Source organism: Homarus americanus, unplaced genomic scaffold (assembly GCF_018991925.1).
Source record: "Homarus americanus isolate GMGI-L3 unplaced genomic scaffold, GMGI_Hamer_2.0 scaffold16712, whole genome shotgun sequence".
In the NCBI taxonomy this organism is placed as follows: Eukaryota; Metazoa; Arthropoda; class Malacostraca; order Decapoda; family Nephropidae; genus Homarus; species Homarus americanus.
Genome location: NW_024757794.1, coordinates 6,590,323 through 6,662,411, shown reverse-complemented (window position 1 = coordinate 6,662,411; position 72,089 = coordinate 6,590,323). Strand labels below are relative to the sequence as shown.

The following is a 72,089-nucleotide window of genomic DNA, read 5'->3' as shown; positions in this document are numbered from 1 at the left end:
ACAGCTACTCTAATTTAGATCGAGACTGAACCTTAATTGACAGGGTAAGCTACTATGTACTCAAGGTCCTGATTAAATCTTAATTGACGTAGCTACACTCAACTTAGATTGAATCTGAGCGACGGAGGCAAATTAACCCTGACCAGAAAATCGAATGGTCTTCTCTTTGATTTACTGAAACAAAACAACAAAATCACTGGATTTCTGTTGTTCACATAATACGAGAACTCGGATTTGTTGAAGAAATTTTGTCTCTTCAGGCACGCCGAGATAATTAAACTTTAATAAATCAACAAAAGAGGAATTCAATTATAAAGGACAAGCTCAGAGTACAAGGTTACAATACTGTACAAGGTTACAATACGGACTTACCAAACAGATAATCATAGTCGGGTTAAGCAATTATTAACCCTATGGGTCTTCGTGCTTTACACAGGTAATTCAAGATTATTTAATTACTTCACTATTTACCTGTTAGGTTGAGGAGGGTGAGTGCCGTCCAGAGGGTCCACCAGCCCAGTCGCGTCACCACCTTCATGTCTTCCTTGAGAACGATGATTCAACCTGCGTGTAACTTGTCCAGCGAGGAGAGGAAAGCTCACACTATCACTGTGTCTTGTGGGGCAACATGTCTCACAACCATACTGTGGAAACAAAGCCAACTGATTCTCTTTTTCTACTACAGCACCGTCACTCTCATTTTCAACTACTTAAAACAAGCATCGGAAACCAATATTTTCAATCGTATAAAAAAAAAAATATATATATATATATATATATATATGTAGTAAATGATAACGTTTAGAAATTGCACTTCACAGATGTATAAGAATTTTCAAGCACCTCACTGAATATATCTATTTATATATATTTGCCTCTTAAATGCACATTGCTGGAGAAGAGTCGCGTCACAGGAGGGTATGCGAGACGGCGTGTGTTGGGGAGAGTAAGGCAGCGCGAGCAAGTCTTGCCCTCACCACCGCTCAGCGACCACTGGCTGACACTACCAGTACCACCGCCACCCACCAACTTACGCCTCCTGCCTAAACTACTCTCCTGCCCCGCTAACCACAATACACCACTTAATTGCTCATCACCTACGATTGTTACTGCATGTATGCGGTTACAGTTACACTTGATATTATTTGTATTTATCTTGTGAATTAACAAAATAATGAAACATCAATTATAATTCCGCTAAACTATCCACACTGGAATGGACCATTTACTTCTTCATAACTTCGTTTGTACACAAAGCAATTTTACATATCTATGATATAAAATAATGATTAAAAAAAGTAAACAAATAAATATGCATATAATGGATCTCACAGACATTACTTATAAGCGCATCGTCCAAACACTCAACTTTATCTCCGGGTCATAAGGGTTAAAATCTTCGAGGAAGCCTGTAAGGTTTGTTAAGGTTATTTCAACAAGAGGCTTGATGGGACATATGACGTGTTTGACTTTAGTAAACGCATACACGTGGTGTCTCTTAAGAACTGTGGTAAAATGAGTTATCAAAAATTATTGCTGATGCTTGCAGGAATCCCTGAATACACACTGCCTACTGGACATGTGAAATATTTCAGTTGAATTTCTTGGGTAAGAGATTTTGTTCGCGAGAAGAATTCATTCTATAATGCTTTTAGCAACTAGGGTCATTAAGCGCGTATTCTAGATCAGTAAATACATTGGGCGTCAAAAATCTAAAATTAAAGAGAGCATCTCTAATGAGGACGACAGTGGCGTGTCTGTCACAATGGTCGACTGCGGCTCCGGCGGCAGGTCTAGCAGCTTGCAGTTTGGGACGGCAAATTTATCTGTCTGAGCTTTGAAAGCTCCCGTAAAAAAATTTCTGGTACAGTATGACATATTTTAATTTTGCTGCCTCCGAATCATTGAAGAAAGATAACAATACATGAGTTATTATCTATGTGTGTTTTGGACAGTATAAGGCCAAGATTGAAGAGGGGAGGTTGTAATGTGGGGGAGTCCAGTTGTTACTGTAATTCGCTATCCAGATTGCGCAGTAAATATAACCTTTTTTCGAGCTTCCTTGGAGTCGACTTAACCTCATTTTACGTGTTTTTAGTGTTTTAATTAAACCATCTTTGGTTCCTCCAAATAAAATGTATTGAAGACTTTCCCAGTTTAACCTCTTCACTAAGGAACGCCAGACATTTTTATCCAGTTCAATGGTGACCCCGTGCCCAGGGGGTTCACAAGACACTTCATAATGTTTTCTCAGCAGGAAATACACTACCTAAGAAATATAATTACTGTAGTACAGCCTAAAACATAGAAAACGAGCAGATAAAAGATTCTTTATTTCCTTTAATAAACATGCATAGAATTATAGGCATAAATGTTATTCAAAACTGCGGCCGAGTGGTTACATCACTCACTCTTTGGCCTAAGGGTCGATGATTCGAGCTGGTCGCATCTCCAGTCCACCCACCTCCGAATGCTAACAATATTTTTACGTATACGATATTTTTATTTTATAATATTGATTACGAAAATAATAAAATTTTGTTTTACTTTTCACACAAGTTTGAATTGATGAATTTGTCGAGTTTTAGTTATCTGTGTACCGTATCGTCCCTCGTCTTAGTGTCTCCACCACGATTTAGTTACAAGGTTCAGGACCAGGCTTAGTCGTTCTCGGGTCCATACTCTTTCATGTTAATTTGAGTACTTAGCCCTGCGAGAAATTATCTTCTGGATTAGACTAGGTTAGGAGTAGGCAGTACTTTGGGAACCCCTATATTCTAAACTAGATAGATCGCACCATATCCTACACTGTTTAAAAAAAAGATAACTATTAACAGAAAAAGTAATTATTTCCTCCCTAGTTTTAATGAACTGTTATTTTTTTAACTTCCACAATAAAGAGTAGTGCTGTATAAACAAGACTCACCCGAGCGACCACAGACATGATCGGCGTCGCGAGGTTTCTACATCTTTCAATTAATTGCAGTGATCCATTTGAAACGTTGTTCGCATTCTTCCCTGGTGGAAATCGATGTCATGGGACTCGTTTTACCTTTCTTCCATTTATCTGTACAACCAAAAAACCACACAAGACTACTTCAATGTTCTCAAACCATGTTCCGTGTAGCGTAGAAGTTTCAGTTTAACTTGATTATTTACTACAGTACTGTCGTAAAGTGGGTAATGTTAGTATAGTACTGTACCATAAACCTACCAAACCATTCTTACCCTCGTATCATCATGGTAGGTTAGTTCCGCCTTTGTGATGTTAAGAAAAGGAAATAATGGTTTAGTAATCGTGTTTGAGGTATTTTATATAATGGGTCAACTTTGCTCTGTATGGTGAGTGTGTAAAGTATGTTGGTTCTGGAGGATACTATGGTGAAGGGGCAGGGGAGATATTACACACACACACACGCAGCTGGACCTTAAAGTGTCCTCTACCTGTTAACAAGTGACCCCTCTTAACGGGAAGCCCTCACGGAGAAATAGTTGATCCTCCAGTGTGTTGCTTACCCACTCAGAAATTTACAACACAAGCCATGGCAGCCTAATACCTTCTATATATCCTACATTCTTGTGAGGAAGTGAGGCAGCTGGATTTATAGAGGCAGTGGGTGAGGGAGGGGAGGGTATAGTTATGCTGCCACTACTGCCTCACGCCGGATATTGATCACGCCCTGTCAGCTCCATTGTGTGTATTGTTTATCCAGCCTTAGAAAACCTTTAAATATGAGAATTTTAGCTAAAACGAGGCATTGCTCTTCTGATCCATCCTTTTAATCTCCTAATTAATTATTCTTTATCGTTATTTTTATTTTAGTTCTCTTTTGCTTGTGTACAAGAGACCAATGTACCAAACAGTTGACTGCACTAATAATTCCCAATACATTATCAGAGTCCCAGATTTTCAGAACTTCTTGTGTTGAAGATGTTTAAGCTGCAACACAAGATGGTGGCCTAAATGATGTAGAATTTGCACCGAGTCTCTATTATAATTAATTGTACTCTCAACATATATGTCGAGGGTAAGATTCACATACGAGCCTTTGAGAATCCTGGACTGTAGACCATCACACTCCACCTACCCTGCTCCCCACTCCATTACCAGTATTTAACCTCCACAGTGAAGTAAAACTGTAGGTGCTCCTTCATTACCATACGTTAATACAACACATTTTTAGTCAGTTGATCACTTTGAGGTTAGTTAATTGATTGATTACTGGTAAGTCTTTCCGTTGGTCCGGTTTGATGTAACGAATACAAGGAGTGCGGCGTCTCGGCCTTCAGTGCTCGCCTCCTGTTATACCAAACTCACATTGAAAGATAGTGATATAAATTACCCATCTCGGTATTCATGATTAATAAAAAGAAAATAATCTATAGTGATAAGAAACAAACAACAAAGATTCCAATAAACAGTTAATTTACACCCAAATCTTTCAAGTAACGAAGAGCCTTGCTGAGACGATGCATTTTTCTCCTCATACTTATCCTTTGGCCTTTGGTTCAGAAAATCGCATAGTGGACTTAACGTAAATATATTGCTGGTGGTTAGTGAACTTTATGACACCTTTACAAGTCTTACAGATAGTTAGAAAGAAAAAAAAAAGAAAAAAAATACATAAACTCATCAACAAACTTTTTTTTTAACTTTTTTAACTATAAGTGAAATAATTTACACGCCAGAACCCTTCCTTTTATTATTTAATGGCGTTAATAATATATACAAAAAACGAAAAGTAACAAATCCCTTCGTTTAATTTTGTTTTTTAAATAAGTGAATCAAATAGACCCAGACGTGGCCAATCCTTCTATTTATTTATTTAATCCCTGTAATCCACATTCATGTTTTTTTTATCCTTTTGTGAAGTGTTCTTTTTTTGTATTAAGTAATCAAGGTAAAATATATTTATATGATAACACCTCCCAGAGTCAGAATGGTTCTTGATTAAATGAAAATAATGACTACTACTTAAGAAGAATGGAATCAGTGAGTACAATATTGATTTCTTGGGTACGATGACTTAACCGTATTGGTATAATGTTAGTGTACTCTAGGGGATTTAATCATCGTACTTCACAGAATGGCATTGTAATCAAGGAGTTAAGCCATCGTACTCAAGGGGTTAAGTTATCGTACTCAAGGGATTGTGATTCATCGTACTCAAGGGGGTTAAGTCATCATACTCAAGGGACATCTTATTGGGGGTTTAAGTCATCATACTCAAGGGGATAAGTCATCATACTCAAGGGGATAAGTCATCATACTCAAGGGGATAAGTCATCATACTCAAGGGGATAAGTCATCATACTCAAGGGGATAAGTCATCATACTCAAGGGGATAAGTCATCATACTCAAGGGGATAAGTCATCACACTCAAGGGGATAAGTCATCATACTCAAGGGGATAAGTCATCATACTCAAGGGGATAAGTCATCATACTCAAGGATAAGTCATCATACTCAAGGATAAGTCATCATACTCAAGGATAAGTCATCGTACTATAAGTCATCATACTCAAGGGGATGGGGATAAGTCATCATACTCAAGGGGATAAGTCATCATACTCAAGGGGATAAGTCATCATACTCAAGGGGATAAGTCATCATACTCAAGGGGATAAGTCATCATACTCAAGGGGATAAGTCATCATACTCAAGGGGATAAGTCATCGTACTCAAGGGGATAAGTCATCATACTCAAGGTTTTTTGGGGGAGAGCCGAGATTTGAGTTACTGCCAAGCTAGATAAAATAAAACTTTCTTAATCATCATTGATTATAATTATTGCTTGTTTTTGTTTCCACGTTGACTTGGATATATAAATCAATACTCACTCTACTTAGCCTTAACATGCTTAGACATACCTTGGAGACCTGGGACTGATCTTCTGCCAAGCCACACACTCTTAGGCTTAGTTTATTGGTGTTTATCAAGAGATCTATTTGTTACAATCTCTAAGAGTTAATGACTGACTGGTGTATTTACTGACCGAGAAGACTCGTTTAAAACACCTCCTGTAGTTGTTGAGGCGTATAGCAATATACTGTAACATCAGTTTCTGTATAATCATTGAGTGTTTTATTTATTGAGTGTTTTATTTTACTATCTGAAATATTATTCAGTCTGAAAATTAATGCAACTTCACAGGATGGAGACATTGTTGTGTAGTTAGTTTGCCGAGTTGAAACAAATGCACTTTTTGTTGTCTATAACAATCCATACGCTTTTCTGTTATTGTTCAATATACATAATCTGTAATATTGTTGTTAGTAATAAGTAATTTGTGCATAAAATTTTTGGTTGATGTTATTGTTTGTTATACATCTCGCGTGGACAGAATTTTCCTGAAATGAAATATAATAATATATAGGTCGTAGCAGTAGTGTACGGACAGTCAGTCTTGCCCTGGCACAACGAGGTGCATATCAAGTGGAATGTCAGCTTGTTAGCCCCGGCATGCCCAGTGTCGAGTGCCACCCGTCAACCCCCACTTCCCATTATTGCTGCTGTTGATGTTTTTAGGTGTTGCAACTGCCAGGGTTATTATGCACCGTTCACTTTTGTCCTGTACACACCTTGACCACACGATGCTGCATTTCAATATATATAACTATATATATATATATATATATATATATATATATATATATATATATATATATGTTTCCTTAAGCCTTCTTCTCGCCCTTCTTATTCCCCCTGCCTCCAGAATAAGGGAGCGTTAACACCTGTAAGCCAACTCGTGTACCAGCCTAGTTGCAAGTTACACACAGTTCGGATTAAGAAAATCTATTAAAATATTGATGCAGTTATATATTTATGTATAATAAACAGTGATGATACCGTATTATTGTAATTAAAAATGTACAGTCACCTCAAAAGGTCTGTCCTCGGCTATCAGAATGAACCGCTGGAGCGACCCCCGTGAGTCCTCTGGTTCCGTTTTGATTTTCAAACCGGCACGAGTTAAATAAACAACACGGCGCCAGGTATACTGTAGTTGCCGGGAGTGTTTCAACAGGTGGAGCTATTCACGCCTGGCGACTTTATTATACAAATCACTAATGTGGTTGGCTAGACATAGTCACATAACACTGAGACTTACAGTGATCGAAGCGTGAGTCAGATGGAAACAATGTCTCCCACCAAAATGTCAGTTCTTGAGTGAAATTTAAGTCCAAAATACTCCTAAAATATAAATTTGCGATAGAAACGTTATAAAAAATTTTCTCTATCTCCCTATATAAACATAAAGTTTCGTGGTCGATCTTTTCCGAATCTTAACCAAAACATCAGTATGATGCACACATGGAGAATTCTTAAGCAATGTTTTAACATGATTTATGGCAATGACACGCACTGTTGTAACGAGCGCCGCCTTTCAGACAAGAGCACCGCTTTGTTAGGCAGCTACTTCTACAGTGACACTTTCTAAATCCTTCACCTCGACAGATACTCCGTGTGGGAACAATTCCACTTTTTGTGCCTATCTTGTTAGCACTTTCTTCCTTAGAAAGGTGCCATTTTGATGGTGTCATGGTAGATGTTATTCATTGCAGACCACACAAACCCAAGACCATAACTCCACTGGGCGCATTTATTATCGCGCCATCATCCAGTCCTCAGTTTTGGCTGTCCATCACCAGGTCGCTAGAGTTGGGTAACCGCTCATTCCTTTGGGATGAGCTGTGTGCACTGCTCCGAGCACTTGCGTCTGTGTCTCGTGTGTGAGGATCAGACCACCACACTAAAATGTGTAAATTCCCATTAAAACGAGTGATTCACAATCTTTTAGTAAAAATGAGACGCGACACAGTTCTATACATTCCCGCCGCCGGGTGAGACTTAGCTGGTGGTGGATGATAAGGTGCCACTTGGGTCGCATCTGCTTTGACAATATATTACAATGTTTGTTGTAACTCGTGCATAAGGAGCTTTTACTTCACCTTTCAACTGAAAAAATAAGCTCCTTTGTATTTGTTACATCATATTTGGTTTAGGACTTTAGGTGATAAAGATTCACATATAAACATGTTATTGATAGACGTGTAAAATATATTGAAATTTCTGTTGTCAAAATATTCAAGGGCATAATTTTCATATACAATAAGACTGACATTCTTCCCTGAAAACTTTAATAACCTGTCATCTTCACCAGGAGGGAGAGAGGGAGAGAGAGAGAAAGAGAGAGAAAACACCAATGCAAGAGGAAGTGAGGAATCATTTGGTTTTTCATACATTTTTTTTAGTTACATCCCTAACGGAATGTTAGAGGAAATGTGTAAAACATCCTCAGGTAAGGGACATTATAACCAAGAACACTCACAGGTGCGTGGTTCAGGATCCCAACACTGCTGGTGCTGCATTATTTCATTACACACTGACTCGTTCGGGAGGAGACGCCAACTTTTTGAGGTGACTGTACTTAAGCCAGTAATACACACACAGCAGTAAATCAACCACAGTGCCGTGTTACATTATACACGGAGGTCAACCAACTTCCTCTACTCATTGACTCATTTTAATTCAAAGCGTGGTAGGTCAAAGTCACTACCATTACCGAATGGAGATAGTGGACAGACAACCATACACACACAGAGAGAGAGAGACAGGGGAAACCAAACAGAGTAGCCAGCGTGTCTTGTCGTGGGTAATGAGACAGCGGATGTTGGATGACGGACGTGTGGGGTGTCATCAGCTGTTGTTGTCACAAGTAATTGCTCTGTGGGGTAGTTAACGGCGCGTCGCTTGTTTAATGTCCCGTAAGGTCCATACTGTTAGGAGTGTCAACAGTGGTGTGGCTTATGTGCCAGACCAGCGGGGATAAGCTATATTGGCTCTTAGTAACAGCTTGCGTAAGACCTTCATATTCTGCCGCCACAGTAACGTATGTTTTCACACTTTAACAACGATCTATCATGGGAACAATTTATTACTTGGCGAAATTAAAGATTTACCGGTTATATTTATCATGGGTTTGTTTGTTTGTTTACTTGTTTGTCTCTCTGTGGAACTATTATTAGCGTTCACATTTTATATCTGACTTTATAAAAATATTACAGCCAGTCGGGCTCAGCCTAGGGACACCATTCTACACTTCCATCACCACTAAACAAAAGCTAAGGTCATAGGTCAAAGGTGAAGGCCAACCCATTCCGACAAGCATCCATGGTAATTACTCGATTAGTATATTGTCTCAGATAAAATGGACCGCCATCATCCAGTGACCACCCTACTACAGACAGCGGCCAGTGACCACCTTATTAGAGCACCCATTTGACGTGAGTGACAAACTTATTCCGGCAAGTAAGGTAGCTCAGGCTCTCAATTGGCTCAGCCTTGTCAATACTGTTATTAATGTTGTTACAGCTGTTTATGTATTTACATACCGGTAATATATTAATATGTCTGCTGTATATTCATTTTGCATCAGTCACTGTTCCAAGAGCAGTTTTCTATGAACTAAGCATAAACGAAAGGTGTACTGTATGTATTTTGTTATAATTAGTTTATTTTTTGCATTTAATGTGAATTATTTCGTTTCTATGTAATTCCTGATATTTTGTAATCACATAATATTATGTATTTGAGTTTATAGTATGGTTGTGAAAGATGTACTGTTGTGAGCCAGGAACCAGGAATGTGTGACTATTTCTTATTTCATCCATTGTCTCATGTTATAGTGTCAGTTGCTCACCAGTGTTAAGGTGAATGGTGGGTGATATTTTGTGAACGGGGGGAGAGCCATATAATGGAATTAGGGCAGATAATCTACTAAATTAGTTGGATCACGGGACCATGCTGAATTATTGTCTGTACTCTTGTTTATTGTAAATATATTAAGTTTAGTTGTTACAAGCTGGTGTTACTTCGAAGTCTTTGGATGTATGTTCACGATGTAATTGTATGGAAATGTCATCTTCAACTGTCAGCTGGAGGTAGCAGAGGTTTGTCTACATGATTCTGGTCTGTCAACCAAAGCTGTTATTTCAGAACGTGAGTCTCATTAATGGACCTAGGGGTTGAAGCACTGCTGGAAGATTAGGAATATTCAGTAGTGACCGTGACAATGTCCACTCTGTATCTGTATTTTTCTGTTTCAATATCAATCAATTCCTCGGTGTCAGAAAAAAATCCCAGAGATATCACTGTTTTGGCTAGGAAAAAAAGTTATAGTATACAAACACATCTTTTAAAAAGCCAAAATAAAGGTAGGTTGGGTTAAGGTTAGGTTAGGTTAGGTTAGGTTAGGTTAGGTTAGGTTAAGTTGTTTGCATCTTTTTCCTACATTCACTACACCATCAAACTTTGTGATTTCGCCAGGTATCTCTCTGTGAGCAACGTGCCATTTGATTGCTTTTTTCATGATTTAAAACCGTAGTGTCTCATACGAAAATAATACACGATAGGCTCATCACTTCCTGCTGACAATATAGTCTTACCACTCGGCGATATTTGTTGATTCACACTAGGCTTCGTACTCAATCTATGCGTTGGATATAACATTTAGTAAAATTATGTATAAATTTCATTTCATTATCAAGTATATCATGTGGAACTGATGAACCAATTATCGGAAAAATCACAACATATTTTATGCGTCCAATTCATCGAGTTTAACACAGTGAGCCAACACAGTCACACCTCCCCTGGATGCCTCGTAACTATTCACTGTGGTGGTGGTATTAACTCGTCCATGAATCAATATCAAAGTGGAGGTCACCACCACCACCACCAGTGTCCATGGTCTGTTGACTAGGTGTAGAAATGGTACATCTCATGGTTAAGCTTCAATGTAAATATTAAGGAAATTATATTAGATTACGAAGCATATACCTCTAATAGAGTGAATTTCTAACAAAGTGCCACATGTCAGGAAAAAAGTCAGGAAAAAATATAGTATTAAGGCCAGGTAAATGTCAAATAAAAATATACATCTTCAAGGCCAGGGAAAAGGCGGAATGTTTGTCTAGATCACGGAAATCGGATGTTGCGAAGTCAGGGAAAACACTACAGAACTAGGGGCGCTATATCTTTTGCTCTTTCGTTGGTATGATGCTGTATTTCACACAAAAATAAGAAATATTTCAACCTGTTATAACCGCTAGGGTGGACGCAGAAAAATTTTTCCTCGTGGGTTTGAATTCGTGTAAGGTATATTTAGTCAGGTTGACCTGGGTGACGTCCTGCCACCTGTATTGGCCTGTCGATACTGCGGAAAATCAGGAGCAACTTAGCAAGGACTTACAAAGAAGGATTTCGTTATCACCTTGTTGTGGGAGGAGCGGCTTAAGGCGGTGTCACACGAGCACTTGTACAGGCATTTTTTGCTTTTGGCTACCACTGGCGGCAGTGGATTTACCCGCAATTTTTAAGAATTGTGTTCACGCGACGGGAGTACTACAGTACAGTACTAGTTATGCCGCTGGAACCACAGTGGAGCGACTGGAGCCAAATCAAAACAATAACGAGATGGATGCCTTTGAAGACTTTGACGGTGAACTGTTAGCTCTTAAAACTCTTGCTTTGTGTTGTGTTAAATATAAATATGAGAAAAAACGCGTGTGGACTGCTAAAGGGAAGAAAGCTTGGCCTAAAACTGCAAAAACAGACTAAATTAACAGTAATATCCTTATCCCTAATTAACACCTTTTTTAGGCTAAAATTCCCGCCTTTGTACATTTTTTAAAGTTTCAGACGATTGTTTTATATTTTTATTATACAAATAAAGATAAATGCTAGTAAGCGGACAAGAAGGATGTAAACAACTGATTCAAATTAGCTGCTTAGAACATTTTATTTATTTTTTACTATTTTTCTGTTTATATTATAACTAGCTGGAAGATAACGTCATCACACTAATACATAACACACAATTTCTTTTAACATTTAAGATAATACAATAGTGGTTCTCTTTTAACTCAGAACAATTGCGGTAACTGTGACTAGAAAACCACGTCGGTCTGAAGACTGCGTGCAGATGAAACCTCCTGCCGCCTTGACTGACACTAATGAGGTGGACAGTACTTTCTCTAATGGCTTTTAAGTCAGTCCGATTGTATCAGCCAGAATCCGTGAAATGAATTAACTATATATGTTATACTTGTAAAATGAAATAAATCTAATCTATGTGTAAAGGAATATTCAATTAAATCTCTTGTATCTAAAATATTGAAATTGATATTCAGTATCTAAAAAAAATTAAGTATGTGTACGTTGACCTTACACAATGATGTTATGATAAATAAAATCCACTGAACTGTTATCCTTTATTAAGCAGGAGGATGAGGTGGCGAGTCTCCCTGAGGCAATGTGTTCACGGGACATTAACTTTATTAAACATGACCCAGTCTCCACATACGTTTTCCCTCATTCTATTCTTCATTTTATAGTTGAATTTCTCTGCCTCTCCCATTGATCTCACTTAACGAACATGCTACTTCATCGGTCCCTCCCATCCATTGTGTCATCATCCTCAACAACCATTGTCACATTAATTAATACTGTTAAACTTCTGTATCTCCCATTTTAAGTTTGTTCTGCCCCCTCAATATATCTCGTCACAGCCGTCTGCAATGAACATTTTTGGCTCAAATTGCACGAGATTATGGCGAGTACAGTAATTTGCAATGAGGAAAATGTCATTAAAATCTTCCAAACATTAATGCGACCACTAAATTACTCCGTAATCGAACTGTCGATAATAGATTTGGAATCGGCATGCTCAGGAGTTCCTATACCCAGACTTTGAACAAAATCTCTCAGATATGAAATTTGGTGGGATTAATTTCAGTAACTAAGGTATTAAAAAGGAATCACCTGAAACAAAATCACGTACAAATACTAATTTAACTATTTTCTGAGTGACGAATATGCCCAGAGGCAGTTAATCAATAAATTAAACACGTAACAAGGTTAGTAACACACAAGTCTAACAGCGTTTAAAAATTATAAGAGATAAAACCCTCTGCATATGTGAGGGAAGCTTCTCTTGTGAACTTTTCCTAACCATCAGGGTAATTTAGTGCATCACACAATCAGCAGCCTTACCAAATGAACAAGGCCATCACACCCAGGGGAGCATAATTTTTTTGTTGTTGATTATACAACATGAACCGTGCGCTGGATTTACTTAACCAGCGAGCTCTGCAACGGCGAGTCTTAATATGTTAAAAGCTACAGTATGATGCTACAGTAAATTGTATTCGAACCCAATTGTTTAAAACAATTTTGAGAAAAGATTATTTACCAAATCATCTACCAGGCGAATAAATCATCCAAATATGATATATCACATTATATATTACAGCACGTGTGTGTGTGTCAAATTTTCAGTGAATAAGTAGAGGCAATACCAAGAGAAATATTATTTCCCAAATATTAATCCACTGAAGGTGTGTAGAACAAGGACTAGTGACATTTGAAGTGAGCCAACTGAAGCATGCAGTAAAGGCATTCGTCTAACCAATGATCCCTGGAAAATTTAATACTAATACTACAACAACAACACTACAACTACTACTACTAATAATAATAATAATACAGAGAAGAAACAGACCTATCGATCGTATCCCTGTGTCTAGTGCAGCCAAGGGATGAATAAACACACTTGAGGCAAATGAGTGGAAGTGTGTTGTTAAAGAACCATCCGAAAATGATTATCCCAACCTAAGAAGTGAATGACATTAGCTTCTAACACGTCTACTTGAAGTTTGTAGTACTGTACAACAAACAGCACAAGTATGCGAATCCTTTAAGTTGTTATTGAAATTTATCCAGAAACGAGACGGCGAATGGGAAAAGAAAAAGGGGTAACACCGGAAGTATTCCCTGACAGGCAGAACACAACAGACAGCACATCATTAAGTAGCAAGAGTGCAAGAGATGGTAACAGACGTATAGGACAGTTTTTGAAAGTCAGGTATAGGAAAATTGCGTTAAACTGTACGACTGGCTCTAACGAGGTCGATGGTCTGGAATGTATCAACACTCATGTTTTATGTGAAATAAAAATACGGGGAAAAACACATTTCCGAGGTCATCATTTAAAACGACGACGATGTTCTCTATGTTTATTTAGGCAGCTGCCACCACACACCACTACGGTCACATCTATATTTTGGGAAGAGACAACACCTCCCTAGCAAAGTCAGTGAACCCACCTGAATATTTACAATAAACTTCAGTTCACCAATCCTAACTGTCTAACGCCATATCGATACAACACAAAGCAGGAAATCAAACTCTGTCGACTCAGGTTGCACTCCTACCTCACCTATACCTTTCTTCTTCTTTTTTAATGAAAACAGACCGTTTCAACAATTAGATAATAAACTTGCTATACTGATAACTTGTAACTTCAAATTCTCTGGAATTTTCACTTAATTTTATATATTTTGAATAATGCCACCACACTTGAAAGTAGTATAAGTAAACAAATATTACATCAGTCACATAAATTATATCAAAACCGCACACCAACGAAAGAGATCACGAACTACTATGTTCTGCATCCCGACTCTCCAAGAAATAAACAGACAGAAGTCCTTGGCAATACATGAGTGTTTACTATCTGCTCAGAAAGCTGCGCAATTTTTGCAATTTTTTACGCGTTGAGAAATCTGCTGGGTGTATAGTATGATGTCTGAGATACTACTCTACCTAATCAAGGGAGATTAAAACGGCGACAGAACACGGTAAATATCATTAGAACATCAACAGAAACAGGAAGGGAGCAAAAATGGCGCAGAAATATCACCGAGTTCTGACAACATAACGAACTGCGTTCACTTGTTCCTAGTCGAGAAAAAAATAAGGAACAAATTTGGTACACCAGACAAGTGAAGTTTCTTTCTTCTTTTTTATTTTATTTTTATTTTTAGGAAGAAACGTCCTCATTAAGTCTGAGGTAAAACAATTGACCTTCAACTTCAACTGTCCAAAATAAACTATTCAGGACATGTACAAGACGAAGCAACTCATGCAAGTTGAGTCCACAGTGACCTGCCTAACGCGAGCTGCCAACTTTGGTGGACAGTTTGTCTCTAAACTTGTGATTAACCTGATGAACCAAATCAAACTTTTGTGAAGTGAAGCAATAGAGTTCATTCACCCATTCCGTATGTAGGTCACTATATATATATATATATATATATATATATATATATATATATATATATATATATATATATATATATATATATATATATATATATATATATATTTATATATCAGTCTTTTCACTACGTGTACCACCGTCTCGCTTCACATTTCACTTCCCTCCTCTTCTACACCTGCGGCCTGCCCCACATTTACTTTCCGCCATCCCCTCTCCCTCCATCTTAGAATTCCCTCTCCAGCTCCCCTTCTTTCTACCACCCCTCTCTCCCTCCAACTACCACCTTCCCTCCTCCTCCTCCCACTACCCCCCTCCCCCTCTTCCGAAACAAAAGGAAAACCAGAGAAGAGAGAAATGTACAAGCTTGGGGAGAAAACTGAATAGGGGAGAGAAAAGAAATAAAAGATAAAAATGGACAGAGAAACAGAGAAGGGATGAGAGATAATCTTATAGACACGGGCTGAGGGACACAGCTAAATTATGTGTTGGGTGTGTAAATACTTAAGGAAAATAACGTTTTAATGTTTCATATATATATATATATATATATATATATATATATATATATATATATATATATATATATATATATATATATATATATATATATATATATATATATATATATATATATATATGTATATATATATATATGTATATATATATATATATATATACAGGTGTGTGTGTGTGTGTGTGTGTTACCTTTTGTTTGCGATATCGGTTATTTTTCAAAATTACCGGAATGCATATTGATAATTTTGCAAAATAACTTACAAACCTTATGGCTAGGTTAAGTGAGAGGTTAGGTTAGGTTAGGATAGGTTAGGTTAAGATGGCTCGTGTAGATTGATACACAGTTAAGTGGTCCTGTTCTTTTTTTAACTTTGGTTAGCCTGTATGTAAGTTATTTTGCAAAATTACCAATATACATGCCGGTAATTTTGAAAAATAACCGATATCGCAAACAAAAGGTAACACACACACACACCTGATATATATATATATATATATATATATATATATATATATATATATATATATATATATATATATATATATATATATATACTGTATAGTATGAGTAAGCACACTAAAATAATAGTGTAACCCAAAGAGTGAGTTCAATAATATTCATGCTGAACAAATTTAGTTCAGCTTTTGGTTCTGCTAACAGCTGGAGTACTGTCCACCTGCAGCAAACAAGTCTTATAACCAATAACATGTGAGCTCTCGGTCCGGACTCTCAAAGCTTTGTATAATTACTATTCCCCGTAATTGAAGATGTAAGAATGTACTTATCTAGTTAAATTAGGCTTTCTCCGCCGATTACGATGCTTGTCCTCCTAGACTAAAAGTTGAATAGAACCATACATGACCATGAACCTGTACTTGAAGGGAGACGCTGTATTGTTCCACATGTTTACTCACTGACCGTAAAACTGTACGATTTATATTGTTTAGTCGTTTAACGTTTCGTTAGCGGTTTTCATGGGATGTACTGATTATTATCAACCACAAATAAATTGCATGTTGCGGGACATCACACGAGCGCAGATAATATTCAACCACACTCTAAATTTACCACTTCTGATGATGACAATATGGGAGTCATTGTCCTCCATTTCGATTTTGATAGTTGTTTACTACTGCCTGCATGATTGATATGACACCCATGATAAGGACGTTGGTAGGATGCAGGCTCCTGGATCACTCGCGCCATTCCGAAGAAGAATACCGGAGCCTTGATGATTCCAAACTGTTTATAGATGACCACACACTGGTATAATAATATTGACAATAATAATAATAATAATAATAATAATAATAATAATAATCATAATCATAATCATAATTATAATTATAATTATAATTATAATTATAATTATAATCATAATCATAATCATAATAATAATAATAATAATAATAATAATAAAAATAATAATAATAATAATAATAATAATAATCATATGAGAAAGCAATAGACAAATTGCAGCCTGTGGTTGATGCTGAAGTCACAGTTGGTAAGGAATATGAATTCAAATGAATCCTAGGTAATTAGAAATTAATACAAAATTAAAACAAAAGCACAGTTACTCTCATGATCCCATAAATTGCACATTATGTAGAAGCCACCAAGATATAAACAAAGTGGCAGAACTAGTAGTGTAAACCTGTACTGTATCTATATTCTAAACAGGTTTAGTAAACAAACATGTCTGATCCTATCAGACGAAACAATGAAAACATTGGAGTTTGGTCTGAATGTTGTGTAAACAGAGAGGTCTCGTACCAACCTGCAACAATTTAGCCAGCTGCATTTCATGAATTCCAATATTTAGCGATTTTTTTCGACTGCACTCTATTTACACGTTTTTGACGCCTAACAGTTACTACCACCGTACCTTAGACCACTGGCTGGCTTAATAATTATTCACACACCTCTGCTTGCTGGTTCATCACTCAGTATTTTGGGATACGTGGTATTTCCTCGTTCTGTTCTGAGTTATTTTAAAGCATAATATTGCCACTTAGAATAAGCAAAAACCCTGGATAAAATAAGTTTACTTTGCATGTTGCATTTTGAAATGTGTGCACTGACGCCTGATGATGTGTACAAAGACATTCGTCAGTAGATGCCGACTAGATATATAAAAAATGGCTACACTCTAAACAGTACTTTAACGAATACATTTAGAGGTAAACAGAAAAATAAACACAATTTACGTACAGACTAAACTAAATCAAACCTAAGCAAACCAACCTAACCCCAACATTAATAATATATATATATATATATATATATATATATATATATATATATATATATATATATATATATATATATATATATATATATATATATATATATATATATATATATATATATATATATATATATTGGAAGCTGTCATATGTCATCATGAAAATTGTGACCAAGTCCCAGGTTGTTGATCTGACTTTCTGCCTCATTTACACACAATTGCAGGGTCTCAATTATTTCTCTTACCATTGACAACACAACATACATATATTATTTCTCACCCTTGATCTGCTTTCATTTTTGTATTTCTTTATGGTTCATTATTATTATTATTATTATTATTATTATTATTATTATTATTGGTATTATTATTATTTTATTATTTTTGTTTTTGTATTTTTATTATAATTTACTTATCTGAATTATTATTATTATTATTATTATTATTATTACATTTTCGCCCCCCAGGCCCCGATGTGGGTTAGTGACCTGTGCCCGGGTAGGCTAATCCCCGTAAAAAAAAATATATATATACATCTATATATATATATATATATATATATATATATATATATATATATATATATATATATATAATAATTACTTTGCACAGTTTCTATACTTGCTTTACTGTTGCGTCTGACAGAGTTTGAGTTGCACCTCTGCAACAGGAACCTAACGTAACCTCTATTAGACTTATAACATCTTAACTGTTTTCGGAGTTAAAAATATTAAGATAATGTTGAGTGAGTGATGTTCAGGCCATATTGTTACATTTTAAAGACGAGCGTGCACTAGGTTCATCTTCCGTGCAGTCCACAATGATTTACACTTCTCAAGGAATATACTGTATACGTACGTGATTTTAATAGTTTTTGCTTTGAGAATGAATCAAGTTTTTTAAAATCTTAATTTTCTAAAGCATATATGTATATCAAATGATAATAATATTGTTGCAGAGTACAATTGGAATTTGTATGTTAAAGACCTTAGTTGTTATTGAAGAGAGAGAGAGAGAGAGAGAGAGAGAGAGAGAGAGAGAGAGAGAGAGAGAGAGAGAGAGAGATTTCCTAATTTTCGATAACAAACTTCGAATTTTAACATCTTTGATAATGAAGCATAGATATTAACAGATCTCAATACATTAATAATATTTGATAGTACAGTAGCCTAACCTAACTTAACCCAACCTAGCCTAGCTAAGTCTCCAGAAAATTATTTGGAGGCTTAAAGTGGTTCAGCAAAAAACAAACGGAAAGACTCAGTGAGAGGGTCAGTGAGAGGGTCAGTGAGAGGTAAGATCGTGTTTTGGGTTCAGTAAATTTTTTGTTGTTTTACAGTAAAATTATCAGAGACAATTAGTGAGTATCAATGAATCGATGACTGAAAGCTTCGGTGTATGTTTCAAGGAATTTAACTGAACGGCTGAATGAGTCAGTCAGAAAAGGACTCGTTGAATTGTTTAGTAAGAAAAAAAATCAGTGAACGTCTCAGTAGGTCAGTGACAAAATTGCTCAGTGAGTGATCTAGAAGACACTCACCGACTTACTGAAACTACCCAGCCCGTTCACTGGCTTACTGAAACTACCCGACCCATTCATTGACTTCCAGATTCAGTAAGTTTCCGGAAAGAATCAGTTGAAGGCTCCTAGGGAGAGAAGCAAGAGAGAGAGAGAGACAGGGAGATAGATAAATAAAGAGAGAGATAGAAAGAGATAGAAAGAGAGAGAGAGAAAGTCCCTGGGGCCATTAAACTCAACATGCCAAGAGGTCCACAATTCCAACCAGTGGAATTAGACTTGCCTTTGATGTTTAAGTTACGCACAAGGTCAAAGCATTAAGTAGAGCGTATCTCACAAGCCTCGCGATTCTCTCAAACATCCGTATGTCAATTTCTTCTTTCGTGTTTTTTTCATAACTTCTCTTGAGTGAATGACAAAAGAAAGTAATGTTAGCTGGCTGGCGGTATAGTCCTAGGAACGTAATTATAAGCAGGATTTTTGTTTATATTATGTGGTTAAATGTTCGGATATTGGAACGTTTTTCCTTGTGGTATTTAAAGTTTTGTTAGGTTAAATAAGGTTACGTTACGTTAGTTTAGGTTAGGTTAGGTAAGTCTTGGTTAGGTTAGGTATCACATGTAACAGTGAGGGTTACGATATCGATGTTTTTTTGTTTCCTGGTGGTTAACGTTTGGTAAGATTAGATTAGGTTAGATTAGATTAGTTATGTTTCAAATCGTTAATATGCTGATATCGTAACTAATCCTCCGCCGTACAATGTGCTTAATTTACGGTATCGGAACGTTATCGTCATGGTGGTTTAAGGTAAGTTAGGTTAATATGCTTTTCTCCCACACGTTTCGAATATTCTCATATCGTATGTTATCCTCTGTCAAATAATTTACTGTATCTTGCTCTAAGCTACCTCTACGTTCGTAACTTCAGTGAGCCACCGAGGCGGGTTCTCACATCATCAGTCACAGGAAAATAACGTAACAAGCGACATTTTGAGACTCCGGGTCAAGGTTTGTTGACCTGTGACCCACTTTGAGAGGAAAGGGGGAAAGCTAGTTAAGGAAAGCCTTGTATTGGAGAATGGTTAAAGGTAAGGTCAGAGTAAGGGAGTTAGTTAAGGTCATAGAGAGGATTATAAAGGTCTAGATAGTTAAAGGTCAACAGTGGTAAATAAAAAGTCATATACATTACATTCAGTTACTTTGCTAAATGTGACAAGTTTCTTCATTAATGAAGTCTAAACGTTACTTCTGAATATTCTTAAAAATATTTATTTTTAAAATAAGTGTAAAAAATAATTTTTCCATGACAAATTTATATAAAAAAAACATTGAATTTATTTCAGAAATGTTCACGTAAAAACAAACGAACTGAAGGTGGGTTTACGTGTTATACAGTAGATCACTGTTACTTTAAGAATGAAAAAAAAAGTTCAGTATATCACTTACCAAACAGGATTCCCCTTCCTCTCACACGGATTAGAAAAATGGCGATGTAGTTCAGGGGGTTCAGAGCCTCAGGGGTGAGTGACCGACCCACCCCAAGGTGAGTCCCCCGCGTCTGTCGGAGCGTCCCTCGGGCCAAGGACCTGCTCTCACGTCCTCCCAGATTTGTAGATTATATTTTTTCCTTTGCTGAAATTGATGAAGGGGGTTAGGGAACGTTACTAGTTGAGAAAAAAGTTTCAGTTCCATTTTGACGACAATTTGGCCATCCAATTTATGTGATAGCGCCAAGGAAGGCAATTGGATGTGTACTCCTATCTCGAGCTGAGGAGGAACAAAATTAACGAGAACTGAGAAGCCGATTCCTGGTATTTTCTCACATTTTCTCTTTCTTTCCTTCCTTATTTTTTTCTATCTCACCCCCCCTTTCAACTCCCCCAAGGTACCGACAATACTTGGACACGAGGAAGAGCATATGATAAAAAATTGAGTTTGCCACCTCTGTTTACAATTGTCTCGGGGTTTTATATTACTTAATTGTTTGGTGGAGAGAATCACTGGGGTTCATATCAGAGGTTCAGCGTTGTCAAGAAACTATTTATGGAACGTATGTGTGTGTGTGTGTGTGTGTGTGTGTGTGTGTGTGTAATGTAGACGTTCGTAGTGTATCTGTGGGGCTTTGGATTAGTGTCATGCTAACATTAAGCCCATGAACGTAAATATGTTAAAAAAAATCAGGTGTGTTAAGACCCAAACACACTCCGAGGACCAGTCTTACACACACACACACACACACACACACACACACATTTGAACCACTGATATAAACTCTTAGCACGAAATATATTCAAGTACATGGGCGATTAAAACGGTTTATCAGTTGTAAAAACATAACAATAATTTTCAACGCTGTGATTTGATAATAATTAGAAATTTGCTCCAGCAGCAGTTGGGGTTATCATCCAGTGAAATCATTTGTGACGTAAACACAACAGAACTTACGTCTTTTACGTGAAAATTAATTGTGAATATGGAGAAGCTAAATTAATTAACACAAGTGTGACTTAGTATATTTCATACTTCATAAATGATGTGTCAATAGGTTAAGGTTTTGGGAATATTGGAAACAGGGTTGTTCTAAAAGAATTATATGTCACGCAGCTGGAATATTATGCATCATAAAGCTGTCCTTTATTATAAATAATACTCTGAAAAAAATTAATGTCACTGCTATTAAAATAATGAAGTCGTGTATTCATTAAGTGAATACCCATATGATGAAATATAATGAAAGATGAAGAAAAGTAATGAAAAATGGTATTAGGCTATTTTTTCTTCGTCTCTAGTAGGGGTCGAGGTATATTCTTAAAAGATTTTGGCTTAGTAGGGAGTATAGCACACACACACACACACACACATGACAATACAAGAGCCATTGGACTACTGAATCGGAGTTGAACTTAACATTGAAAAACTCTACTGGATTTGCTCACCGAGTTTCAGTTACACCAATGATTCTATACTGGCTACACTTACTATATCTGTACGTACCTGTGTATAAGAAGACACCTACCACTGAATAACCTGTTATCTTGGATATTCATCACACTACCCTCTCGTTCTATACTGTATTGTGTACTTATAACAAAGGAGTGATTACTGCTATATGTAGGTGCTAAGGTTTACAGAAGTTATATACATTGCGAGGACAACATATGTAATTGTTTATAAGAAATGAGATAAATCGTGGGAGCTAGATTATGTTAACAGAACACCAGCATGGAGGTATGTGTTTGTGTGAGAGGTGGTGTCAAGCAGAGGTGTAGGCTACACGACCTGAGCTGGTGCACTGAACATTGTTGTATACTGTAGACTCTTCCACTCCAACTTTGAGACAAGCCTTGTTCAATATAGGTCCGGATAGTTAAATGAAAATGGATTAATATTTAGTAGTTGCCCACACCAACATATATAATTATATTGTCTTATATAGGGAGAAAGAGAAAACACTACAAATAATTTATTCGATAGTGTTTCCATCGGAAATTTATATTTTTCGAGTATTTTAACGACCCAAAATTACCAACAATAATACTCGTTGAAAGTGGGCGGGGCTTTGAAGTAGAGGTAAAATGTGGGGTAAAATACTAGAAGGAACACCAAACAAACCTTTGAAAACCTTACCTAACCTTTCCTAACTTGTAAAAATTTTAAGAATCGCTTTTGAGTTTATGGGTTCCTTATCTGAACACCGAAACAACGCCATCACATACTAAACACCGAAAACACGAATAAGGTAAACTTTTAATAGTTTTAAAATTTGTATAGGTTAGGTAGTCAAAACCACTGGATGTTCTAGTAACTTAAGAACATAAGAATGGAGGAAACTGCAGCGGGCCTATTGGCCCATACTGGGCAGTCCCATTTACACCCAATCCCTATAGCTCATATATCCATTCAACCTATGTTTGAAGCTATCCAGCGTATTCGAGTTATTGATGATGTTTGGTAACTTGTTCCATTCATCCACTACTCTATTTCCAAACCTATGTTTACCTATTTCGCTCCTAAATGTAAATTTGTCTAATTTTATACCAATGTTACGAGTTCGCTCCTGGTTGGGTAGTTTGAGTCCCTTTGTAATGTCCCCTTTGTTTAACCCTGACTTCCATGTATGCACCTCTATCATATCGCCCCTCACTCTACGTCTCTCGAGGGAGTGCAAATTAAGATGTTTTAACCTGTCTCTGTACTCAAGGTTCCTAATGCCCGGGATTAGTCTTGTCATTCTCCTCTGAATTCTTTCTAGGGATTCTATATACATTCTGTAATACTGTGACCAGAACTGAACTGCGTAATCCAGGTGTGGTCTCACAGGCGCAAGATATAGTTTTAGGATGACCTCTCTAGTCTTTCTATGAACCCAAGTACTTTATTAGCCTTGTTTCGAGCAAATACACATTGTTTACTTGGCTTAAGATTCCTACTTATCATTACTCCTAAATCTTTCTTACATTCGGATTTCTCCATAACATCGTTGTTCATCTGAAATCTGGTGTCTGTTTACATCTCCTAGACTAAGTACTTTACAATTGTCTTCATTGAATTTCATCTGCAATTTTTCAGACCATTCGAATTTTTTTTTTTAGATCTTCCTGTAGTTTTGCGGAGTCCTCGTCAGATTTAATTACACGCCCTATTTTAGTGTCAACAGCAAATTTACTTATGTTTCTGTCTACGCTGATATCTATGTCGTCTATGTATATAATAAATAATAATGGTCCAAGTACTGAGCCTTGGGGTACGCCACTAGTGACATTACTCCAATCGGATTTAGTGTCGGAAATGCACACTCGCTGTTTCCTGTCCTGTAACCACGCACATTTTAGAATATCTCCTCCAATGCCACGATCCTCCACTTTTCTAATTAGTCTTTCGTGGGAGACTCTGTCGAAGGCTTTGCTAAAGTCAAGATATACCACATCATAGTCGTGCCCCTCGTCCACTGATTCGAAAACAGCTGAAAAGAATGTAAATAGTTTAGTTAGACATGGACCCCCGCTTGTGAAGCCATGTTGGGAATCATTGGCCAACTTGTGCTTCTTTAGGTGATTTCGAATAGAGTTTGAAATGATTGCTTCCAGTAATTTGCCCACAATTGATGTTAAGCTGACTGGACGGTAGTTAGAGGATAGTGATCTATCTCCCGTCTTGAAAATCGGTATTACATTCGTTATCTTCCAGGATTCTGGTACTACACCCGCTTTTAAGGACGTTAAAAAAAATTGCTAAGGGCATACTAAGCTCTTCCTTACACTCCTTTAATACTCTGGCAAATATCTCATCGGAATCTGGCGACTTATTAGGCTTTAACTTCTCTATTTGCTTACTAACATCGTTACTTGTCACTACTATATCGCTTAATCTATTTCTTCACTATCTCTGTATAGAGTCGGTGCCTCGGGTATCATGTTTAAATTTTCGGTGGTGAAAACTGTTGAAAAATATTTATTCAGATTATTGCTAATTTCTCCGTCGTTATCAGTTAGCTCGCCGGTATCTGACAGTATTGGTCCAATCTTTTCTCGTGTTTTAGTTTGATACATATAAAAGAATCCCTTGGGGTTTGACTTCGCCTCCCTTGCTACATTCAGTTCATTATTCCTCTTTGCTTTTCTTATCTAGGTTTTAACCCTATTGGCCAATACCTTATATTAATCTCGGAGGTAAACTTCACCACGATTTATTCTTCTACCGATAGCCTCCCTTTGTCCAATAATATTCTTTAAATAATTATTTATCCATTTAGGGTCATTGTTGTCTGATCTGAGTTTTTTGTATGGTATGTTCTGCCTTTGTGCATTAAGTAACTCATTATTTAAATTGTTGTGGAACTCCTCAACCTCATATCTCGTGATCAGGTCATCCTCAACCGTCATATTTTGTGAGGATATCGTTGTCAGGTCTCCAGGTAAAGTGGGGTCGTTCTCTGTGGGTACATTGTGAGGTCATGTAATCCATCCCCAAACGTGATACCCCTTCTCTCAGCTGTCTATTTGTAAAGGCCTGGGACTTAGGGATAGAAATCCCTTACCAGCCTAATCAGGATCTTATAAAAGGAAAGTCAAGGACCATGGTTTTCTGAGGAATAACAACCGTTTGAGATTGACATCTCTTTACTATAAAAATATAACACAAAACTCTGACACCACTCAACAAACATGAAATAACAATTACGGGAGTCAAACAATTAATGCAGTCAACAGTTAATGGAAGTCCAACAATTAATGGAATCAAACAATTAATGGAATCAAACAATTAATGGAACCAAACGATTAATGGAATCAAACAATTAAGGGGAGTCAACAATTAAGGGGAGTCAACAATTAAGGGGAGTCAACAATTAATGAAATCAAACAATTAATGGAATCAAGCAATTAATGGGAGTCAACAACTGATAGAATCAAACAATAAAAGGGAGTCAGCAATTAATGGAATCAAACAACAATAGAATCAAACAATGAACAGATATTTCCTACGGCAGCAGCCCTGGGGAAGGTTCTGGAATGCAGTGATCCACTCTCAGGGGGAAGGTCCTTTCAGCTCCTCACTCGAGCGACAGTGGCCGATGTCTTGATACAGCAGGAGAAACACCGGGGCACAGACGGAGATGAACTGACGGTCGTGGCAGCTGAGGTAGTGGTATGGGGTCCAGAGATTGACAGTCGATAGGTGAAGGTCTGGGAACACAGCCCACGAGTCCAGAGCCTTTGATGAGATCACAGCCAGAAATTGATGAACAGCGGGGAGGTAGTGACTGTATTGGCGGCTGGATAGAATCTGCCGGTGACACTGGTAGCAGAGACGTTCTCACCTCCGTCCAACCCCCCCCCCCAAGTGGGGGTCGCGCCAGCAAACGAGTGAGTGAACAGCGGTAACGAGCAGGAAGATCGTTTCCGCCCTTACACTATTCAACCTACTGTCGCGATCCCAATATCCTTTATACCTGGGAAGTGAAACCTACCCCAAGTTATTATCAAATAAAGGAACAAATAGGGAACACGGCAATAATTATCCCCACAAAAAACTACTCAACTAAATGTACTTGAATAAGTATGAACAAGTTGAAGTAAGTGAAACACAAAAGGGAAGATAATTAATTAATTCAACTTATGTTCTAAAGGGAGTACTGACTAGCAAACATGAATTTAAGGGAATAAGTGATTGTATATTAGAATAAGAGTGATGCCGGAAGGGTGAAAATATACCGTAAGGAGTTAGACCAAACGAATATTACTTAACATAACTATATTACGGTCATACAATATATATACAATCCCTACAAAATAGTTATTTCCTACCAAACAGGAGATTCCTTACCACCAGGATCCCTTCCTAGGCCTAACTGAACGTGTCACTAATACCTGATACCAATAGGGCATTGCAGAACTGGACAAAGCACTAGACAAGGGTCAAGGCTAGAGAACGAATGGACACGTCTACACCCTATGCCACGGTTTTTCGCTACTGGGGAAGCGTACCCACGCTGTGGAGGAGCGCTCTCATATCACATGATCCAGGACATTTGCTAGATAATTTATATAATTAATTAATACTACTCTTGATTTGACTTAACAGAGTAACACAATGATGCATATTAATAACATACATAAATATACAATTAACCTAAGTAACTAAGAACAATAATAATATAATAAGTACAATTAACAAGTTAATAGCTTGTGTGGAATGGAGGCGTGAACATATGCCTCACGCCACGCGAGTTCCCGAGCGCTATAGGCACGTGACACTACCAAAGTTTGCCCTTCTAAAATCTGGGACTTTAATTAAATCTTCCTTGGGACTGCCATTAAATTCTAATTGAAATCTTATTTCTTTGTGATCGCTGTTGGCAAGTTCGTTCCCTACCTCGACATTACTAATGAGGTTTTCTCTGTTTGACAGAACTAAATCGAGTACTTTATATTATTACCCCAGGTGGGTTCGGTAATATGTTGACTTAGGAAACAGTCCTGAACTATTTCAAGAAAATCCTCTGATTCTGAGTTGTCTGTAAGGTCGATCCAATCTATTTAGCTAAATTTAAAGACTTTTCTATACCCGGATGCCCTGCACATTTCATCCCAAATAAGTCACTCATTACTCTTACAAGATTAGGAGGTCTATATATTACTCCTGCGATTAATTTCTCCCTACCATCGATTAATTCTATCCAAATTGTTTCTGTTGTAGGGGTATCGAGATATTAATGTTGTCTAGCACTCAGGATGGAAGGAAACTCTAATGTGGTTTTCTTGTATAATATAAGTTATATGATAGACAGTCTGGTGCTGGAGGTGCTTGTTCAGAAAGATGGGCAGAATGAGAGTTGGTTGGTGAGGAAGCTCAGAGAAGGACAGCTGGTGGGTCGCCATGCTCGCTGGTGGGAGCGAGGGCCGCCAGGCAGGCGAGGAGGAACGAAGGCAGCCAGGCAGCGGTGGAGGAGGAGGTGTTGCTTGTTCAAGAAGAATGGTCTGAATGAATCTCAATGGAGAGACAGAGCTTATATACCCAGCAGCAGCCGCTATGAGTCATGTTGGGAAAACCCAGAAAGTCGCCGGTGACTGGTTCCGTTGCTAAGATACGGTAACATCTGGTTGGTTGCTAGGGAAGGCGGCACATTGGAATGCGATACGCAGTTTGTAGGAGAGACGTCCACTACACTGTATTCAGTTCAGTTTTTTTTTCTCCTTACTTATTTCACACTTCAGATTATCCCCGACATAGATTGCTGCTCCGCCTCCTTTCCTAATCTGCCTATTGGTATGGAATAATTTGTAACCTGAAATTTGGTATTCGGCAGGTAACTCACATGAGTCCGAGTTTATCCATTTTGTTTCTCATACTTCAACTGTTTGCGTCATTGACATTTAAGTTAGTCGTGTTCTAAGTCCTCTCTTTGACACATTTAGGTTTTAACTCCACCTAATTTAGTTTTGTCATCATTCCTAGCACTATTTCCCTGTAACCTTTCACTTTGTTTACCCGCTCCCACTGCAGTCTCCTCCACCTCCGTGCCCATATGTTCCCCTTGCAGTTTAAAGACTTCGACATCTTTTGAACTGCCCTCTCGAGACAGCCAGCCAGGGTTGCCACCACATTCCTAGATAGATGCACCCCAACCCTAGCATAAAGGTCCCTTCTGCCATAAAACTTGTCCCAGTTGTCAATGAATGGGACTGATATTGACTTGCAATATCTGTCAAGACGGCCGTTGGTACCAACTGCCCTTGACAATCATTCATTGCGAACTCTCCTTCTATACAGGACACCACATATGTTAAGGATCTTCTACCTAATACGTTCAATACCTGTCTTGAACTTATCAAGAAGCTCCTCACTCCTTCTGTAAACCAGCCAAAATCATTGCCTCCTGCACTGAGACAGATAATAGGTTTGTTCCCATTACCAGTGAAAGATATTGTCCATCCTGTCAACTATATCCCCCACCCCAGCTCCTGGCAAACAAACACTCATCCTATTTGTATTTTTACAACAAAAACCTCTATTCAGGTACCATACCTGGAAATCGCCAACATTTAAGGTTTTCCTTGTCAGCCCTGTCCCTGACTATGCTAACGTCTAATTCGTCTATCAAAGGACCAAAAGAGTTTTTACACTTAGCTGTTATCATTTCTTTAGTGTCTTTTCTCACTGCCATATTGGTCATTCCTCTCATCACAACTTCCATTTGCCTGAGTTTACATCAGACACGGGCTTTCCTTGTCTCATGTCTTCTTCCTTCATCCTCGCCATCACTTCCTTTAATTTCAAGTTTTCTTCTTTGACCTTCACTTACTCGGCCAGTCGCTCAGCCCTCAGAAGGTACAGCCCTGTTCACAAGTAGCATCAACCATTACTAGCCAGTATTCTCACTGACACCAACTATAGGAGCATCGAGGCTACCATTATCCATGAACAACTACGCTGGACTGGCCATGTTACCCACATGGACGACAGTAGACTGCCAAAGCAGTTACTTTACAGTCACCTAATGAATGGTTAATGTAATGCTAGTGGGCAACTGAAAAGGTATAAGAATAGTCTTAAGACAAACCTGAAAAAGCACCAAATCGACCCCCTCACTTGGGAGACGATCACTCAACACCGTAACGCTTGGAGGAGCACCACACGAAAAGGTGTCAATACTTTTGAGTTGGCCCGACTGCATACTGAGGCAGACAAGCACCTGCACCAGAAAGACTCTACCACTGCCCCTCCCGCACTAGATGTGAAACATCTGTGGAGGGCCCTGTTGATCCTGTATCGGTCTCTCGAGTCACCTCAGAGCTCACCAATGAAGGTGATATCTTTAATAACCATATCATTGTATCATAGCTGGATGATCGTCATACTCTATTCCAAGTGACAGCAAAGTAATGTAGTAGTAGTACAGTAGTAGAAGTAGTAGTACTAGACTACTCCTAATATTATAACTAAACAGCAATCATACATAGTTTCTTCTGGATTTTGAAGGTGTAGCCATTGTATTTTATTAGCAGTAATGAAGCAGGGTCTCGTAGTTTTATTTTTCCATATATATTACCATGTGATCTGCAGTCTTATCACTATTGTGTAAGCAAAAATTACTACAGTATTCAAAAATTCTTAATAACCTTTGGTAGTGCAAAGACCAAAGGAGTAATGAATTTCCTTCAGAAATAAATACATTCTGTTCATTTAATGTTGACGGTTGTGACATATTGGGCCTTAAATAACCAGTTCAAAATCAAGAACATGTTGTCAATGTTAATGCAAGATCTCATTTACTATTCATGTAGTTGTAGTACAAAATGCCCCTATCTGGGCTGTAACTCTAAGGATTATAGATCCTGGTTACTTAGCAAAACTCATTATTGATATCTACCTATACTGTACTATGCTGCATTTTAACCAAATAAGTTTATGTTTCTGAATTCGTTTTTCTATGTACAGTACTTAGTAAAAAAAATTCTCTTAAACACAAAATTAGAAGTACAGTAACTCATTCTCATATCAAACTGTTATAAGAATGAGTTACTTCCAATTCATAAGACACATTAACTTGGCAGAATATTAATGACAGTGAAACTGAAGTTGTATACTATTCAACAAACTGACAGAAGACACAAAGCATTAACCTGTACAGTATCACTAAACAGTCACACATTATCAAACTCAGAAAATCCAGTAAAAAAAAACTCCAAAAAAAAATAAAAAAATTTATTATAGGTATATACAATATAAATTATGACGAATATACATAGAATGATGTGACAATAATAATTCAAGTAAGTTATACAGTACATTTTTGTCTTTTGTTGGGAGAAAACAATATTTCTTTATTCAAAGAATACAGTACTACAATACAGTATTGCTCTGTATACAGTACTGTACAGTACAGTACTCAGGTAAAATATTAGAATATAAGCTAGATGTGACTTTGCCATCAAAAGGTAGTGGGTTTTTTTTTTTTTTTTTTACATTCAGAAAGGAAAGATTGGAAAATAAATCCAACTTTATGCCCCAAAGGAAGAGATGAGTGACCTATGAGAGACAGAATTTTCTCTCTCATAATATTTGAAAAGTTGTTTGGATACTCGGTAGTTTAATTACTAAAGTCGTTATACGCTTAGAGACCTTAATTGTTGCAATGCAGTAATAACATTATAACAACCTGTGAAAAATTTCCACAAGAACATCCATTGTCAAAGACTGCCATGACCAAGGGGATATCCCGACTGAGATTTTCCAGTGGCACAACAACTTTCCTCTTAGACCAGTGTAAACTGCTGCTGAGCAACTCCTCACCAAGTGAGTTTGAATTTATTTTACATACTCTCAGCCTGAAGACTACACTGTAGTATAGAATATTCAAAACATGGACCAAAAAGCATGTTCTCTGAGGAAGTTGACTCAGCCTAAAAAAAAAAGCTCATATAAAATACAGTCAGGAAAAACTCCCTATCATCATTATTCAAGTATAAAGCAGTCACTTACGATTTATTAATACTGTACATAATAAAATCTGCAACATACCTACCTGAACTTACAAAGGCCTCACCTGATGCATAATACTACAAAACAGATTCATCATGGATGCTCATGTCCTAAGAAGTCATATGTCAAGTCACATACATCCAGAAATTTGAGTAAACTAATTTGTATAAATAGTTTGTTGTATGTACAGTCAAAGAAAAGTTTCGCTTTACACTTAATGTGCTTTGTGTTATGAAACCCAAGACGAAGACTTTGGGTAAGTTCCCCTTTTGACTTGAACCTCGAAGTTTAGCTGTCACTTTCCCCAAATTCTTTGTTATGGGTTTCGGAACCTAACACTAGGGGGTGAACACGACTTTTTTCTCTGCCAGCACATAAACCAAATTCTGTATGGATAAGTAAACCAGAAGTCCAATCAGTAGAGACAGTTTCACTACACAATTTTCAAATTTTATTTTCCAAAGCACACACAACACTTTATATATTTCTAAAAAGAAACTCAAGTCACAAACCAAGATTATGTGCTTCTGAACCTCTAAGACTAAATATACTTACACTTAGAAAGATTAATACTGTATGACCATGACAAATGATCTGTTCACATACTGAGAGTGACATAACCCATTCCCAATCAAAAGTTTCAAAAAAAATTGAAAAGCTCAGCTTACAGTATGTGTTTTGACTTAAACACATATACCCTTGGTAGTTGGGACAAACCAACAGGAATCCATTGGGGCCCTACACAAATAGAACATCAGTACCTACACAGTGAATAAACATGACAGATCAGCCAGAGAACACAACTCATTACATAAACAGAATGTAATTGCACAAAAAGACTGTGTGGGATGAGGTCTATGTAGCCAAGACATTAAAAATCAAACAATCAATCAACCTCATAAATTTCATACAGTGTTGAAAAGGGCAGGCTTTGTGTTTTGGCAATATGTCAGAGGCAGGGAATATGTGAAAGTAAGTTTGGAACCAAAGTTTATACCTCAGGTGTTTGAGTCAAAGAAATCACCGCCAAGGTTTGTCAAAGTGTACCTGCTCATGCCGACTCACTGAAATCATTGCTCACTTGAGTGCCTTGCTGTTGTCCAGCAATTTACATTCACCTGTGAGGATAATGTCCCTTTTCCACAATAGGTAAAGGTGGCTCAGCCAGATAGTTCTGGTAGGCTAATCTAAGACACCACTTGTTAAGGTCATGAAACTAAAGTTCATGCAGAATTGTCAGGGTCTTTCTATATGTTTAAAGTTAAACTGACCCTCACTGTCTAATACTGTACAGTACATCTTTATCTAGGCATGTAGTTAAGCTTAGAAATACTGCAAGTGATTTTTTATTAATCTTTAGCTACATATTCATAGTACAGCATTTCTCAAAACAAATACAGTGCGAGATACAGTACTGTACCTTCAACCTAAATGACCAATGAGCATAGTTTTTATGTCAGATGTTCCAAAAATTATTATTTTTCAGTTATTATCAAACATAGTCATAGGCTTATGCTACTCAATACAGTACAGTATTGTAGTTCATGAATCATTGCATATTTCTATATCACTTTATTTACAGTACATTATACTGTATATTAATAAGGTGAAGTGAAATGAAAAATATACAGTTGTTCATTCACAAGAATTGGTGTTGAACAAGGTGCAGCTTTTATTGTAAGTACAGTACAATGCATCACTGTGTCTGATTATGCTGATATATTGTTCTATCAGTAACTACTGTACTAGGTGCTTTAAGCAAAATTTGGTTATGTGAAAGTTAGTGCTGATTACAGTATAAGACAATTCTACAAATTCTAATTTTAGGAACCGTTTTAGTGTCTCTAAATCAAGGTTACTAAAATATTAACATTAAATCCTCTTGGAAATATTGGAGTAAGATTACTGGTCAAATAGCATTTCTCTTTATCACTTCTGACATATCTAAAGCCTAAGAAATGGGAAGACTCTGATCTATTAGACACTTAAGAAAAAAAATTGTTTTGAATTTTATCGCTATGAATCCAGGGAAGCCATCAATAATAAGTGAAGTTATGGTGTAAGTTGGGGTTGAGTAATGCTCAAAGTTAATTCAATATGAGATCAAGATCAATTGAAAGTTAACTACTCCTGTGCTAATCTAACCTTACCTAACCAAACTTAAAGGTTAACCCCCAGCTTATTTTGCCTGAAGATTAATCACCCTATCACTAATCAAACATAATTTTACATATCCAAATCTATCCTAACCTAAGCTAAACTATCGTTACCTAATCTCTTTTTTCTTTTTTTTAGCCCACCCGGGCAAAGGTCACTGACCCACAATGGGGCCTGGGGGGCAAAAATGTAATAATAATAAAAATTATAATAATAATTAGTTCAAAGTAAATATAATTTATAATAAGAAATATAAAATAAAAAATAAAATAGTAATTACAATAATAACACTGATAATAATAATAATACAGTATAATAAAAAAAAAATAATAATAATAATTATGCTGTAATAATAATAAAGAACCATAAAGAAATACAAAATGAAAAAAGATCAAGAGTGAGAAATGATTTATGTATGTTGTGTTGTCAATGGTAAGAGAAACAATTAAGACCCTGCAATTGTGTGTAAATGAGGCAAAAAGTCAGATCAACAACCTGGGACTTGGTCACAATTTTTGTGATGCCATATGGCAGCAGGGTTTACCACTAGACAATACATTATGCTTCCAATATCTTCCCAGGCGGTAGTACCTCCCTGATTGGTAGCTGCCTACTACCTGGGGAGGGGGGCAACTATTCAGGCCTGTAGGACAGACCCTAGTCCACAGCTGGATGATGTCCTCCTGTTGTATGTAAAAATTCCTTGGCCACTCAAATATCCCATCTCACTTTTCAGCCATCCTCTTGTGACTGTAACTTGTATTAAAACCATAAGTACTGTATATATTAAGGCTTACTGTTTGCAGAAGAAAAAAAAAATCAGTCCTGAAATAAACTACGGTATACAGTATAGAATTTCCTGTAAATTTTACATCATTATACCGTACTGTATATTTCTTGATGCTACGAGGTACAGTATTCAAAGGCTTAGGTTTGAAAAGATTAATAAAGCACTTTTCACTGCTCATTAAAGACGACTCAAACATTTTTCTGTAATCATTTATTTTTTCATAATTAGTTCTATTTTCTGTACTGTATTTAAATCTATTTTCTGCAATCAGTTCAAGTCTACAACAACAATTTTCCATTCTGTGAATACTGATTTACCATATACATCTTGTTAACTAATACCTAACAAGCATGGTCAGTGTTACTTTTACTAATGCCTAATATCATTCAATATGTACATGTTTGCATTTTTTTTTGGCCGAGTACAGTAAAGGCTATGGAATATACTGCAGTAAAAAAAATGCTCTACCATGGTGCAATACTATATTCTGGTTAAGTTAACACAGCTTAATGGTTTTTACTCAGTCATATCATGGCACTCACTGTGCTTGTGTGTTGTGAGCGCCGTGGCGTGACTGAGTGAAAACTGTTAAATACCACTGATGGATAACACGAAGCAAAGCACACAAACACAACCCACAAAGCACAACACAACAAACACAATGAGCACTATGGCATGATTGGATGAAAACTGTTAAACACCACTGATGGGTCACGTGATAACTGATAATTCAGCATCATGTCACATTAGGCTACATTTATGCAAAATATTAGGTTCCTAACTGATGTAGTTTTTCTACAATTACAGTAAAAGTAGTGCCTCAACATATAATTTTATTGCCTGCCTGTACTTCAAAGGTCAATCCCCTCAAAAAAAAAAAAAAAAATTGTGACCAGCAGCGATGAGGAAAACTATTGTTTTCAGTTTCCCAATCAAGAAATTCTTTCTAAGTATTGGACATTCATAAATCTTCAACTTGAATTTTTCTCTAGTAATTCAGTAAACTTTTTAAATCTGGCACTTAATTAACCATTATTTTCACTCAAAATAAATTCATTTTGAAGAAGTCATAATAAAGAGACTGTAATTGGCAAGCTGCAGAAAGCTCCAGCATATCAACTGTTTGCTCATGTGGTAATGGTACCATCACTCTTTCTCTAGCCTTGGTGAGATCTCATTCTATTTCCTTAATTTTTTATATACAGGCAGACCTCTTATAACAGAACCTTGTGTAACTTATTTTCACTTAACAGACATTATGGATGTGAACATGTACTGTAAGTGATATGGAGAGCATCAGACAGGTGTCAATTAGCTTAGTTCCTCTATCATTAAATCAACACTATGTGTCTGACAAAATTAACTGGGAAGTACTGATTAAATTTTTTTTCATGTTATTTATAAGAAGTTACAACACCTGCTGAGACATTACCATTACCCAGGGAAGGTGTTTTGTAGTATTTATAGTATAAGAACCAACACTGCTACGAACTCATCCCTATAGGCATCATGTTTTATGAAATTTTTAACAGAACACTGTTCTGTAATCGCTTTATAGACACTCCTCAAGAACATATCTTGTCCGTTACAAGAGGTCTGCCTCTATACATTTTTACATACTGAATATAAATACCATTATGTATTAAAAGTTAGTTTTATAGAAAAGAAAGCTTAGTACAGTACATTAACAGGGTATCAAAACCGATCAATTTAGTAACTCCATACTCTCAAAAGATTGACATTGTTTGAGAATCTGGTATGGTCTCGATTCACCCTTCAAAGGGCAAAATAGCCCCGAGGTATTTTATTCTGGCTAATGCCAGATGATTTTATTCAGCCGAGTAAAACCCCTGCCTCTTAAAGGAATGAAGTGTTTCCCATACATCAATATTTTAAAATCTATTGTGAATTTCACAATATTAGTTTTCATAAAAAACAAAACTCAAATTAAAATTTTTATTAGAAAACAAAAATCATATATAAACCAGTGACTTAAATAATCATAAAATTAATCTCGACTAACTATTATATTCACAATGGAGTAGATACTGTACAAAAATGCTATGCTCATATATAAGTTTTCTTAACCCAAAATTACAAAAATTAAATATAACTTCATACTATGGTGAGTGGTATCCTCCAAGGAAAGGTAAGGAGTAACATATTAAATTCAGAACCATTGAATAACATATCAATTCTACTAATACTGTAAGGGAAACACAACCATTTAAGCTTAAAAAATATCCCATTGATTAAACTTAAAAATAAACATATTGAAATGCTCTACTGATAAATTCAAGCACAGTGGCCTTATTCATTACCAGCTGCCAAAGACATTACTTCACACACATGCACTCTGAGGTAAGAATGTGTTGATTTGGTAGCAGTAGCAAGTTCATCCTTTCCAATCTGCGACTGATATAAAAGTGATAATTTCAATCAAAAAAGGAATTAAGTGTTTAACAGCACATAAGATCTATCAAGACAATGCTCAATAGAAACACTGCAGTACTGAATTTCATGGCTAATGTTTAACTTCCCACGAGTAATTCCCTCTTGCAACACCAGTGAAATACAGTGCTCCCAACGTATCTTTGTTTATAGTGAAATGAGGCAATAGATCTCTGGATGAATGTCATAGTGCTCACAAAATCCAATCAAGTGGCACTCGGTCCACTGGCTCTCTCCGATCATCATGACCTCATTTATTAGTTTGGGACAGAGCTGCTTCACCATCCTCACTAATGCCACCTGCTACCTAAGGTTCTTGTTCACTTGTTGCTGCTTGACACCACAATGCATGAAGCCTACACGACCTCACACAAAGGGCTAGAAAACCAACCCCTTTCCAATCACTAAAACCTAACAATGATTCATAGACAACTTGTATGTTAACTCTACGTTTCTTCTCCTATTTGTACTGAAAGCTTTTGTTAATACCCCACTCTCCAATGTCACTATATACAGTTTATAATAAATATACAGTGTATAATTTGTCAAATTTGGAATTCTTTTAATATATCGTCAATTATTACTCCTACACATACAGGCAATATTCTGTATAGAGAAAAATAGATATTAATATCCGTTGTGGTCAACTGCCATTGGTAACCTGAAATCTTCTGTACTATTAGTCATTTCATAAAAAATGACTTCTCACCACTGGACTGTCCAAATTGATAAAGGTTGGTTGTTTTATCCTTCTTCGGTAGCTTAGGATTGCAGCCATACTGTTTACATCACAAGAGTCCAAACATCATAGAAGTCACTGTAAATGTAACACACATTTAGCTTCTGAGTCAATTCAGTTTTTAGCATTTGACTGTAATTTAACAGCATAATTGCAGTTCAATTAGTTATAATAAGCACATTGAAGATACTATACATCTAGACTCTTAAAGTATCTGAATAATCCCAGGGATTGGACCTATGAATTATTACTTAATTATCAATACATAATGAGGTTAGATTTTTCTCTAAATAGAGCACTGCAGAGATAAGTGTGCAACAGCTGAGTGGCTTTAGTGCTTGACTCTGTTCTGAAGGTCACTGGTTTGCAATCGAGGCACAGGGCACCCCCAATCCACCCAGGTGTGAATGGGTACCAAAATTTAAGTTGAAGTGAAGGGCAATACCGTACAGTGTCTCCTTGTGCATCATAAAAAGGCTTTGTGTTGTATTCACTGTACTGGTGGAAGTTTTTTAATATAGAACACTACTGTATACCATTATGTAGAGAAATTTTGGGGTGAAAACTTTAATGAACTTAGTTTTACACAAAGAAAATCCACTAGCCTGCTTGTGATGTGAAGTTTAGAAAGTCCATTACAAAATTAGTTTTCATAATTCATTTACTAAGACTATGATACATGAAGCCAATTCATTTCTTTTATTTAGATTAATATTATTATAATCAAGTAACTTTAATATGTTTTCAAACTTGCACATATATTTTATGTAATGTGTTGAAATGTGCAGCTCTGAATGATACGTGGACAGATTAGTCCTTTCACTGGATACCATTCTTCTTACAGCACTAGAACAATATCCACCAGTCTCACACACATCCACAGTACAGCAACTATGATCCTCATATATAGAAAATGTAACAGTTTCATGATTGGTGAATTATACCTTTGTAGTTCTTGTTAAATTAAGGATCATAACAACACTGAGAGAAGACATCACTCTCAAAACTTAACTTTACCAATGTACAGTACAGTAGTAACATACAATAAATATGCACAGACAAGGTAAAGATAGACTTACTGTAAGTCACTGAAAACATCTAAAAATCATTACTAGCGAGTAGTGCCACAAAGTGGACTTCATTAAATATATTCTCTCAATTAGCTACCAAAGCATTCTCAAACTCTCAATGATATGTTATACAAGCAAGCTATTTTTTTATTTAGCCATCAATAAATGCATATACTGTAAAAAAAAACACACCATGAAAACAAATGGTTCCCACTATATTTCATTATACTGTATTATATGTGGTTAATGTATCATTTCTAACTGGCTCATAGCCTCTTAGGTAGCTGGGAGGAGTCAACACAAATTTACAAAAAGGACACTGAATCAGTTACTTTAAATATCTTCAAACTACTGCAGTAATAACAAAACTTATTTTGAAAATTGGCCATGAAGAAGAAAATCTTAAGAGATAGCCTTTACACAATGAAGGCTTGAATACAGTATATACTGTACATGCATTACAAGCTTGTGTTGGTATGGAAGAAAGGGAGGGATGAGAGTAGACATGACTCTTTAACACTTGTTTGCATAGATGTCAACCCTCCCAGTTTGACTAAAACATGTTTGGAGGTTTAACTTAAGAAAAAGTGAGAGAAACTTATTTTGATCTTTAAATTGAAGTTTCAAGTTCAAATATCTGTAAAAAAATCCAGAATAAGTATCATTCACTTCCTCTTATTAGTGTAGAACAGCAGTTAACAGTGTACTGTAGGATAGCATCACCAAAAAATATAAATGTGATGCAGCATTTACCATTAGTGAGATTATGCAAGGTACACTCTACTGTTTTATACACTCCTGCACTTATAGGAAAAACAAAACAAAAACATTCCTTTAATACATTAGTTTCCAATACACCCATCCGATATTAAGATACTGAAATATAAATACATATTCGGTACTATTCAAAACAAGTGTTGTGTTTAACATAGGCATATAGTGTACAACCTCACCATAGCTTACACAGTACACACACACTAATATTCCCCCCTACAGCACATTATTCTTCAGTTTTATCATTCCAGTGTGTTTGTGTATTTTTACATTTATTATGAAAGCAAAAATTATAAATGGAATTTGTGATTTGTTACAATTATGTTGGAAAAACTGCCCAGTTCACCTTTAATTTTCCCATTAAAGGAATGGAAATGCCCTTCCGAAAGTTTATTTTGAAACAATGTTTTTCTTATAAATAAAGGAATAGCTGTGAACCCATGGAAAAATACACTTGTATAACACTTTCAAAAGTTTTGCTTATGGAGCATTAAAAATAAATTCCCAGTCTAAAATTCATAATAAATAACATACCAACCATTTCACTGTCTAAACACCTGGAAATGAAATTTAACTTCTAAGTTTCCTGGTATACAGACCAATGGTGTGGCTCCCTTTTGTGACAAATGTTGAAATTTAGCTACAGTCAGTCCCTTTTATTTGTCGTTTCGCATATTAATCGCTCATCAGTAGGAGAACAATTTTCCTTATGTCCCACATTTGATGTTTGGACTACTTGCCATGGAGCTATAATAAGTCAACATGTGCAATACTTCCACAGTACTGTATTATTATTTTGTGGTCCACAGGGGATTTTGTTTATAATGGGTCAAATTTTGTAAGTAAGAATGAAATACTGTACTACATTTACAATAATTTTGCATTTATTATACTGTACTGTATCTAGATGTAAAGAAGTGCAGTGTATCTGAGACTTTGGTGTTTTATCCTGCAACACCTGTTAGTGATACCATGGGCCTAAACCATGTCATGAATAAAGAGTGAGCCTGAGCATAAGAGGAAAAGAATAAGTAGAGCATTAAGAGTTAAAGTTAGAAATTTATAAAGAACCGAAAGAGAGAGAGAGAGAGAAATAGTGTGTGTGTTTTTGTGTGTTTTGTTTTCCTTTTATTTACATTTGTTACTTAATTTAAATTTGGGTACAGTACAATAAATTATGCACAGCATATAGCTGCAATGACTTTAGAGCATAAACCAGCCCTATTACATTACTTATGACAAAAACTCCCCCTTTTCGTTGCACGAGTGATGGTAAGTGATGAATTGGAAAGTAACTCTCCTCATTCCATTATATGTTATGGGGAAAATTCCACGCTGTTTGTCATTCATTCCCATTTTTTAGGAAGCAGCCCCGACAAATAACAAGGACCGACTAAAGGCATCAAAATTACATGTTCTATACAACATCTGATATTCCCCGATTGTTACTCAATCCATAACTTCAATAAAATTAAGTACTATACAGTACATTAAAGAAGGATGAAATTCTTAACACAAAATTACTGTACAGGTATATTTACTGTGTGTGTGCATGAGTGCAGCCTTTCTGTATCTTTTTTTTTCAAATAATGAACATCAAAATGAAGAGTGAATGATAACTTCTTCCTTGTCAATAAATTAATCATTTCAGAAATGTATAGACCAGAAACATCTAACAAGTTTCATTAAAAAATAGTTACAATGATATCCCCGTTAGCCTGAATAATTGGAACAGTGGTCTTCTGGTAATGAGACGACTTTCTCGTTCCCAGAAAATATCGCACATTCCGGAGTTTTTCCTGGTACAGGTACTGGCAAAAATGATTCTGAGATTCTATATTATGCATCTCGGGCAGACAGACACTATCACACATCCCCAGAATCTTTCTCGTTGTTGTGGAAAGTTTTCCGAGTCTAAACTAAGCATTTAATGCCGCACGGACAAAAACCCTCCCACCATTGCATTTAGGCCATGGGTATGAGCAAAAATATTTGGAGCCCAGCAAGTAAAAGATAGACGACTCACATGATCTAAACTCATTAGTCTCTCCTTCCTCTGTAGCAATGTGCAAAAATATATACTTAATCAAATTTGAGTTAAACATGGAATTAATCTCAACACGTTTATTACATCATAACACGGCATTACTTTATATACTTTTTTGTGTGTAGTGTATTTTTCTGTTTAAGTCTTTACATTGTTAAATAAGTGTGTACATTTGGACTGTATTACGAACACATAAGTTATCATTAAAATTTGGCTTAAAAAACTTCTTCAGCTATACTGTCTTAAAATTTTCATTGTCACATCTTTGGTAAGACTCGGCTGTTAAGATTAATAATCAAATTACACAAACAAAATTTTAAGTGTCATTTTGCTGTTTCTGAATCACTTTTACAGTATACAGTGGTCCCTCGGTTAACGAACATAATTCGTTCCAGAAGGTCGTTCGTTAACCTAAAATTTCGTTAACCGAAACCATTGTATCAATGGAATTTTGGGTAATTGGTTCCAGCTCACCGAAAATTACATACAAAGTAAAAATAAATGCAGTAAAGTACACTTACTTTGAGGTGTGTATGTAGAAGGCTCCTGGTTGATGATGATGATGGGCATTAGAAGTGGGGGTGGAGAAGGGAGAAGAGAAGGAAGCAGGGGTGGAAGAGAAATCACCCCATGCTTCATGCCGTCATTTCACCCATAAAATTTTAAGTTCACTAGTTGTGTAATTCAAGACTATTTTCTTTAAATCAACAATGCACTATATATTGTCAATATGTTAAATAAATTTCAGAATGACCAATAATTGTACTGTAAAAACATAAAAATAGTTTATGTTCAAGGGAGTCTCAAGCAAGATGTTACCTCTACTGACCAGAGATACAAACTGATGCCTGTCTGGTGAGTTGAGTGGTTGTTTGGCTCACTAAAAACTAGTTTCCTGTACTTCAATTATGTTAAATAATTGTTAAAATGACTAAAAATTTTAATATAAAACTTGGAAAATTATTGAATAGTACAACCTTCTTGATATTTACTCAAATGGGAATGAATTTAAGCCTTAGAACCGATTACTGTATTGGCGGACTAATATTCCAGCTGATGAGCAAGCGAAAACATGTTGAGAGGAATTCGTAAGGAATTCGTTAACCATATTTTTTTCGTTAACCGTAAGGTAATTCGTTAACCGAAATTTCGTGAACCGAGGCGTTCGTTAACTGAGGGACCACTGTAATAAAAAAAAGTAGAGAGAACAATATTACAAACAAAACAATTGCCCATTTGGCATTTCCTTAATCACGGAGATGGTTGAAGATGGCAAAACAGTCAGCAAGAACAAGCAATTGACAAAATTTTGCTGGCTAGAAGATATGTAATATGAAGAGATCAAGATACTGTACCATCTGACTCCTTTATAAAGCATGCACTGAGGCCTCATCAATCTAGTACTTTACAGTATTCACAATTTGATATTTTTTGTTTAGTTCACATACAATTTCATGTTACTTTTGCAGCCATTCCTCTGTATGAAAGGAATTCTTTTGAGAGGAATGGCTGCAAGAGTAACATGAAATTATATATACAGTACTGTACAAACAATATCTTTGTCAGCCGGAATCCCTCAAACCCAGAACACTCTTAGAGCTGGAATTGAAATTTTCTCAGAAAATCGTTTCCAAATCCGGACTTTTCGGAAAAATATAGCTATGGGAATGATTTTCTGAGGGGCACATTTTCTGGAAAATTCCGAGAAAATTTTCCCGATACCCGAAAAATTCCGGGGATGGAGGATATTTTTCCTGGTTCGAGTGATGATGTAATGTGCAATTTCTGGAACCCGAGAAATTTTTTCCATTACCCGGAAAATTCTGGAGATGCAGGATTTTTTCCGGCTTTGAGAGAGTCGTCTCGTTACCCTGAAATCTCTCATTCTTGGAAGTGCTCTGCACCAAATATTCAAGCTAATGGATATATATATGTTGCAGTCAAACCGTGTAATCAGGTATTTCATGAAATGACTGAAGAATTTCTGTCAATTAACGAAATGAATGTTTCATGCAGGTCAGAACCAGATTAGGTTAGATTAGCTTAGGTTTGAAGTTAAGTTTAGGTCTGATTAGGTTAGGTGAGAATAGATTCGGTTAGGTCCTAACCTAGCCAAATTGAGTGAAACATTCAATTAGAAATTTAGAAAAAAGCAGTTTCAGTTTCACTTACGTAATAATATTTCATCAGCCTTACTTATGACTGCATAAATCCTACAGATCAGCAAACTCTTCAGATTTTAAACATTTATATTACTTACATCTACTGGGATATGTAAATTTCTTTCAGAATGTTTTGACCTCATCAGCTCCTTGCGGAAATATCGAACAGTTTTCTCAATGCCTGTCTGTAGTGACACCTGCAAACAAAATGAAATAAATATAATACCAATACACACACCAATGAAGAGTGCTTAATATCATATTATAAATGCCATATATACATATGAGACTTAGGTGTTTCAGAGTACTATAGTATTTCCAAGCTAACCTGCCCTCTTCTATACTAATAGCAGATTGGTTCATAGAAAATTGAAACTAGATGTGTTCACAATTGGTAAGCAGACCCGTTATTATCTAAAATAATGTTAAACATCCAAATTATCAAAATTCAAATGATTTCAAGGCATTAACACTTCAGAGAAGATGTTAGAAAATTTTAAATACTCATTATAAAAGGTTGATACAAATACGCGCTTATACGTACACACGCAGTCCGGGGAAGGTAAAACGCTCAGGGAACCAATCAGCTATTTTTAGCTATAGATGAGGGACGTGGCCTACGGGCCAGGTTAGCGTGGAAAGGGTATAGTGACACATCAAATAAGAGAAGCAGAGATGGATAACTTGAGAGGCATTACAGATGTTTGGAGGAGGTAACTCAGACTTAACAGGTAACATATCAACCACCTGTCTGTTCTCAAAATTACCCAACCCAGACCTAATATTAAACACAAAGGAGTGCATAATAAACTCTCAAAGCGAACATTATTCTGTGTGCCCCCTAACCAACGCATACAAAATGGATGTTTTCTGACATTCCATTTTATATCATAATATATGCTCTTGAAATCCTTGGGCCATGCAACTGGAAAAGAACCACCATGAGACACATTGAGCTACAGTAGGCACTTCTTAGCAAAGACATAACTGCTCTCTGCTTTACATATATCCTCTCTCTATGGCCTCATATTATGAATATGGTTATAAGGGAAGAGTATGGCTATGTGTAGGTTAATTCCATATCTGCTGATCAGGGATTAGTTTGTTCTGAAACCCTAGACTAGGCTGGCTGGAAAACAAAGGTTCCTCAGGATGATGACTACATTATAAAATGCAATATGGACTATGCAATACGGAATTAAAAAGATCCCTAACTGCCTCTACTTAAAACCATTTAAGATACTAGTGTACCAAAGGAACTACAGTAAAAAAAAAAAAGGCAAGACTTATTATCCTCAAGGATCATCTAAAAACAGGCACAAAACATCCTAAATTCTCTTTCCATCATCACACTGGTTTCATCAGCTATGATAAGCACAAAACTGGCAATTAGGCTGCAAAATTCTTCACTTTTTCTTCCCTGTGCACTGTTCCTAAGTACTGTATAACTGTTGGCCTATCTTCATTTAGTCATACACTGTCAATTGTTTTACAGACATTTTCCACACTTGCATAGGTTAGCCATGATTAACTGATGGAATCTCTCCAAGCTACAGAGTCACTTGCACCCTCTCAATTCAGTTTCTCATCAGAGATAACTTACAACCCTTCCCCATGTCCATCTTGCCCTACCACTAGCTCTCCTTGCCTTCGCATTTACTCATGCATCTTGTGATCCAATTGGTCTTCTTCATTCTTTCCACATGACCAAACCATCTCAACTTACATCTATGTAAGCCTTGCCATATTAGGCTAATGTAACTCACTACTGTAACTGTTAGTGGTGTCTACCAGTGTGCAAGAACATTCTAAATGATTACAATTATACTTATATGTAGGCTTAACACTTACTGAGGGCTCCCAACCAAGGACATGCTTGGCTCTTGTGATATCTGGCTTACGTCTCTGGGGATCATCTTCTACAGCATCTTTGTTAACAATGTGACTTTTGCCACCCACCATCTTGTGGATGATCATAGCAAATTCTGTAAAGAAAAACACCTGCAAGTTCTCAGAAGTTCTTGGATTTGTAAAAAAAAATTATTTTTGGTTTTCATCTCAATGTATTTGTGCAATCATTTCTTTATGATTAATATCTCAATAAATTTAATTTGATAAATATATCATCTTGACTTGACTTTTTTATGATCTCTTTAAAGTTGTCAGAAATAAAGCTAAATATATAAGCACCACTTTGCCAAGACTGTTGATACCAGTGTGTTATTGCCTTACCGAAGCTTGTGTAAGGTCTCTTCATGAGGAATACTGAAACTGTAAATAATGTACAATGAGAGACAAAAGTCGTGTCATGAAATTTGGTGAAACCATATGCCGAAGGGCTAAACTTTTGGTGAGCTCTGCCTTGTGGTGGGGGGGGCTCTCATAATGTTTCACGAGTTATATTTAATCTTAGGACAAAACCGTGACACGACTTTTGTCTTTGATTGTACATAATTCAGCACAAATTAGGTTCTTTGGGGGGAGTAAAACATTATATATTGTGGAGTTATATGTTTGAGTTGCAGGAACCTAACTGCCTATTTCCATACGTGGATGACTTTGCTTGTTTACAATTTGCAAAAGTTTGAGACATTTTCAGAGTGAATCATTACTATAACTTGTCAAACTATATTTCAGCGCAATTTTATTTTTTTCCAATCAATTTGATTGGAAAACAACATTCTGAAAAACTCCAAGACATGTTTTCTACATATGGGATTTGTCTTTAATTTATTTCAAATTTGTGGTCAAAACCCCCAAAGTAATCATCTATATTACCAAGAGAGTAAGTATAGTATATATAGTAGACTTGGAAGAAAACTTATGTCTATTACTTGTAAATGTTGGAGTGTTGATGTGTGGACCACTGTTTACAGTTGCTCACCAGGGCTAGATGATCTCACATTCAGTTGATCATATTAACTGCTGGAAAAATGGTGAACTGCTAAATTAAGTTAATTTTACAACAGAACAAGCTTACCTGTAATAGTATGTTCCTCAGGGTTGCCAAGGTTTACTGGGAGAGAATAATTTGAGTTTTGGAGTTTAATTAATCCATCTACCAAGTCACTCACATATTGGAATGACCTTGTTTGTTTTCCTGAGCCATATATCTGTGAAAATAATAACAAACATTATAATTTATTTCTAAAAAAGAAAAATAAGTCTACAGTAATTTATACTTACTGTATACTAATAGCATAACACAAAAAGCACATCAGAGACTGAATAGTGAAAACAGATAAAAAACAAACCTAAATGTACTATCGTGGACAAAAGTTCACTCCTTCCCAAACTGAAGCAGTATCGACCCGCACAGCACACCCGCACCAGATAACAATCAGGGTAAGTCAGTTCGGAGACTCATCATTCCAGTGTCTCAGTTTCACTACAGGGAGTGAACTTTTGTCCACGATAGTACAACATTTAGTGAAAAAAAAAAGTTCAATTGTTTTTCTATTTTCACCCAATTTATGAAAAAGAACATTACACTACCATGGTTGAAATAATAAACAGTATTCCTTCTCCAATGACCTGAAAAATATGCTTTTCATCGGTGTCATAGTTTCAACATCAAAGTTGCCTTTTGTCCATTGAATATGTCAAATAACTTACAGGTTCAGAATAAAATCACCATTTATGAAGAGATTCAACTTACTGTAATATCTTGACCAGTAAGAGCTTGCAGGATGAAGTTTGATACAACTCTTCCATCATTCATATGCATACGTGGACCATATGTGTTGAAGATACGTGCAACCCTCACTTCAACATTTTCCTGCCTGTGGTAAGAATATGCCAATGTCTCTGACACTCTTTTAGCTTCATCATAACAGGCACGGGGACCTGAAAATCATCAATCAATGAGAGAATGGTATAAAAAATTCCTGAATTAATATCTTTTACTAATAATTTTCAACTTATCATCTAAAATATCATTGCCCAAAACAGTTACATTAACAGTCATAGACTGAAAGGAAAAGACAAAAAGAAGCTTGGTGCACTAACAATAAACTAATAAAGTAGTACTGTAGACTGTAAAAGGAAGAACATTACAGTAGTTGTTGGATGTGTTACATTGAACAGTACTGCAAAGTACTGTACTACTATATGTTTCAGAAGTTATTATGTGGCAGGACTTAAGAGAAACACTGTTTGGTGTTTTATTGTCTGTCACTTTATACTGTACACCTGCAGGGTCTGAGAGAGCCATTTGAGTAAGTTCTCTTAAGGGAAACACTATTGTTTTTTCATTTATGACACTTGAAGAAAGTGTACCTGTGCACCCTCAACTCTCTGTCCAGGTAACCTCCACTGTCTCTGAGCCGAGGTTGCCAGTCTATTTATCTACAATTACCTTGAGTCCGTTTAACCTCGCTCACCCTATGATAGAGATACCAGCGAAGAGATTTCTTATTAATATAATAAATAATTATGTTATACATTTTATATGTGAGTATCTGTGGTGCATTTTATATAAACATAATTGTGCTGTTATACTGTAACTATAAAACAAAGTACAGGTATTCATAAGTCAGACTTATGAATACCCGCCGATACGAACGAGGTTAAACTTGAAATTTACATTATTTTATTTACCTGATGACATATTTTTCACTTTCATTTACTGTATTTTAGATGTGTACAAAGTCTTAGGCTATGGTATGGTGATATTTTAAACATTGTTCTGTAAGTACGGTATGCACATCGCATGTGTTCCGTCTTACGTACAAATCTAACCGTACAGTGGTCCCTCGGTTAACGAACGGTTCGATTAACGAAATTTTGGTAAACTAATTACCTCCCATAAGGATCTTCAATTCGGTTAACTAACAAAACTCCGATTACCGATATCCTTACGAACAACACATTTTGTTGTGAGCATTAGCTGATCAGCTGATGGGTTAGTCTACCAATTCAGTATTCTGTTCTAAGTTTACATTCGTTTCCAGTGGAGTAAATATCAAGAAAGTTGTGCTCTTTAATATTTTTGCATATTTTATATTAAAATTATTAGTCATCTTAAATTTTTTTTAACATATTGATAATATATGCAGTACAGGGAACTAGTTTTTTGTGCGCCCATCAGCCGCTTGACTCAGCCACCAGACGTCAGTTTGGCTTTGTTGACAGTGGAGTGAACATCGATTTTGTTGGCGTCTTGAATATTTTTGCATTTTTACATTAAAATTATTGGTCATTCTGAAATTTAGTTAACATATTGATAATATATAGCGCAGTGTAGTGTTGATTTAAATAAAATAATCTTGAATTACACCTAGTGAACTTAAAATTTTATCGGTGAAATTACTGAATCAAGCATGGGTCCCCTGAAAGGTTATTTCTCCTCCACCCCCACTTCTAATTCCATCATCAACCAGGAACCTTCTACATACAGTGGGGTATGCTATAACGAATCTAATTGGTTCTAGAACCTTGTTCGTTATAGCATTCGTTCGTTATAGGATTAATCCGTTCCAGGCCCCCAAATACAACCACTTAACACTGAAAAATATAATATAAAATTGAAAAAAATTGTAAAAAAGTGCATAAATACGCATCTAAACCCCTGAAATAAAGAATATAATTAATACTTGTAATAAAAAAACAATAAATTATTAAAAAAACAAAAGAAAAAAAAATTTTGTTGTAGGAGTTTCGTTCATTATAGCATTCTCAATTTTATAGGTAAAACCGTTCGTTATAGGAATATTCGTAATAGAATCCATTCGTTATAGCATACCCCACTGTACACACCTCAAAGTAAGTGTAATTTACTGCATTTTTTTTGTACTTTGCATATACTTTTCTGTGAGCTGGAACCAATTAGCCAATATCCCATTGAAACAATAGATTCGGTTAACAAAATTTTTGGTTAACGAAAGGTTCTGAAGTGGAGGCTTATGGGCGCTTTAGATGTCTGGCTGTAGTTATCACAGAACTTTATACTAGGCAGATGAAGGCAATAAAACACCACTTACCAATAGGATTGACATGACCCCAGTAAGACTCGGTCTGTGGATGCACCTCTGGATCACCGTATACTTCCGATGTGCTGGCAATCAACACCCGAGCACCCACACGTTTAGCTAGTCCTACAGAAAGAAGAAATTCTTGTATTCTTTCATCTCTATCCTTTAATGATTCATATTAACTTCTAATGACCATTAAGGAGCATCTAAGAACTTTAATAAGGAAATAATTAGGTACCTTTCACTGATTGTGCTAACCTGACTAGTTCTTTGTGTCTACAATAACGAGAAATAAATGTAATTCAGCTTTTTTAACTCCTTGTTGATTTAAAAACTGTTTTGTTAATTCATGGAAAATGTGGAACATTTGTATCCACTTACACTACATACACCTAAAATATTTAATAAATTTATTTATTCTTATCTTTGTTCTTTAACCTAACTTGAAAACTAAAATCAGGTTCCACAGGTCTGATGACCTGTTACGGATAGTGTGGATGCAGCACACTGAGGACTAAGCTATTGGTACACACATGGAGACTGAGTGGTCAATATTACACTCTATTGCCTTTCACTACCCCATCCACAAAGTTAAGTACCCAATCAGCAACTTGGTTAACTGGGGATACCCAATCAATGGCCAGCTACAGATCTTGAACCAGCGATTGCTGAGTCTGAGAGGTCCACCACTCAAGGAATTAAAGGTTTTCTGTACACATTTCATGTAGAATTGCCTTCATCCATGGAAACTGAGGACTTAACTGTACACATTTCAGGTATTGTATCCCTAAACATTGCTGAAAAATTGATGGCCTAGTTTTACACCTACAGCTCTTCAGAAAATTTAAAAGTTTTAATAAATCCAAACATATTTTAAGTCAAAAACCCAGAAGTTCCTGAAATGTAATTCATGGGGTAAATATAAATTTTAGTCTACAGTGATCCTTCAGAGAGAAAGCTTTGGGAACCCCTGCACTAATCCCTTTAAAAGTATATATTTTTTATAATAAAGGCCTTCACTCCAATAAGCACTACTCCTACCATAAAAAAAATTATGATAATAATTCCTATAAATCTCTCGAAAATCCATCCTCAAGAAACCCCCAAATATATAATGAGGGTCATTCAATAAGTAACGAGATAAATGAATATAACTGCAAAAGTAATGATTTATTATTAATCATCACACTTGTACCATCTTTCTACTAGTTTTTTATTCCTGTGGGGAAAAATTCTTTTGGCTGACTCAGTAACCAATTTCTCATTTCTTTCTTCACCTCTTCATTATTCAAAAAATTATTTCCATGTAAAGCTGTTTTGAGCGGACCAAACATGTCGTAGTCTGATGGTGTGAAATCTGGAATGTATGCAGGCGAGTCGGTTTTCCCAAATTTTTTAATCAATGTTCTGGTATAATGTGGGTGTTGAAACTTCGTCAGGTCATCCAGCACGATCTTCTTCCACAACAATTGTTCGACCATTCTTGAATTTTTCAACCCACTTGTAAAGGTTCGCCCAACTGATGCAATTGCTTCCATATTAAAGTGACATTCTGCAATGATTTTTGCTTGATCTTATCCCATCCGAATTTGAAAAAAATAACAGATCGTTGTTCTTCCAAGTACAAAATTCAAGTGGAACGTTCATCATTAATGCAACACTTACTTGAGACTAGTCGAATGAACTGACTAAACAAACATATGAAGATGTAGCTCATGCATTTGTAAACATGTCATAACATGGCTTCCCCCTCCCCTTTGTCATCTACATCAAAAAGTCCAGATACTTATTGAATGATCCTCGTATATTAATCATCATACATTACCTAAAACATTAATGGTTCCAACAGTATTGGTCTTGATGGTCTTGACTGGGTTGTACATATAATGTGGTGGGGATGCAGGACTGGCTAAGTGGTACACCTGATGAATAACAAGAGTAATTAAATAATACTGTACTATACCTGGAAAATATAGTACCAACTCATCATGACCAATGGGGGATTAAACAAGCCACTGGTTTCCTTTCCTTGTATTATAGAGTAAAATGGAGGGATAAAAGCTCTTTGACTTTCATACTTACAATGTACAGTAGGTATACAGTATACCTTTTGGGAAAATATGGCATGGGGAAGTCTGTAGATAAAAATATCCCAACCTTTTACCTCAATAGTAATCATGTATTATACAGCACTAAATGTGTATACAGTACTTTATATATATATATATATATATATATATATATATATATATATATATATATATATATATATATATATATATATATATATATATATATATATATATATATTATATATTATATTATATATATATATATATTATTGTGTTGTCAATAATAAGAGAAACAATTGAGACCCTGCAATTGTGAGTAGGCAGAAAGTCAGATCAGCAACCTGGGACTTGGTCACAATTTTTGTGATGACATATGTTCTTTGACTTTTCCATTTTTTATTCACGGTTTCTGTGCTGGTTCATATATATTTAAGAAAGTGGTTAATGTTTTAAAGCAAATTCTATTGAAATATAAATGGCAAATGAACAAAAATGAATATAGAGACTTAAATGAGGTAGGTTAGGGAAAGGTACTTTGAAAATGTATTTTATTTCCATAGACTTTATTTACTATTAACCGACCCTCTGGATTATCCGTCGGCCCCTTCCCCCCCATATGTGGTCGGTTAATCGAGGTTTTACTGTTCAGTATACTCTTGATTTAACGGAATCCGATATAACAAACTCTCGATTAAGCGGATGGGATTTTTTCCACTATTAGATCACTAAATCGAGATTAATTCCGTTAATATGCTCACACCTATTGAGACACCTCAGACACATATGTACATAGAAACATTATTCATGGCTTGCCTTAACCTATGGGGGTACAGTGTTTGTTTTCAAATTGTTCTATTATTTCCAAATTTTTTTCCAATTCATAGCCACACTCTTCTCACTTCAGTACTTACTTGACCGAGAGGTAGCAGTGAACAACACACACGGTGGCAGCAAGACACAGACTGAGCAGATGTAAACAAATCCCACGTGCCAACCAGCATATTGGTGACGAATTTAACAGAATCACACTCAATTTAGTGAACTAGTTCACTAAATTGAGTGAAAATAATGGAAAGTTCGATTTAGAGGATATTTTGATTTAATGGATAGGGTTGGCTCGAATTGGTTCATTAAATCGAGAAAATACTGTACAGTATACACTGCACTGTACAGTACTAGACAGTTAAATACATGTCTGAGCACTTTTAAGGCAAATGGAATAAAATTGTCCTTGATATGTTTTCACCAATTATAAACTTACTACCGGTAGTCATTAGGCCTATCCTTGGTAAAGTACGTTATAGATAAGAATCATAGAGATGAACTACAATATGTGGCTGTCACACATATCTGTTTGGCGAGGACAGCAATGAATAGTTGTTACAGGTATTTCAATCACAAATTAAATATTATGTCTTCAACTCGAACATGTACACTCCGCTGCCAAGCAACACAAGCCATTTACTCTCTAAACATCCTTTCATGTTTACTAATATTAATACTAATATAATTGATGGAATGGATGGTACGGAACTCATAAGGAACCCTACTAAGATAAGGGAAGGAAATTTTTATATTTAAGATTATACAGTACAATGGTCCCTCGTTCCACAGAGTCGTTCGTTAACCGAAAATTTCGTTCACCGAATCTATTATTTCAATGGGATATTGGGTAATTGGTTCCAACTCACAGAAAAAGTAAACTGTACATACAAAGTACTGTATACTGGTAATAGAATTAACAAAACATTAAATATAAACTAAATACAGTACTGCATACTGTACAATAATAAATAAAAAACAATAGAATACTGTATTTTAACTTACTTTGAGGTGTGTATGTCGTATTTCCAGCAGCTTTGTTTACATATCAAACAGCTGATTGTAGAGGCAGTCGATGATCACATGCCATTTTCTTTACAGAGTGCATTGGTTCTAATGCCTTCTTAGTGTTTCATAATAATTTCTGCACTGTATATTATCAATATATTAACTAAATTTCAGAAAGGCCAATAATTTTGATGTAAAAATGCAAAAATATTCAAGAGACCAACAAACTGGATGTTCACTCCACTGTAAACAAAGTTAAACTGAAAAGCGTTATTGGGTGATTCAATCAGCTGATTGGCGCACAAAAACTGTTCCCTGTACTGTATATATTATCAATATGTTAACTAAATTTCAAAATGACCAATAATTTTAATATAAAAATGCAGAAATATTCAAGATAACAACTTTCTTGAAATTTAGTCCACTGGAAACAAATGTAAACATAGAACTGATTACTGTATTGGCGGACTGGCCGATCACTTGATGCGCACAACAAAACGTGTTTGTCGTAAGGATTTCGTTAATCGAAGTTTTGTTCGTTAATCGAACTGAAAATCCTTATGAGAGCTAATTCGTTAACCAAAATTTCGTTAATTGAACCGATTGTTAACCGAGGGACCACTGTACGTATAACAAGTTACATTCATGACATAGATTACCAGTACAGGTTATACAGTTTATTTTTTTCTTAAATCATGTAACATGCAGTACAGTATTATTTTTTTCAAAATAAAATTTTCAAATTCAGAAGAAAAAAACACTGAAGTCTTCTTTGAAGAAAATTTTCCTGTTTCAACTCTAATGACAATTATCCTGAAAATTTCAAATAATTTCCAACTTAAATGGAAATATCACTGTTCCATCCCACAGGCACAAGAAACAAGACCGTTAGTGGAAAAACTAACTGATGACCTTAGTAATTTTTGAAGAGATACAACAGAAAAGTGTAAAATAACCATCCAGCTTAATACAGTACAGTAGCACCCCGATTTACGCAGTCAATTGAACCCACAGGGTACCGCGGAAAGTGAACAACAGGACATATGGGATTAATTCCAATAGCGACTGGCCCGACCCCCAAACTCCACAATACCTATGTTGTAGTAAAAATAACATCTACATTTTATGATGGTATGCTCACACAATTAATATTTAAGAGAAATACAGTCACCAGGTTAATGTCCATTCAAATAATGGACTCAAATCCCAACCCCCCCTCTTCCCAGCTCACTAGCTCCTACCTCTCTGAGAAGTGATTGGGTGAAACACTAGATTTTAACGTTTAGTAATAAATAATACCTCAGACTAAAGTTAGGATAATATAACTGACATTTCTGGATTCCTTGCAGGTCAGGGAATATTTTGAATGTAAACTTCATATATTTTGCACAAAAGATAAACTATTTGCTTTGTGTAAACCAAATTATTACATTAGATCTAAAATTTGTATGTCTAATGCAAAATCCGTGATGTTTATATTCAAAATGATCATCATATTGTAAGAATTCCAGCAATGTAAATTATATTCTGGCCGGGTAATTTGTATGAATTTTATGAGCTAAATAAAAAAACAAAATTATACTTCACGCGTATATGAGTAGATGCACTGCGGAAAGTGAAAGTCCGGTTCTGGCAAGGTACAGTGAGTTCTGCTATAACGCGTGTTTTGATAACTTAATTTGCTCTAACGTGATTTATGAATAGAGGAACGATATTTGTTTAACGCGAACGCTTGTTTGCTATAACGATTTTTGCTTACTATTTCTCCAATTTTGTGGTATTAACTGTGAATATGGTAAAGAAGAATATCTCCAAGAAGCATTCTGGTGATAGAATTCCCGGTGATGATCGTAAATGAAAGGCTATAACCCTTGAAGAGAAGCTTGATGTTATCAACCTCAAAATCACCCTTTTCCCCCATCAAGTTACATTCATATTTTTTCAAGGTAAAGTGTTACATTTACTGTATGATTTCATTATTAGATATGAATGTAACATTTATTTAGACTGTGCTCTCCTTTGTGTTAGGCTAACTACTAAATTTTTTCGATTTCGAGTAATCTGCACCTAACCCTATTTTCTCCATAAGCCCTGTTATTTCTATTACGCGATTTTCTATAACACGATATTTTACAAGAACACAATTATCGCGTTATAGCAGAACTACCTGTACCGCGTAAATGAGCGTGAGCGGAAAGTGAAACCGTGTAAAGCGGGGTAATACTGTACTGTACAAACAAGACTCACCTGGTCAGCTTCAATGTACAGTGGATTGACAATATCATGGTGGATAAGTTCAAAATTCTCGTGCCCAATCCAGTGTTCCACATTCCTCTTCCTCCCAGTGAAGAAATTGTCGACAACTATGACTTCATGGCCCTCCATCATCAGTCTATCAACCAGGTGAGAGCCAACAAAGCCGGCCCCACCAGTTATCTGCCAATGTCAGCACATTAAGTCTTGTACAATGGGAAATAAGTGGAATTCAATCTGAAACATCTATTCAAATATCCAGATACAGAATCCTGAAAGTGGAAATAGACAAAGTACAGGAATTACTCAATCATACAACTACAGTACTCTGAACACCCAAGAATATGAATTAACCAAATATGTTTAAGAGTACATATCATACAGGTACTGTATTCACATATGTACAGTATCCATACCCTGGTCCGAATTAACATGATGTACCGATTAAGTCTGGAATATCTTAAGTGTCTCCCCTGTCCCCAGTGGAAAAAATTGATGCCAATATAATTGTATCACAATAATAATGTAATAATGAACACTATCGTATTCAAGCTCTAATCCTCATTAGTTTACAAGAACACCAGAAAGAGAATTCATTTGTATTTTTCACCCCAAATTTAACACAACTTCACTTAAGAAACCAACCCAGGCACAGGTCATCGACCCACAACGGGGCCAAGGGGGCGAAAGAATGAGTAAAAAGAAATTAAAAATAGAAAAGGAAAAGATTAAATTAATCTACACCACAAAGGTGCCAGAAAACCAGCTTTTTAAAGTGAGACATTGTATGAGTATGGAAACACAGAAGAAGGCAGAGAATTCCACAGTTTGGCTGTGTGAGGAAAAAAGGAAGTACTGTACTATAACGGGTTATTCTAGTGTGACCGACAGCCACAGAGAAACTGTGGGCACCGTGGACAAGACAAGTGTTACGAGCCACGGCGTTGCCGGCGGTACACAGGATGCCAAATCCACCGAACATTGCCCGTTAAAGTACCTGTAAAAGAGAGAGTGAAGCAACATTGCGACAAAGAGAAAGGGAACAAAGATTATCAGCTAAATGAGCAGAGTCAATAAGACGAAATGCCTTTGATTCCACCCTATCTAACAGCTGGACACAAGAGCCACCCCAGATATGAGAGCAGTACTCCAAGTTAGGACCAATGAATCCCTTAAAAACTAGAAGCAACTGCTTAGGAGTGAAGCAGCTACAGCATCTGTACAGCATTCCCAGCTTTCGGGAGGCAGCTTTAGCAATGTTGTGGATGTGTGTCTTCCATGACATATTAAAGGAAATGGTGAGGCCTAGTATATCTATTTTAGAACTTGGCAGAGTGATTGCGTCCTGAAATGTGATTGGTGGGAGATCATCTAATTTGGAAAGTGTAATTGGTAAATACTGAGTTTTATTACTAATGAAATTAACCAGGTTTGTACCTCCCCATTTGGAGATGCTGCACAGATCCGCATTGACAGATGAAATGATATCAGCTCTAGAAACAGATCTAGTTTGAGAATTAGGGGGAAGGGAAAATGTGAAGAGTGAACAGTAGAATCATCAGCCTAAGAATGGATAGAATTAGTCATAATGTGAAATAAATCATTGATAAAAATAAGGAAGAGAGTAGGTGAAAGAACAGAACCCTGTGGGACATCACTATTGGTAGAGAAAGAGCGAGAGATCGATCCCTCGACAACAACTGCCATGGCTACCTAAGCTCAAATTTTACCCCACACACTGTATTCTCATAAAAAAAATATATATTTTATTGCACTTATCAAATTACCAGTACAGAATATTTCCATGACACTATCCAACATAGCATCTATTTCATTTTCAATTCATTGATCACTTCTAAATTTTGGGTCCTTGAGCAGTCAATTTATCTGCCTTATTTTAGTGCCACCAACAGCAGCTCTTCATCAAAAAATTTAAAGATATCTCTACAAGGGAAGTTATCAAGTGCATTGACAACTTCCAACTTCATTCATTAATCAAGTTCCTTCCATTATGACTCTTTCAAAGTTTCAACTATGTATACTTGTTCATAAAACTCAACATATATTTCTTCATCTTCTTATACATTACAAGTACTTAAACTACTGAACTTTACTGTACACTTACCAAAATTCTCTTGCGATCTTTGAAAGTTAAGAACTTGACCTCTGGATATTTCTTGGGGATTCTGTATTCTATGTCCTTTAACCGCTTCTCCAGCTCTTGAATCTTTATTAGCGCCTCATCCAAAGTGTTAATATTAGTGACATCCATAGAAGGAAAGGGGACTTGTGCTGTAGAGGCAAGTTTTTCATCTCCAGTTTCCGAGTAGTGTTGGGCCTTATCACTCACAAATGCTATTTCCATATCACTGGGTTTCTTTGATGACACGAGAAGTGACCAGTTGAAAATTGCTGCTGGAAATAAAAAATATATACAGTATAGGCAAAATAGAAATACTGTACAGTATACTGTTAATACAATCAGTTTCATATTCCACACTAACATATTTTCATGCTGAATTTATTGTTTATATGCTTTATATTCATGGCAAATAATTTTTTCCTATTTATTATGCTGATGAATATCTTCCAACTTTCAAAATCAATACTACAATAAATAAAAAGATATGCAGCACATCAAATACAGAGTACAGTACAGTACAGTACAGTCAGTCCCTGATACTGTATACAAAAGGGTTTCATTCCTTAAAACAATTTTCGTAAATAGAATTTTCATGAATTGAATCATATTTTTCCATAGATCCCCCTTATAAAAAAAAGTTGTTTAAAAAAATAAAATAAAAAATCCTTAAGTGCCACAAAGCATGGTCGTAAAGAAATTTTTTGGTGTGCACAGCAATTATAAGCAAATAATTAATGTGCTGTAAAAAGTGAAATACTGTACAGTTAACCCTCACTTTACGCGGTCCCGCATTCCGCGTTTCCACGTTAACGCGGTGCCTTGCCAGAACCTCACGTGCTCACATTACGCGGTACGTGAACCCCATTACGCGGAGAGTGTCCGGCGCGACGCTATTTTTAGATTCGCCCCACCCGCCCGCCTGCCTCTCCCTCCCCCTCCCTCCGCTTGGGCAAGCGGCGCGGTAAGGTTGCGCAGTGTGTGTCTTTGTTGCGTTATCACTGACGTCATATGACGTATCAGACCTGTGATTGGCCATGCATCCCTACCCCCCTCTGCTGCTAGCTGTAATTGGCTTAAAGTATTATGACGTGTCCACCCGGGGGAGGGAGGGAGGGGGAAAGAAAGACGACGCTTGACCTAGCCGCGGCAGTTTCATCCCTCAAGGCCACTCCGTGTAAACGCGCATCCATTGTTCCGTAAAATGGCTTCCGCCGGACCACCACCCCCAGAGAGAAACCTTTCCTTACCTGGACCCAGCGGCACTAAACCAAAGAAGACACGACGTTCCTTAAGCTACGAGGTGAAGTATAGCATCATCCAAGAGTTGGAGAAAGGAACAAGGCAGGTTGATTTGGCGCGCCAGCATGGGGTGAACGAATCTACGATCCGGACTATAAAGAAGGATTCAGCCAAGATAAAGGAGCACATGAAGATCACAAAGTCTACAGGTGCTTCTATGATCAAGTATTTTCACAACCAGGTGCTTCTCAAGACAGAAAAATTACTTGTGAGGTACTTGGTGCGTCAGGCGCGACGGAACATGGCGGTCGACACGCGCTCTGTTAAGGACTACGCACGTGAACTGTACATGGCAGTGGCACGAAAGATGGGAACTTCAGAGCCCAAACCCTTTAATGCTTCCTCTGGGTGGTTACAGAGGTTTAAGATCCGGAACAAGATCACCAATATAAACATTGGTGGTGAAGAAGCGAGTGCTGATCGTGCTGCGGCTCGGGAATTTCCTCCGTTTTTACGTGAGATTATGGAGGAAGGACAGTACAGTGACGACCAGGTGTTTAACATGGACGAATCTGGTCTTTTCTGGAAAAAGCTACCTTCCAAGTCCTTCGTTGTGAAGAATGCCAGCAGGATTCGGGGCCGGAAAATGCAGAAGGAACGCATCACCGTCCTGTTTACCACCAATGCCTCCGGTACCTGTAAGCTCAAGTTATCGGTGATCCACACAGCCCGCAAGCTGCACGCCTACAAGAGCATGGACATGACCAAGCTAAATGTCCACTGGCTGACCGCACGTAAGGCATGGATGTTCTCTACACTGTCCCTCTCCTGGTTTGATGACTGTTTTGTTCCCGATGTAAAGAAATTCTGTGAGCGACAGAATGTCCCATTTAATATTTTGTTGCTGCTGGACAACGCACCAGGACACTCGCCCCTACTGTTAGATCGTCACCCCAACGTAAAAGTGGTCTTCCTTCCTCCCAACACTACGCCTTTAATCCAGCCCATGGACCAGGAGTTGATTTGCAATGTGAAAGCTGCATTCTCAACAAAAAAATTCCAGCTCCTGAACGACTACACCAACACCAGGGAAGAGTTGCGTAACCTGAGTGACACCACCACCGATAGCAAGAGCGACGAAGATGAGGAACAACAGTTAGAACAGCAAAAAATACTCTTCAAACAATTCTGGAGAGTATTTAACATCAAGAAAGCTGTGGACTTCTTGGTGGAGTCATGGGATCAGCTGTCTATTGCTACAATTCGTCACGCATGGAGACATGTGTTGCATGGAATACCAGGTGAGAGGAGGAGTCAATCTGTGACTGGTGAGGTTCAGACTGTTGCAGTAGCAGTGGACCTTGCCAGAGAAGCTGCGCAGACTGTTACAGTTCCAGGCTTCTCCGAGACCACCAACGACGACATCCTGGAGGTGATCAGAAATCCTGAAGTGACTGCCGACGAGATGTTGGAAGAAGAACACGCCAGTGAAGAGGAGGAAGAAGGTGCGGCAGTCTCCGAAGAACACAATTTAAGTCATAGTGATATTAAGGGTGCCATGGAGTGTGCAGAGAAGATGAAGTCCTTCCTTTCCCGCGACAATGACGATGACCGCTATGAAGTCTTCCATACCCGGCTGGTGCAGGCTATGGAGCCGTACATCAAGGTGTATCACGACAACATCAACGCCAGCCGTCAGCAAAGCATAACAGATTTCTTCGCCCGCAACCCACCACAGCCAGCCCAAGCCAGTGATAGTGACAGTGAAGTGACTTTGAGGGATTTGTCAGGGAAGCCCTGACAACTGTAAGTGACAGTGATGGTGATTCACCTAGTAATGGTGATTCACCTGAGGGCCAGTAATCTGCCCTCTGCCTCGGAACCAGCCTCCATCCCCGTATGCCGACCCATCTCTTCTACTACCGTAAGTTACACCTAATTTTTAGTTTTCTAACCTTACCTTTATTTTTCCTATGTTAACCTTTATCTTTCCTACCCTAACCTCTTCTATATTACTTGTTTTTTCATACCATCATAAAGTTAAGATAAAATTTTTAATACAACATAGTTGTGTGTCGTCAAAAATTGGAGTTTGGGGATCGGCCCGGACTCCATTTCAATTAATCCCATACGTTATGTTATTCACTTTACGTTTCACTTCCCGCGGTACCCTCCGGGTTACATTAACCGCGTAAAGTGAGGTCCTAAGTCGAAAATGCTTAAATAATATAGAAAATCTAAAATGGGTGTCTCTTTTTCTTCTCAGCACCACAAAACTCTCACTTTTAAGCTTGCCAGCCATTTTAAAGGGATTTACAAACGAAAATTTTGTTAGTACACAGCGCAATCACTTATGATGGGACTCGAAAATACGTAATTTGACCAAATTTTGGTATGACTGAGGCGGTCGTATGTCCGGGTGGTCGTAGGTCGAGGAGTAGCTGTAATTATATCATGCTAAAATAGATTTGATTAAACCTTGTGCCCCGGACACCCTCACCCGGGGATATTTCAGAAAAAAAATATATCACAGTAAAAAACTGGTATTTAAGACATAAAATTGGTGCTTTCACTCCAATTGTATTGTTGTGGCTATCAAGCCTGTGGTCCCTTATGTCCATGGCCACCATGGCCACGACCTGGGGAGGTGGAGAGGGGGATTGAGCACCATTGTCTGTTTCACTGTCCTCACCACTGGCCAAGGTGAGGAGGTCAGTTATTTTGAATGGAGGGGAAGACCTTAATTCTTGGGAGGTCTGTTATTTTTGCCCGGTGCATTCACCTTAGTTGCTTGGGGAAGGTCAACTATTTTGGTACTGTACAGGTAATGTGACAATGCAATATTTTTTAATGTCTAAAATAAATTAGTGAAGGATCGTCTGGGTCAGCTTCCTCCTCATCACTCAATGCAGTACTATATCAATGCCACTCAAATCAAGCAACTCTTGATGAATAGCACTACTGTTGAGGGTTATGAGATGTCAAAGGACATGCATCCATATTGATAGTTGGTAAGTAACTGGACCACCAGGCTTGAGACAAAGATTATGTGCGAAGTAAATAAATATCCCAAAACAAAGTATTTTGTCCCACATAGATATTCAAAATATGCAGCAAAAATTAAAAACGTTGACGAACGTCACCACGGTTTTAAGGGTTAAGCTGGGAATGATATGTTTACCAGGTCGTGTTCTAACTTGGTGTATAAAGGTTCGGTAGTACTGTACAATATTAATGTTTGGGAATATTTCTGACAAATTTTCTACAAGTTATGGTAAATATCTGGAATGACTCCACAGACTTAATACAATAGTTTGTCCTCTTTGGGAAATGTTCAAAAACATTTATATAAAATAAAAAATATATAAATTTGATTAAAGGACTGGAAACAACACTTTGAATTTATAAATACTGAAAAGTAATGTAATGCCTTTTTTGCATATGACGAGTTAAAAATAAAAATATATACTCCTGTATATAGTAGTACTGTACAGTACTACAGTTTGGCAGTATCTAAACTAAGAATATACAGTACTGTACTGTATTTCAGTGACTTTTTTCTTAATTCCTAAAAGAGCTGAAAATAGTGGCATGACCTCATTGTGACCTCATATATATTTGATGCATAATGATTTTTTTAGTAAAAATTTTTCACTGAAAATGTAGTTTCCATATAAAATATCCAAATGTGATACTGTAAAATGATTTTCCTTCTTTATACTACTGCCTACTTATTTTGCTGATTTGTCAAATAAATTAAAACAATTAATAAACTATGGCTGTGGTTATCTAGAATATACCTTTACTTTTACTTTATCCTCTTTGCTATTTTTTATTTTTTTGGCTTAGTGGTTCATTTCTGCTAAAATCAGACAGTGTTCGAGGATATATTTTTTTAATTGATGAAAGCAATTAGTAAATGGAATACTGTAGAAATACCTGTAATATAATACCACAGGGGGAAATGGTGAAGGACTATTTAAGGACAATGGTCTGGGTTATACAGCCACCCAACTAAATATCTATGGTAAAAGTGGTAACTGTTAGCCCCAGAAGGACTTTATGGAATTGCATAAAATTTTTAGCTGATCTTTGGATGATACTACAGTAATAAAATCGAAACGACAACATTGTATTATTTTTTGTTTACTTTTTATTTTTAGCCAATCCTTCGATCATAAATTACTTGTTATTGGGCAGAGCATGAAAGAAGAGGGAAATAACAGGGTAAAAACACTGATCATATGGCAGTAATTTCACATCTCCACACCCTTTGTTGGCGAAGAAATTTAAATATTTATTGTAATTATGGTGCCTTGGGATCTCCCATGGCAACTATGTATTAGTTCACATAGTCTGCTATGCAGGAACGTCCACGATGTTTGTTTACTGTCAAAAAATGAGCAGAATCTAATCGGGCGTGTTTATTACGATTTATATTGGATTAAATGCGTAAATTTTTACTAGAGATGTTGTTTGATGATAGTAAGAAAATTGAAATGATAACGCACAAGTTAGGAAGCTAGATGAGGATAGGTAGGTTAGGTAAGGTTAGATAGGTTTGGTTAGGTTTAGATTCTGTGTATTTTTATTTCAATTTTCATGTTCAGTATCATGCAAATAGTAGCTCCAGAAAGTTTGGTTAAATTCCGTAAGTTATTTCTGGTGCTAGCGGTCTCCTCTACCTTACCTTTACCAAATCTATTTCTTACCTCAGGAGTTAAGCAAATCAGGTGGAGATATAGGACTTTTTGTAGGCTAATATGGAGGACTTCACTACCACTTCCCTCGTCTCAATAACAGTAAGTTCACCCACGGCAGGTATTACGTTATGCTAGGTTAAGGTTAGGTTAACTTAACTTGAACTTTTAAAAAACACTTTTTAACACATTTGCCATAACTACTACAGTAACCACTATAAAACACAGTGAAATTGCAGCATTTTTAAATTCATTTTCAGTGAAAAATCAGCGGCTGTGAAGTTTTAAATAATTACCCTTTTTGTACTCAGGTTTTTTCTCTAGTTTTTCCTGTAAATCAACCCACCACAGCCACCTGCCTCCTTCATGACTGAGACCACAAAGCAGGTAATGTAGCAAATACAATATGGGGTCCGACTCATTACCCAAATGTACCCAAATGTAGCTGCAATGAAGTCAAATAATGGTCCTACAAGAATAAATTAGACTGCCAATCACTTCTCAACTAGTATTTGGTGTCACGAAGTCACAAAAAATTGGTAAACTTAATTTAATCTGAATTAATAGATCGAGTGCATGTACCTAACCTAACCTAACACAACTCAGGTTAAATTAAGTTTACCAATTTTTTGTGACTTTATGACACCAAATAATAATCGAGAAGTGATTCACAGCCCAATTTACGCTTGTAGGACCATCATTTGACTTCATTGCGACTACATTTGGGTAATTGCTCGCTCCTCGGTACAAGCACGCTATCTATTAACTCAGTTTAAATTGAGTATTCCAATTTTTTGTGACTTTGTGACACCAAATACTAGTTTGAGATGTGGTTGGCAGTCCGCTTTATTCATGCAGGACCATTATTTGACTTCATTGCGGCTACATTTGGGTAATTAGTCGGACCGTGCAATATGCATCAACCAGCCCTGGAAGTTAAGACAGAAAACTTCCCAGCCAGCGAATAATGACCGTCCAACCTTCCTTCCTTTCCATATAATCTTACCTACCATTAGCGTAATATATAATAACAGTAATAATAATCCTGTAAAAATATACTTCCCCCCTAGGGAAGGTACCATAGGTTTAGTAGGTTCATCTTAGCTACAATAAATCAGCCCAATTTGCCTTATTCTTGAGATAACATATGTTTTTTTTGTCAATATCCATTTTGGTTAATATACAACTCGTGACAGTCAGAAGTTTGGTTATTATGGAGGGTGTTTTTAGAGTTTTGTATGCTGATTATTTTCACTTCTATTTATTTTCTTGGGCAAATTCTTAGTTTTCTAGACATAGGCGAGTTAAGATATAGGTTAGGTTAGCACATGATTTCACCCACATTTATATTTTTCCCAACATAATACAGTATTCTCTAATAAATTCGGTAAAATGTGGGTAATTTTTTAATTATTTTCAATGAAAATCAGCGGACGGTCATGATCTGAATAATTACCTTAATTTTTTTCTAGGTACCTTGGTAACCCATGCGATTGTACCAGAAGAAAAAGTTAAAATTTTAATTTCGGTCATCCCTGTATTTATTAGCCAACCTAACCTAATGTAACCTCACCAACCTAACCTAGCCAAAGAACCCAAGAGCTATAATTATCTAACCTTAACCAGAGACCTACTGATTTCAATAGTTAAATTTCTAAGATTCCCCGGATGATCGAAACTAAAATAATACCGAAATAAATATTTTTATTAATCAAGCGGTTCCATATTTATCAACTATAGTACCAATAAAATTGCTGTATGTTTCTAGAGATAAAGCTGGCTCTAAGGCAAAGCTAATTGGTAAAATTTTAGTTTCAGTCATTCCTGTATTTTTATATCCAAACTATGTGATTTCCAACAGATTTGAAGGTCCAAACCATTCTAAAACCACCGGAAAAACAGCTTGGATTTCTAACCTAACCTAATCTGGTACCAGTATTATTTTAGTTTCAATTATCTGGGAATTGGTTAGGTTACATTAGGTTGGTTAGGTTAGCATAGTTTGGATATCTAAATACAGGGATGAATGAAACTAAAATTTTACCCCTAATCTAACCTAACCTAATTCCTAAGATACCCAGGATGAATGAAACTGAAATAATACCAGCTAAACACGGAAAATAGGTGACATTTTTTCCCCAACTCAAAATATGTTGGAGAAAAAAAAATGAATGAGCAGATGTTTTCTGATCATACCATTCCCTACACCTTCAATTTATGAAGAAAACCCCAATGAATTACCTTATCATATTTTAAGAACGAATGATTTGTTGAGTGCTGTGTTGTACCAGTAATACCACAACTTAATACTTTACTGCTTAAATCTGACTACGGTAAATTCTTTTATTTATTTGCCAGGCTGCCAAAAATACACAGAAAATAAAGTTAAGGAAAAACAGCTGACATTTCTTAAGTCTGATATTTTATTTCCATTTTCCCCGAGCTCCCTAATTTCTCGGAGTTAACTTGTGATACAAACTTAATAAAATATCATCGTAAAATCACTACCCCATATACGCACTTAATACTGTTGTTTATAACTGCATACCTAATATCCTTATATATATGTGTGTGTGTGTGTGTGTGTAAAATGTATCAATGAGCATATGACGAAACAAATGGAATTTTCTTTATTCTATACTCCACAAATACAGAGGAAGTAGCCTAGGATTTTGTTCAGCTCACCTGCCAGAATAAAGGCAACAACGGTGAGGGAGGTAAACCAGCGCTTCATCGTTTTCACAGTAACCATACCACTAAATGGCTACAGGCAACAGAAGTGACGTCCCCACCACTGGTGCTGCTGCTGCTACTACCTCTAACACGCACAGGGCTACACACACCACCGCCACCCTCACATGACTGAGAGCTAAACAACAACACTCGCCCCTCGCCCCTCGGCCCGGTCTCAGTGACTCGACAATCCATCCCGACTCGAACCCCCGCCTCACACATCTAGGGTTCATGAATCTTGCACACATATCATTAGATAAAATAATGTCAAAATGAACTATTTCATTTCTGTAAAAATAATTATTGCAATGTTATAACATTTATAACTTTTTGTAATACCCCAGAAGGGGGTGGCAAAGGAGAGGGTGGGAGTAGTATACTACCCTGTCCTTTTGAAGTAATAGTTTTAGTGTCAATGAAGTATTTCAATTTCAATTAGTTAAAATACAGATAACATTTATTCAGTAAAAACGTTACATTAGCTCAGATTGGTGGATAATAGATGCACAAGAAAGCCGCTATAAACTCCATTTTATTTTAGTACTATAAAGAAGATTAATTTGTTACGCACAGTAGAAGTTACACTAGAATACACATTACTTGCTTTATACTTGTGTAGCCGACCCCGCGAATTCCCCAGTGTATGCCACGTGGTCTAGGTCAACCAGCGCCGCCTTACATGACGGAGGTCAACTATTAAGCCAAGCCTACCTCCGCTATATAAAATCTCACCTCGTGGTGACCTACCTCTTTCTACCTACAGCCAGTCTTCAAGCCAGAGTTGCCAGATGGCCGTTTCCACGGCCAAATTTCTCTAATTAGGCCGTAAAAAACTTCGCCGGGCCGTGGAAAAATGGATGGTCACGGCCAAACTATTTGGCGTAATTTTGTAAAACACGTATTAATTCCTCATCTAGTGGATTTTGAAGAAAAGTCTAGCAGATTTTCAAATTTCACGATGAAAATGCTGGCTCAGTGACCTCACCTTGTCATGACCTCACCTAATCAGTGACCTCACCTCTTCACATGTTTACGTGACCTACTGAGCTGACTGATCTTTCTAGTTACTACATAGGAACATAAGAAAATAAGGAGTCTGCAATAGGCCGGTTGGCCTGTGCATGGCAGCTCCTGTCGAGATTATTACCACTCTCTATCATCCATGAATCTATCTAGCCTCCTTTTGAAACTTTCCAGCGTTCCAGCACTTACTACAAAGTTGCTTCGCTTGTTCCACTTAGTTCCACTACCTTAGTTGTTCGTTCTCATATTTGAGTTGTTCAGGCTGAACGTGTCCAGCATATGGGTTAAGCTTCAGAGCTTACAAAGTCATCTGAGTTACTTTCTGAAATTCCGAGTGCTAGTTTTCAAAATGTCCACTAGTAAATGGAAAGGGTCCCACGACAGTGGCAGAAAATATAACAAACCAGGGGACGATGACGAACTAGACGTTTTTGCTTACGCCAACTGGTGTTATCAAGTTCTCCACCATTATCATGCTCCACCACCATTTCAGATTAAGGTAAATCTTCACTGTAGATTATAGATATTATGTTTATGTAATTATTGGGCTCTCAATTCAAAGTGAAAAGTTGGTTTTATTACGACATTTTAAGTGGATATTGTAGGGGATATTTTTATTTTGAGTGGATTGCAAAAATATCCTTGTGCTTCCCATCCAAAAAGTTTTGGCCGTAAGATGGCGTGAAATTGGCCGTGAAGCTTGTCGTACATCTGGCAACCCTGCTTCAAGCAACACCACTCCTGCCTGGCGGCCCTCGCTCCAGCCGGCAACCATGGCGACCCACACCTCGTGGTGACCTACCTCTTTCTACCTACAGCCAGTCTTCAAAGCAACACCTCCTCCTGCCTGGCGGTCCTCGCTCCCGCCGGCGACCCACAAGCTGGTCCTCCTCTGAGCACCCTCACCAACTAGCTCTCTCTACATCACGCTTGCAACCACACTGCCACTTCCCAGCACCAAGCTGCACTGTACATTCAATATAATATGTATACAGAGAGCACATTGTGAGTTTCCTTTCTCCATCCCATCCTGAGTGTGAACCAAATATCACATAACCCCACACTTGTACGTTAGGTGAGGAGCAAAGTAAACTTTGTCTTATATATGTGTCGTTCACTATCAAATGTGCATGAAACAGTATTATATGAATATCAAATTAATTTATTTCGATAAAATTTCCTGCTGCTGTGACCTCACATCAATATTATGAACCACGTGAAGATTAGGCAACCACAGCACAGCGGCTTATTTCACCTAATGAATAAGCACACTAGCTTTAGGTTTCGTTGGTTAATCGTGAGGTGGTGACATCTACGCCCCAGTTTCTCTTCTATTTATACTCACTGTGTTGTTCTTAATGCTGGAGAATATAGATTGTTGTCACCAATGTTGTGGCATAATTTGTTGAACACACACACACACACACATATATATATATATATATATATATATATATATATATATATATATATATATATATATATATATATATATATATATATATATATATATATGCAAGTGAATCACTGTAGGTGCGCGTGAGCTAGGTATATGCTGATAACCACAAGGAAAGAAGAAACACGAAGTTCCCAAGCGCTTTCGTGTAATTCATATCTTCAGGGGTGAGTACAGTCTGTACTCACCCCTGAAGATATATATATATATATATATATATATATATATATATATATATATATATATATATATATATATATATATATTTATTTATTTATTTATTTATTTATTTATATTTATATATACAGACAATGACACAACAATCTACAACAAGAACAAAACAGTGAGTATAAACAAGGTCTATTGAATATAGATCTTGACTATAAACAGAAGAGAAACTGAGGCGTAGATGACACCACCAGGAGGTCGAATACAAGTGTACACAAAACTGTGTAGATTGTAGACACTTGTAACCCTGACAACGCTATTGTAATGGTGATAGTGCTAACAAAAATGAAGTTAAACAGAACATATTAAGAGTAAAGTTGAAAATATAATATTTATATGAAATAAGCACAAACAAACATAAGCAGATATTCTATGGATTATAAATTTTATCCGTGATAAGAAATACGACTTTAAAACAACCAATACTACGTATTCTCCTCAAATTTCTCCTCAATTTTAATGTGCATCCTGATACAGTAATTAACAGTATTTTTTTTCTTCAAATATATCCAACTTTTCCTATTTTGTTCTTCCCCTGTAACACTATATTCATGATGACATACAGTTACCTCGCAGTTAATGCTCATACGCCCTACTTATCTCTCAAACGATTTGATTGATTGATACGTTTATTGTGATACAAAAAAAAATACATCTCAAAGGGATTAACTGACATAAGTTATCCCCACCCCAGTCCCAGGAATGTCCCTCTCAGGACTCGCATAAATCCCTAATACAGATATATCTCATATAATCAATTATAGTACATACAGTTACATTCTAGATACCAAATTTATATAATTCTTTAATATTTCATCTACTTTCCTATTCTTAAACGAGTACAGCCAACCTCTGTGTGTATATGTGGCCATCATCACAACAGTCACTCAGGGTATATGGTGCTGACCATAACCACACTCATTACCACCACCATTCTCAGGCACCGTTTTATTTTCCGCAGAACTGGAGACGAGAAGGTTATTAGTTACCATTGTGACACAAACTTAATGTCGCCGAATTTGTACCGAGATTTTTGTAACTAGATTTATTTTCCTTATACAGTTAGAGTAATAAGTTCAATGTACGGGATTTACAGACTTTGGGTCCAGCTATCGGGTCACTACATTGTTTTCTGGATAAATATGAGGCGCGGGTCGCTTTCTGCTGTCTAGTGACTCACATGACCGCTACAACTTTCAGCTCCGTCGTGCATGATGACCCACCCGGCATCCTGTTTTTGTTGCTGCATGGAAGATGAGAAATTCTCTGCGAACCAAGTTATTTATTTTATTATTTGTTCTGTGTCATCGTTTATTGTTTTTGTTTCTTCGTAAGACTTGATGAAAGTGAAGTGATGAGCGGTTGGTGGTTTTAATGGATTCTATGTATTGCCTATCACCATCACCAACAGTCCACCACCACCCCACTAGTCCACCACCACCACCACTACCTTCACTACCAGTCTACCACACCACCACCAGTCCACCATTGCAACATTAATCCAACACCACCACCAATATCAGTCTACCACACCACCACCACCACTCTATCACACCACTACCTTCACTACCAGTCTTAATAAATAATAAAATAAATAAATATTGAAGTGATAACCGTGGTAACATTATGAGATGTTCTTATTACCACCATGCTATTGTACTATTCCAGATGATACTAAAATGTTACATAATACTTCCTTGAGATAAATGTATAGTATATATCAGGTGCCTCAAAGAGAGCTCAGGTTCTCAACTGGCTCAGCCATGTTAATATTGTTATTATTATCCACTCTATATCTGTATTTGTCTGGCTAAATAAAATGTTTCAATCAATGTTTCAATTAATCAAACCACACCACCACCAGTCCACCATTGCAACATTAATCCAACACCACCACCACTATCAGTCTACCACCACCACCACCATCATCAACCGCCGCCTTTCACTATGAAAACAATGTCCGGTTTCTCCGCATGTATCTCATTCTCAAGGTGAAGTGGGATATTCCAAGCCCGCGGTGTCTCGCCTTCCCTAACTGGCTCCGGCTATGCTTCCACCACCGCTGCCTCCACAATTGAGGAAATTATCCATAAAAACCCCCGTATTGTGACAAGACTGAGTAACCCAAGCATCAGGGAGAGCCAGCCACAGCAAGATCCGTCACCGTGTATAAATAAGAACATGCAGCCTTGTGTAATAATCTGAAAGAGAGATTTACACATGTACCAGAATTAAATAAAAAACTGAAACGAGATAAAGGACGCTGAGTTTGTGTGTTGCGGAGTTTACGCCCACACCCCCACACTGCCTCCTGCTGCAGTATTTATTAATCCGTTTATTTTAATCGATCAATTCCTGTTTTAAGTTTATCAGTCCTTCGTCTGCCTCCTCATAATCACTATAAAAGGTTTATCTGTGACTCTCAACTTTATTTTCCCAGTCGTTAAATTTATATTATTAGCTAACGGCAGGCGCCTCTAAGCTGCCTACCGATTGCCGTCGAGTTTTCGTGCTGCATTCTAAGAAAAAAATTCTCATACAGTACGTGTTTATTTTTCAATTGTATTCCATGTATTGTCACGCTTATCGACCCTCACATATCTACTGACACCCTCCACTTCTGACTCCCGAGGAATTTATATTTAATGGGGCTTAATTTCTCGAGTTGATATTCTCTCTTGTTAATGTAGGTCGTTTTTTTTTATTAATTACTCCCAAGGCGAGCACGTCCCTTTATTCCTTGATACACTCATGTCACAACACAGTCTCTTTGCACGGTTTCTTCATTAAGTTGACAAACTTTTTTTTTAGGTTTGTGATGAAGTTGGAGGAGTGGAGCCAGAGGGTCACCTTGAAAAAT

At 36.7% G+C, this 72,089-nt stretch overlaps 1 protein-coding gene across 2 annotated transcripts; it reads right to left on the bottom strand.

Annotated features, from left to right (window-relative positions):
• Positions 1–36,279: 36,279 nt before the first annotated feature.
• On the bottom strand, positions 36,280–66,699 carry LOC121857633 (UDP-glucuronic acid decarboxylase 1-like). 2 transcript variants are annotated; one of them, XM_042353691.1, is made up of 10 exons: positions 66,475–66,699; positions 57,833–58,122; positions 55,702–55,890; positions 51,378–51,474; positions 49,562–49,675; positions 47,239–47,426; positions 46,561–46,693; positions 45,432–45,565; positions 43,679–43,777; positions 36,280–37,605 (listed from the first exon to the last, which is right to left on the bottom strand). In XM_042353691.1, exons 1-10 carry the CDS (start codon positions 66,539–66,541, stop codon positions 37,603–37,605), a joined length of 1,314 nt encoding a protein of 437 aa, XP_042209625.1. In that variant the 5' UTR covers positions 66,542–66,699; the 3' UTR covers positions 36,280–37,602. The 2 variants fall into 2 exon arrangements, with proteins under 2 accessions (XP_042209625.1, XP_042209626.1); XM_042353692.1 differs by having other exon boundaries at positions 57,833–58,119.
• Positions 66,700–72,089: the final 5,390 nt, after the last annotated feature.

Bases quoted from the DNA above. Each gene is read 5' to 3' on its own strand.
- LOC121857633 (XM_042353691.1), bottom strand. From the start codon at position 66,541: ATGGTTACTGTGAAAACGATGAAGCGCTGGTTTACCTCCCTCACCGTT. The intron at 55,891-57,832 runs GTAAGTGTACAG...TGACATTGGCAG, and splicing joins AAGATCGCAAGAGAATTTTG to ATAACTGGTGGGGCCGGCTT. The intron at 45,566-46,560 runs GTAAGCTTGTTC...TTTTCTTTACAG, and splicing joins TGAGGAACATACTATTACAG to AATTTGCTATGATCATCCAC.